We start from the raw sequence: 72,089 nt of genomic DNA, 5'->3' as shown, positions 1-72,089 counted from the left end.
GAGCTCCTATACTGTGTATTAAATCATCTGTATTAAATCATTCTTATCTCAGCCCACGGGTTTCCTGTTTATCCTTTAATTCTCTCCCTCATTCCTGGGGGTGGGGGAGGAGGAGTGACCGGCTCTGTGTGGGGGGCGGTTCAACCTAACCCATGACAGGATACTACTTTAAACCGTGTGACATGTACATAGGCTTGTACAATTCATTACCTTCCCTTCTCCCTCTCTTCCTTCCTCTCTACCTGAAAGCCACTGCTGACCAAAGTATTTATACACCTTCTCCAACCCTACAAAACCTGTACACATGCTAACCTTTCTTACTGGACAGCAATTCCTGTGGCCAGTGTAGTTGGTTTTAGTCAGTGATGACAGCCTCTTTTCCTTTGTCGTGAAGAGTATGACAGTGCCCAAGCATGGGGAAATGAATGTCTGCTGACTGTCTTTGCCTAGTACTTTGCAAAACTTCAAAACTTTTTTCGGCTCTAGAGGCATGGTCCAGAATTCAGTAAAAACAGTCCTAGATTGGTTTTAAATTCTAGTTATTCTGGTGTCTGTGGAGTTGAGAAGCTTTGATTTTTTCTCTGCTGATGGAAAGGAAAGAAATCTTATCTTGGGTGTGGTTTTGATGAGTTTACTTGTACTCTTAGATAAAAAATGTTGCTTTGCTCTACAATTAAATAATGAAAATTGTATTAGACATAATACAGTAAACAAAGCACCTCCATATTCCTTGAAATTTTCCATTTATTTTTTGTGCTTTGATTCACGATGTTGCCAGCCACATATTTCTAAGCCAAAACTTGTATCAATATATTTAAGATCGACTGTACTACACTATACGCAGTTCATATGTAACATATAGTATGCATGTTTGTACACAGCAATGATGAAAATAATGTTTTGCTAAAATAAGATGTATTAGACAAAAGATCCAGTTTTTGACCTCTTGCACATTAATGCAAATTCTAAATATTTTCATTAATTTGAATAGATTTAAATCTACAGAGAGGAATATTATAATCTGTTGCCAAATTCATGTACTGAAACTGTGTGTATTTGTGATTTCTGCTTATGACTATACATCTAAAACCTAAGGAGTAATCATGTAGCCTCTGCAGCCTTTATTTGTTGAAAGAAAGAGTGTGAACTTTTCCATGAGGAAGCCTGGTGATATATTTCAAAATCGCAGATGATTTATGACATAAATGTATGAGCCTTCTCACTTCAGAATCAGTTTCTTTCTGCAGGATTCCCGAGAGACTTTTCAGTCTCAGAAGTAAGAATGGAACAGGACTGTATGTCACGGACAGAACCAGATAGAAAGTAGTAGTAAGACAAAGAACATTTTAATTTTTACTAGCCTTAAATTGAAACTGTCCATTTGTTGCATTTCAAAATTTAAAACTGGGACAAGCACACTTGAGAACAGGAATTTATATTATACTCTACAGAATTCAACTTAAAAAAAAAAATGCTATCACATTATTACTTCTAGTGAAATTGAATTACAAGAATCATACTGTTGTGTTTTGATCTTTAGTATCACAAGCCTTGCATAGCTTAAATACAATTTTATTGAAGGTTTTGTTTATTTCTAGTATTAATTTATTGCAGAGATAATTGCATGTTTTGCCACTAAAAAAAATCTTGCTTTTGACGGTTTAGATAAACACAAGTATTAAACTGTATCACAGAATACTTTGAAAAGATATGTCATTATTTCTCCTCTCATTTCCGATGGCAACCAGGACACAATGAGAATTTTGGAGTGTAAATCCAGAGGTCATCTAACCCATCCTCTTTTCCGAAGTTAAGTTGAACCATTACCATTGGTACTCTATCTAACTCGATCCTACAAATCCACAGTGAGATCCCCTAGCCTACTTAGAAAACTTTTCTCTTTCATAACTCACTTTCTCGTTCAAAAGATTTTCTTAATGCCTAACCTTAATCTTCTTTTTACAGTGTAAATCCATTACTTTTGCCCACCTCACCCATGGGAACATTGCAAGCTTTAATTTGGAGCCATTTCTTGCCTCCTCTCCATTGGTCAATGTCTCTACCATTTTCTTCTGTTTAAAATATTGAGAGAAACTTAGGACTCATTTCATTAGTTTACACATGTATATCTCATGCTAAGTGCCATAAATATCGTAACTGACCTCTAGCTATAGCTTCAGAAAAGCGAATGGCCTGTGTAACATCTGCTAGATCATGTGTATGGTGTTTGGCTGCCACAAAGCATTCAAATGGCATTAGCTGTCAAGGCATGGACAACTGAACTGGACCCCTTGTGTAGCCTAGCAATGTGCCTTTCCTTGATTTTGACTATTTTTCTTAATAAAACTCTTGAAGGACTACCTTGTGCCTTCACCTCACACTGATTGTATGCTGTAGGACATGGAATTACTGGAAGAGAGAAGTTTAGCTCATTTTATTTGCTAGATGGGTTTAAGATGCTTTTTAATCAATAAGAACACTGCATCCTCTATGAAGATTCCAGCAACAGGCAACAACATAACTGAAGAAATCCTGTTTTGTTATGTGATGCCTAGTTGCATTAAACAAACTTTCCCAGAAAGCTGAAAAGAACAATGTTGGTTTCAGTTTGGCTAGGAGAGATGGAGAAAGGAAAAGGGTCTGTGTTAGTTGTAATTTCTCTGTTTAGTTCCAATAATCAGAGGATTTTTGTCCTATCACTCTTTCAGAAACTACTCCATCCTTACATGTACATGATGTCATACCTGTTCCTTTGTCACAAACAGCAAATAATGTTGTGAATTTCCAGTCTGAGCATTTCTTTAAAGTGAAAAAAGATCAGAATGCTAATAAAGCTGACACTTTTGCAGATGGCTTTTAGATCACATCATTTTAATTCAGGATGCAGCTTTTGATTCACTAGTAAACAGCGAAAAGATTAAAAGCAATTTTAAAGAGATGATAAAGCTCTGAAAAAATGTGCTTTCTCTAATCTTAAATTCAAGTTATTATTGGAATTAAATTATTTTCCCTCAAATACACAGAAATATTATCTACATTTATTTCTCTTCTTGAAAGCATTTATTAAAGTTCTTAGTAATGCTTCTTTAGCTCCATAGTATTAAAGAAATTATACAGGATTTTCCTTGGTTTTAAGTTGAAAGGAAAAGATTGAATGAAAAAGAAGCTGCAGAATATGGCCAAATAGCAAACATCTTCAGTTCAAATGAATATACATACAGATGCACACATATATATTTAGCTTTATCTTAATACAGTTCATTTGTGTTTCTGTATCATATTAACTACTGAACATGTTTTGATCATTTATGACTGCTGAGGTTACTGCATTTAGTTAAAGCATATCAGAATGTGACTATTCAGTCACATCTTTTGTTCATTTTACATTTGTTTTAGTGTATCTGAAGTTTTTAGCGTAGCTTCTGAAAGTTAATATGTCAGCTTTTCATTACAAAATGGAGAGTGATTGATTATTAAAAGACAAGGGAAAATCAAGAAGAAAGTAATTCTTTAAATGGCTATCTGAGTTTTGTTAAACTCCATTCCATCACTCCGGATGGAATCATATAAACTGGAACTTAATAGCCAAGGCTGGGCGTGAAATGGATTTCATATACTGCGTGAATAGCTACTGAGGGTTTTTTCCCACAAAACTCAGTAGCTCAAATTTTATTTCAGAAGGGCTAACATGGAGGCTGAAAGCCCATGTTTCTGAAACCATGGTAAAGTTTCTGCCCTGAAATATGCTGAAGGACATGGTTGGAAATGTTTGGTTTTCTGCTAATTATCTGTCATAATTGATGTTTTGAAGAGGAAAAACACAACACAAAGTATTAAAATTGTTATTTCCAGAAATATTATTTGGTGAAATGTGTATTATAACACCTTACTTTATTACTGAGATCGTAATTCAGCTGACTAGCATATTTGCCAGATCACTGGATTCTGATCTCTGCTAGATTTGAGATGCAGGCACTCTTTTAAGAGGAACTAATGTGAGACTTCCCTATAGCATGATAACAAGCAACACTCATCCCTGTGTATCCTGCAATGGTCTAAATCTTTTTGTTGTTATGCATGTGTCACATGCGTAACTTGAAAGGTAGGATTAGTGGGATGAATTAGATTCACTGGCTAATCAAAAAGTGTTGTCTATTCAATAATACCTCAAAATAAACAGTAAATAAGCATATTCTAATCTCATTTGATAACTCCTGCTAGCTGTCTCTCTAAGAACCAGGGTTTTTGTTGACAAAATACGAGAAAATCGCACATGGATAATTTTTGATTGAGAAATTAAAGAGAAACTTCTAATTCTTTAGGGTCTGGTTCTAGCACACTTATTCATGTCAAACAGTTCCTTAAACTTGTTACTTGTTTGTAACTTCAATTTATAACATAAATAGTGGTGTATGATACAGTCACTGTGTTCCTGAACTCTTTCCATGTTACCCTTTCTTCTAACCTATGTAAGATTATCAGTATTTCTTGTGCTTAACTGAAGTATTTACGCAACATCACACAACTACTACACCACTTTTCTCACTTAGCAAACAGGTAAACCCCAACTTATATGGGAGCTTGCTTTCCTTAATTTTTCTCAACCTGTAAAACTGGACTGGCGGCTGTCTAAAATTCATCTCACATCAGTTTTGTGAGCAGATAAGACAAGATCTGAAGGGTCTAAAAATGAAATAAATTAGCTTACCTTTTTTCATGCCTTTACAGTTTAAGGAGTTCAGATTTTACTACTAATTTATCAGTTCAATATCTCCACCTCTGAAAAAACACTAACCCTACAATTACTTTTCTATACCTTGACTCCTTGTCACACACTCTTGTCGTCTCACTTGCCGTTATTTGTCTTCAAAATCATGAAACTTTGGCTGCCAAGACTCCAAGTACAGCAACAGTCCTTGCCACCTCTTTCCTCCCTTCCCAAGAGATTGTTCTGTGCTCAAGGTCAGCTTGATACGACACAGCTATGTAACCTGGGATCAGACTGTGGTGGAGACAGCTGTGTAAGATAGCTGTGGTAAGCCTTGTCTAGGGCCTCCTCACTTCCCTTGAGAGATGTGGTTAAGTTCAGACTGTTACCCTTACTCTTTCTCTAAGCTACAATCTGTGTGTTCCTATGCCTTGCCATGTACCTTGTTGACTTTTTAATTTTGACTTGCTGATTTGACTTCCCGGCTTGATCTCAGACCTAGCTTACTACTGTGGACTTGTCTGGCTATTACCAGGCTGTGTCTGATTCAGGTTATCCTCTCTAGACACGCTATCCTTGCTTAGGTGCTGTGAGTCTGCATCCTTTGGTGGTGACAGTAGTGCTCCTGCCTGCCTCGTTGTGACTTTTTGCTCCCGATTGACCTTGCTTTGAGGAGCAGTCTATCCTTGCTGCTCCCTGACATGACCATGCCTACATTTCTGCAGTGTGATACCTTAATTCTCTGCTGTTGTAAATTCAAATAAAACCTCATTCCTTCACTTTGGCTATCATTTTGTCATTTTGTTGTCATCTTCTCTTTATCTTGCACTTTCCCCCCACACTAATGCTGCCCTGTATTTCATTGTCCAGTTTGAGATTTACTTGTGACAAGTATGACTTATGTTTCACTTCTTCTAGCTTATAGCAGGACTCATAAATCTGATTCCAAATCTGAGGATGTGTTTAAAGACAGAAAAAAAAATGTGTTGGTGCACAATTCTATTAATTTGTAACTTCTTAATGTGAAGCTTTTGTAATCTATGTAAACCCAAGTGTAACAAGGTTCTTGATATTAACAGAGCAATGTTATGATACCTTCTAACAGGCAAGCTATAGTAATCAAGATTTACACTACTAGGAATAACTCTACAAAGTACTAACTAGCAGAAAACGTGTACTGAAAGCTTAGGTTCACAGCATTGTGAAAGATTACTTTGCAACGTATTTGACTTCCAAAAATATTTCTAGTGTGAAGAAAAACTAGATAAGTATAAACCAACTGCAATAGATACTTGCAAGGGTGTTTTTTTCTCTTTTTTTTTTTTTCTTTTTAAGGATATTTGTTCCAAAATTTTGCAGATTCAAGTATTTTTACAGGAATTAGGAGAATGCAAAAAAACCCCACCCCAAACAACCTTGTAAAAGAAAGCACAGCTTTTTCTATAGTGAGTAAGAATTTTGAGTTAGTGTGTAACTAGATACTGCCGAATATTCTAGGCAGATACTTGAGCAAAGTATTTGCTCAAATCCTTAGTGTTTTCTGCATGCAACCAAAAATCAAACAATGCAGTGATGAATGCTACAAAGACTAATTTTTAGATAGCAGATCCCCCATAGTGGAAATCAAGACCTTAATTAAATATCTAAACTGCATGTGAGAAATTGGCTGCCTCAGAACTGTGTTGACAGGGCTGGGAGCCTGCACAGGCAAAGATGTTTATCTTGCCCCTTGAATACTGATTTAACGTAACATGATTTAGGAGACACAAGATTCAAATTAGAGAAAACTCTTTAAGTGGGTACTAAAGGTCTGTTTTGTATAGCTAATATGTTAATTGTCTTTTTTTTTTATTATTTTCATTATTTAATGGAGATAGTGTTGACATTTTAAACAACGAATTAGTAGATAGAGCACTTATCTTCGATGCAGAAGATCTGCTGATAATTCTGCCTTCTGGTGGGATTGAAAAACTACAGTCTCATTTTCTTAAGTTTTTTCATCTTTAGCTTACATGTTATAGAAAGGATATAGGTTTTGACTGAATGTGTTCTACTTTATATAAAAGAACTGAAAACTAGTTTGGCCAGAGAAAGAGAACAAGGCTGAACATGATATTATCTAGTAGCTACAGCAATTCCCTGAAAGGTTTGGACAAGATGGCCCAATTTTTTTTCCACAGTCTTATTACAGATTTTGTGTGTACAGGTCTTTGTGCAAAATATATGTCCAGTTTTTGGCATAAGGGTCAGAAACCATTTTGCAATTCAGTCTCTTCTCTGGCCACTAAATTGGGGAAAAACAGAGTCCATCCATCCAGCTTTAGTCATGAACTGCTGAGTGGTGCAGCCTGTAAAATCTGTGACTGCACCTTGATGTTTTGGAGAATTCAGCAGCAAAACTGTGTGATCATGGGCAGGCATTCACACCTATAACATAACATACCAGTTTCTCTGTTGTGTCAACATGGTACTGAAGCTGTACTAGAAATCACCTAAAGGAGTTGATCTTAGTTTCATATATAAAGGGGCAATAGACTGTGCAGAAACAAGTGACTAGTCTTCATAGGACGCAGATGAATGGGACTCTCAAGGCTGTTTTGTTGCTGAAGTCCCATGTATCATTATATCATGGCTTGAGATTCTTCAGGTACAAACACAAGTTTCTGGCAAACCTTAACAATGAAAGATAAGAGGACCACAGAATTCGAGTCCTTTAAGGTTGCAAAAAGTGGGATTTTGAAGACCTGAGTCTCAGTTTTAGGATCCATGTTTTAATTTGTTTCACCAGAAATTCAATTTAACTCAAAAAATTAGAACTGGAATATTGTGTCCAGTTTTGGGCCCCTCGCTTTAAGAGAGATATTGAGCTCCTGGAGCGAGTCCAAAGAAGGGCAACTAAACTGGTCAAGGGGCTGGAAAATAAAACTTATGAGGAGTGGCTGAGGGAGTTGGGGCTGTTTAGCCTGGAGAAGAGGAGGCTGAGGGGAGACCTGATTACGGCCTATAAATACTTGAGAAAAGATGGTGGGGAGTTAGGGGAAGGGCTCTTTACATTAGTGATGGGTGATAGAACAAGAGGAAATGGGCATAAGCTTAGTCAGGGGAGATTCAGGTTGGATGTTAGGAAGTATTTCTTCTCTGAAAGGGTTGTCAGCCACTGGAATAAGCTGCCCAGGGAGGTGGTTGAGTCCCCATCCCTGGATGTGTTTAAGAATAGGGTGGATGAGCTACTTGAGGATATGGTTTAATGGGGATTAGGGATGGTTGGACTCGATGATCTCTAAGGTCTTTTCCAACCTAGAAATCTATGAAATCTATGAAATCTATGAAACTGCTCAGAAGCTTGATATACCAAGCCCAGCTTGATTCAGGGTTTCCTTTAGCATAAAGTACTTATTCTAAAGTTAGAGAACTGGCAAGATTTTGCCAAGGATTATATTTGGAATCTTTTGTTAGTTGCAGTAACTCTAAATCTCATTAACAGGTTTTAGAATCTGGTATTCCTATAGGTTTCAAAAATAGAAAACTGTTTTTCTTCTTTTTTGTAAACTCCCTATTCTGCTTTTCTTCAGTTCTCCTGTAGACCTTTATTCGGAAAGCATTTCTACATGGTATGAAAAGATATTCAGATATGCTCATATTTCAATTTTTTAATGGAATCCTTGACCTCCTGCCATTACAATTATAAATTGAATGAAACAGTTATGATTAATTGTAAATAGTCATAGTTTTTGAAATATAGTTAACTATCTAATGAATGATGCAGGTAACGTTGCTGTTCATTCTAAATGGAAGAAAAAGTATGCAGAGATTAATGCTGAAGCAAGCTCAGTACATTAGTGATCTGATTATACTGCTTGTACTATGGACTGATAGGTTCTTATTATACTATGAATCTCTTCTAAATGGTGTATATATTACTTTGCTGACTTTAGTGTTGTAAATAAAAACATTTTCTTTCAAGAGTGAAATGACTTGAATTCTGATTCAATGATTCCTCATAAAAGATAAAAATGGGAAATGTGATCTGTTAAGCCATTTATGACATTACATGTTCACTATCAGCTTTTTTATCCTGCTCGAGGAATCACAGTTCACTTCTTTGCATGTATTATGCCAATCTGGAAGATCAATGTGACTGACAAAAGTGTGATTTTCTATTTCATAACTTGCTGATATTAGCAAATATGAAAAATATAAAAATATGTTAGGGCAACTTCCATTACTAATCCATTTAATAGTGTGGCAACATGATTCAAAACATTTTAATTTCTATTCACTTAGCTGGTGGTTAATGTGTTGACACAGATTACTTTTGATGCTTTGCCTAGTTGACTTTTGTTGAAATTGCTCAAGGGAACAAAAGTACTAAGCAGAAGAAAGGTAATTAAATATATAGAATACAGGCACTTCTTTTTATGTATTTATCTATATCCTTTTAATATGGTTATTATTTTTAAATCATGATTTGTACTCTCTTTCTTTGATCATTCTGCAAGTCCAGCTGATCTAACTGAAGTATGATTTTTTTATTTGCAACTTCTATATAGAATTATAAGAAATAACCCATAGAAGTCAGTTGTGTTCCACAGATGAAGGTCAAGAAATGCAACAGAAGAATAAGTGTCAAATATAGATTGTTACTTAAAAGATGTATAATTTTATGACCACATAGAGAAATTTAGGATTCAAGACGACATTTCAATTGGTTTTTATAGATCTTAATGAATGAAAAAGGACATTCTTTGGCCTTGATTTTTTTTGCCTTTTTTCCTAATTTGACATTTATTTAAAATAGTCTCCAAACATCTTAGAGGTTGTGTCCACTGCAAAAGGAAATAAATGAAAGTTTTTAGATCATTAGGACTTCAACATCATTTTGTCTGGTAGAACAAAGAATGCTATTGAAATTTGAATTAACCTTTCTCATTGGTTCTGCTTATAACATGTACACAAGAGAAAAAAAAAAAGGTGGAAATTTTTTCTAAAGTCAGAAAATGTTGAAGTCACAGGCAAAAAAATGTCAAGGTCCTGAGAAGCTACATTTCCTGAAACATCTGCCTCATGCTGGTTACAGGAATGTTGTGGAATTATCTTTATCTTACTTATGCTCAGGGACATTGTTATTGGTTTTCCTACCTAAAGTCTGCTTTATAGGCTTGTGTGAATAAGCATCTAGGGACTGAAGTCCTACTCCCGGTGCAGGCAGTTAGACCCCCATACACACATGTGAACACAGAATAGGGAGTCTCTTATCCAGAAAAAGAGTTCAAAATGGTGTTTAATCAGGACACAAGCCACACTGTACTAGTCATCAGCCGGCCCCTTTTATCCTTTTATCTCTCTATTTTCCCCGTGCTTTTTCCTACTCAAACCACTTTAATCCCTTCTGTTTCCTAATTTTCATTCCTTCTGTGAACACTCCATAATCAGTCTTGCACAGTCCTCAAATGCTCTTCCTTTGAACTCCATGACAAAACCCTTACCCTTGGGCAGCAACCCCCTTCAGTCTGTGAGGCGTCTGGGAGAGCTGCCACAGTTTACTCCTGGTGTGGGATGTCCCCTGGCCCCTTGGGCTGAGGATCACCTGAAACAGCCCTGGGGGGACCTGGATGGAGACTGCATCTCTGAGTGAGGTATTCAGGCATCCCTGTTTGCCGTGGGGCCTCTGAACTTTTTGTTTATGGAAACGAGCCTTTAATCACCTAATGTTTCACTGTGTACCTGTCAATTAGTCAGCATAATCACAAACTGATGGCCTGGTGAAAATAATGATTGAAGTTGGGGTTACAGGAAATCCTATTTAGCATGAGCTTAGTTACACAAAACCATAAAAATATCCTTACTGACCTTCAAGATAAAGGTCCAATCAGCTTACTAACTCTAATATCTCATCATCAACTTCATTAAACAATAAAAATGTAGGAAAGAATATAAAAATAAAGTATAAACAGAGTATTATCTTCCTCAGAGTTTTTGTGGGAATTGGGGGTTGCACTTAGAATCATAGAATCATAGAATCGTTAGGGTTGGAAGGGACCTTCAAAGGTCATCTAGTCCAACCCCCCTGCAAGGAACAAGGATATCTCCAACTAGATCAGGTTGCTCAGGGCCTCATCCAACCTGGCCTTGAACGTCTCCAGGGATGGAGCATCCACCACCTCTCTGGGCAACCTGTTCCAGTGTTCTACAACTCTCATGGTAAAAAATTTTTTCCTAATATCCAACCTGAATCTACCTCCAATGGATATTGTTTACCTGGTCATTAGTAAAGCCTTTGACACCGTTTCTCACAGCATCCTCATGGAGAAACTGGCTGGTCATGGCTTGGACAGCGATACTCTTCGCTGGATAAAAAACTGTCTGGATGGCAAGACCCAAAGAGTTGTGGCAGAGTTAAATACAGTTGGCAACCAGTCAAGTGGTATTCCCTGGGGCTCAGTGCTGGGGCTAGTTCTGTTTAATATCTCTATCAGTGGTCTGGACAAGGCGATAGAGTACGCTCTCAGTAAGTTTGCAGACAACACCAAGTTGGGCAGGAGTGTTGATTTGCTTAAAGGTAGGAAGGCTCTACAGAGAGATCTGGACAGGCTGGATTGCTGGGCCAAGGCCAACTGTACGAGGTTCAATAAGGCTGAGCGTCCTGCCCTTAAGTCACAACAACCCCATGCAACACTACAGGCTTGGGGAAGAGTGGCTGGAAAGCTGCCTGGTGAAAAAGGACCTGGGGGTGTTGGTCAACTGCCTGCTGAATATGAGCCAGCAGTGTGCCCCGGTGGCGAAGAAGGCAAACGACACCCTGACTCGTGTCAGAAATAGAGTGGCCAGCAGGACTAGGGAAGTGATTGTCGTCCTGTACTCAGCACTGGTGAGGCTGCATCTCAAATAGTGTGTTCAGTTTCGGGCCCCTCACCACAAGAAAGACATTGAAGTGCTGGAGCGTGTCCAATGAAGAGCAACAAAGCTGGTGATGAGTCTAGAGTATAAGTCTTATGAGGACTGGCTGAGGGAACTGGAGTTGTTTAGCCTGGAGAAAGGGAGACTGTGGGGACCTTCTTGCTCTTACAACTACCTGAAAGGAGGTTGTAGCAATGTGTGTGTCAGTTTCTTTGCCCAAGTAACAAGTAAGTGATAGACTGAATATGAGGAAAAATTTCTCACTGAAAGTATTGTCAAGCACTGGAAAAGGCTGCCCAGGGAAGTAATGCAGTCACCATCTTTGGAGGTATTTGAAAGATGTGTAGACGTGGTGCTTAGGGGCGTCGTTTAGTGGTGTACTTGACAGTGTTCCTTTTACAGTTGGACTTGATGGTCTTAAAGGTCTATTCCAACCTAAGTCATTCTATAATTAAATAGTGGCAGATGGAGCTGTCTTCCATGAATTTATGTAATCCTCCTTAAATTCATATATATATTCATTTCTGTGGGTTCCTGAGACGCTGAATTTCACAATTTTAATGGAGAAGAAGGGGAGAAGTTTTTACTTGGTTTTAAACTTGCTACACACTTATTTCACTGGATACCCCATAGATTTTATAGACAACTGTCATATTTCCCCTCGCTTACATCTTTACTAGCCTAGGCTGAGTGATTGTAGTTCTGCACCATTGTTCTTGACATTTCTGAACATTCTTAGTACCCATATTTAATTTCTCTTTCCCTTTTGCAGAGTGAGAGCTGAACTACATAAAATGTTGTGTGAGTGAGTGCCTTAAGTGTTGATGCACTGGTTTAATGATGTTTTCTGGTTTATGTCTCACCTTTGACCAAGCCAAGAGAGTAATTTGATCTCTATGCCAGTTTTACAATAGCTATGTTTTAAGGCCATCATCAGGGGAATCTGATACAACATGTTTCCTGGTGGTAGCACAAATAATTGAACTGACATTCACCAGTTTACTTCATATACGTCATAAATCAGTTGAGTAAAATTCAGTTGCCTTCTTACAGTTACATGTGGGTATATTAGATAGCTGAAACTCTTTTGTCTGTAATTTAAAATAGCAGCAGATTCACTGACTACTGACAGCACTTCTTTCAAATTCCTAAATTTCTAAAAGAAAATGATTCAACTTCTCTTGAAGTTGTATCATCGGAATAGTGGATAGTTCTTCATACTGAATATTTTTGTATACTTTGTACTTTTATTCTTTATTCTTATTTGTGATATATAGCACATATCACACACAATATTCTGCACATAGTTAATATTTTTAAATATAGATATTTTATTATATTAACACACAGCTATAATTATATGTATTAATTTATGTAGAAGTATACATGTTTTAAAAATTTTGGAGTTGACAAGTTTGACCATAACCATAACCATAACCATTATAAAAAGAAACATTTTTAATAATATAACAAAATCTGAATGTTTCAGTTTTTCAGAACTACAATGGCTTTGTTTAATCAGTTTACAAGGGTCTGTACTAAGCAGCAGTTACTATGGAAACCTGAAAAAAGGAAACTCAAATAAATGTGTTGCTTAATAGTATGATTTTGAAGACTGATATTCAGAGTAACAAACCTGATGTCTTGTGATCAACAGAATGATCTAAATTAAAGAAAAAGCAATCAGAAAAAAAAAAATCTTCTCTTCTCCTCTCCCTCCTCCCAAAAAACAGAAGGACAAAATGAATAAATGAAAAGCAAAGACTTATAAACAAAAATAATATTGTGCTCTCAGTAAAGAAAAGCAAATTGCTAACAATATCCCATAGGGTATTTGGACTTTAGATCTCTCTGAGACAGGAAATGTTCAGTGTGCAAAATGTGTACAGAGCTCTTGGAGAAGAGTTGCAATAACAGTATGGTATGAAGGGAGAAATACTTTAATGTGTCTTTATGTTCACTGACAGAGATACTGAAATAGCTTGTATTTTAGTGCCAGATGTTCACTAATGACACTTGACTCGATGGCTCTCTTTCAATTGACATTGAGTATGCAGCTGTTTGATTTCTTCCATGATTAGCTAAGGCTGAGGTTTAAAGGGAGTATCTGTCTGTAACAGCATCCAGATAGAAGAAATAGTGATGGCAGGTTGCAATGAAAGCACAAGGCAATTTGAAGAAGTGACACAGGCTCACTTGACTGAAGGAGCAGAATGATATTATTACCTGCATGTGTCATCTAGGACTCTTTTGTGTCTTTCATTACCTTCTGTGCCTGAGCAGTTCTGTTGCAATACATAAAAAGATGTAGTTTTAAGATAAAACAAAAGAAAACTTAAGCAACCTGTTATTTTATTCTTTTATCTCGTACAATTCTGGAGTTTTAAGCTTCCTATATATTTTTATTTTTTATTGATTTTGGTTTTATTCTTCTTTAGAAATAAATAAACAATATTTCCCACTTTCTACTATGTAGGACAAACTCTTGTTGGAAAAAAAAAATTGAAACTGCTTTAATTCCTCTGCCTCTAAAGGAAAGTGTTGGGGATTCTGCTTTCCTAAGCCATAAATGTCAGAAATCTCCTGGGAAAATTTGAGAGGATTATCTAGCATGTATAAAAAGTTTCCAAAGCTACATGAGTTCAATAATCGTTTCATAACTAGGAGATTTAACCCTTAAGATCCCAGGTGCAAGGTTCTGTTTCATAATTATTCGATTTATAACTCGACAGACATGGATCTTCAGCATCCTTTTGGAACTTGAATTCTTTTTTCTGTTGGTACTCTTGCAGCTATACAATGAGATATCCTTTTTGCCTTGGACTAATGGATTGCTGCCTGGGCCATTGTTTTAATTATTTTGGGTCTAAACATTAAGATGTAATTGCTTTATTCTGATCCTTCACCAGAAATGGTGTCTCTCTCTTTTTCTTCTCTATTTTATTATGCTAAATCATTCAAATTGGGAACGCAAAAGGTTTTCCAAAGTAAAAGCAAAACCATATCCAGATAAGAAAACAGGAAAAGAAATGTTTATACCTTATGATTTTGATATTAACTCATTATTTTGTTGCAAATAACCCTGAAAAGGCACTTTTTTTTTGTGGATAATTGAGTGAGGAACGTTAGAAAGAGGAATCCTATCCACTGAACTTAATATGGCATTTCAAATCTATAAAGGTGACTCCTTAAAGACTGTCTTGTTTGACAGATGAGAGATATAGTTTAGGAAAATTTCACCTTTCAATTGAGCATGAAATTAAATTTACATTCAAATTAATCTGCACAGGTACTGTATCCATTATCTGCCATCATTATCCATTTAGCCTTCTTGTAACTTTGACATGAGAAACAATCCTACTTTGTAATTCATCATTGCTGGGACAAGATCTGCAGCTTTGTTCTCCATCTATATTGGAGTTAAAAGCTGAAGACTAATCCCTTGAGGTTCCATTTTACACTATTTTGTACTTTCTTTATCTTTTAAATGACTATTTCCATAGCATTTCACCTAAACAAGCCATGTGTGAAGGCAATAATCTGCCAAAAATTCACAGCCGGAACTCATTTATACACAGACTTCATCTAATATATTTAACTTGTTTATTATTCTGTCCTATTGTGATAACAAGAAAACATATGCTTTGTTGTACCTTGTAATCCACCTTCAATAGTTCATCATCTATGCACTATTAAAACTTCCTATCTTGTCTGTTATAAGTAGCAAGTAGAAGGGAAAGTGTGTGACTGTGAAAAGAAAATGAGAGTATTCCTTAAAAAACTGATCCCTTATCACCTTATAGGACATTTTTACTTATATGCTTTGTTTTTGACAACGTAAGTCAAATCACTGCAAAAATAACAGAGATAATTCCCATTGCTTGCAATTTATGCAAGCACTGGTAAAATATTTTTAGTAATAAATCTTAGCAGAAGAAGGATTATATTTTATTCTGTTGCATATATTCCTTTCTAAAATGTGCAAACTGAAGACATTGTATATGTTATCCAAATGAGAAAAACATGTCATGTTATTAGACAATGTGATAATATGTCTTATTGGAGTGAGATGATATTTCTTAAATAATATTTTTGTGATTAATTTTGTTCTTGAATAACTATGATAGGATTTTTCACTTTTTAAAATGCTGAAACAGTAATGATTTTTGCCAAATGTCTGGCATATATGTTATGAAAGTAATATTCCTAGGCATTAACTAATACAGAAATTGAAACTTTTATTTCTCAAGATGCTGAGCTAAAGAATGATGCTGTCAATACTTCCAGCATATTACTTTGAATAAACTCGTAAAATCCTTTTACCTGAATCAGTAGAAACAATGTAAAACTGCATGAATTAATAAGAAATTAAAATTTCTTTTTTTTTTTTTTAAATTATATTAAAAAAATTTCTTTTAATAATATTTACTTTTTGGTCAGTAAAGGTGACACAGCAGAACTATAAGGACATTTAAACATTTGACCACAGAGCATGGTCATTATAAATATTTTACATAAAATGACAACGTGATTTAATGGAATGGTTAATATGATTATAGAAAGCAAACACAGAATAAGTAGGACTAAATAAACAAAAATCAAAAATATGAAGGAATAAATTAGTATTCATATTTCATATATTTTGAAACCACAAAAGAACCTAAGTGAAATGAGGGGAGGAACAACGGCCTCCATTTTAAGAAGAAAAATGAGTGAAAATTTAGAATCATGATATAAGCCTGCCATGAGTGTCTTGATATTAAATTTAATGGAAAATACAATTTTGAAATCAAAACTAAAATATATTTACAGATAATTTTTCAAAAGCACTGAAAAGGGGCAAGAATGTTTGCAAGTAGCCAGTGCAGAAGCCAGAAGTAACTTCTCGAGAATAGAAGTTGATTTTCAAATATCTTAACCAACATGCAGGAGAGTTGATTATAAAAAAAAAAACCAAAAAAACCCCATACTATTCCAAGATCCTGAACCTATTAATTAAACTAAAATAGCTTTTCAAAACAAAAGGAAAAAAAATATCTTGAGAAGAAAAGGAATATATGTGTGTAGCATAGCAAGAAAAAACACCTCACCAACCCACACAATTTTGATGAAGTTGGGAAGTTTTAAGGAAGAAAATATAGTAGAAAAGCTGGAGTTCAATTGAGAATTGTTCCTCTAAGATAGTTTTATTTTTTCATGCTATTAAAATGATTAATGGAAATTTTATATCCTAAACTTTCTTGAGTATCCATTCATGCAGAAATTTTCTAGCCATGTTATCATGAAGGCAGAATGTGAAATGTTTTGCTGGAAATGTTACATATTTTACAGAAAGCCATGGGTATCTTGGAAAAAAATCTGTTTCTGTGGTATAGGTTCACAGATGAAATATTACAACTGCAGGTCTCCAGGTGTAATCTTTTATTGGGCTCTTTGATCTTGTCATGCCATTATGGATGAGAAATCATTTCTTACAAAAAAGAGGTTGTTCTGTTCAATGTGTGAAGGAGCGAAACAGAATTGAAGTTCACTGATCTGTATAAAAAAAAGATTTACAAAATAAATATTAGAAAATTTGTTATACCAAGCAATTATCTAACATTGCATTGCTCATGCAGCATTCAAAATTGGGTCACTTATGGTAATCTATACTCAGTGAGACATCAAAGTCAATTTTAAGTTGTTATGCATTTTCAAATTTCCACATTCAGGCATTTGCCAAGAATTGAAAGATTATACATCTTGTAAAACAGATATGCTAGTAAATACATTTTAAATAATATTGTATACTACACACTTTATGAAATATATTCTCAAACCATCTTCCTGAGAATGAATGACAGGAACTTTTCAATACTGAGAATTTGTATTCTTGTTCATGCTGTCACTAGTTTCAGGAATGCTTACCTAGAGCTTAACATTTCATTTTTATTGGAAATTAGACAGTTTTGTACTTGTCAATTAAGCTTTTAAAATAATAATTAAGATGTAAAGATGCTGCAGATAAACCACATTTGAACATCCTGTCTATATGCAGATTCTTCAATACAATTATGTTTAATGTCAACTTTTCTTTCTAAAAGATCACAAGTTATTTTGCAAGTGTGAAATAAGATCTCCCAGTCACACCAACAGTAAGAACTGGTAAAGGCTTTTTTTAGTATTCACACATGCACTTCTTGAGCGCATTTAGGGACATAACCTGCAGATTTGCAACCAAGACTTCAAAATACAATTATAAGCAAACAAGTAAAATTTATTTCCTACATGGAATGCAAGTGAATATGGTTGAGTCCACACAGAAGCTCTTTTATATACATCCAGTTACAGTGGTATAGCCAAGACGTTTACTCCCCAGCACACTTCTCTTGCATGTTTTCTCCAGAAATAGGCTCAGCAAGGACTCGCTCTGCCAAGGACATTTGCACAGAAATTTCAAAAAGCAATGACCTAATGACACTCTGTATTGTACAGATAAGAAATGAAAGTACCATGTCCAATTTCATTTGAGACATTTTAATCATCAGATTTATTCACACACATAGTTCCTAGAGTAATTTTTTTTGTTGTAAGTTTTGATACTACAGGGGTAAGCAATTTTCTTTATTTTGTTAGCCACTTATCCTTCCTTAAAACAGTTCTTTCTGTATGGTCTCATTTATTTTAACACTCAGTTAATGCTTAAGCCTTAATGAGTGATGGCTTAATTCAGTGACTGTCTGACATGCATGTAACACATGTAAGCATGGGTATTCTGTTCCTCCCATTGTCTTTTCTCACTAAAGCTAAGTTTTCTTAGAAATAACCAAACAGATTACATTACTTTGTCTGAAGAAGTATTCGGTTCAGAAAAACAATGATAAAAATATCAATCATAAAATCAAGGAATAAAATTATCAAGAAAGTAGGAATGTCACTGTAAAAAATACAGATATGTGTAAACTCACATCTAATCTAATTCTCAAAATATATTGAAAATCTTTGTGTAACTTATCAAATTCTGAAAATGATGCTTCTTCTGGCTTTTTAATATCTTCATCAGATTTTGATGAAGTTCAGATACATTTTATACTTAAATATAGAAAAATCACTGAAAATCAAAAAAATATAACTTATAATTTTATTTTAATACTTTTAAATAGATATTGGTCACCACTTCATTGGACAACAGTAGCTGTAGCAGTAGTCTAAGTAGCATTGTAAGTTACAGATAATTGCATTTCTAGTATTCGAAAAAGTCTTAATCACACTTTAGTCTGGAAAAGGTAACTTAGTTGTCTTTAAGAGTGACCAGTGAAAGCACTGTCTTCAAAAGAGTAAAGTGTCAGGAGATAAATATTTTATTTTGATCTTAATAAACGAAAATTCATGGATTGTAGGGCTGGGTACGTTAATTTTGTACAAGATAGCAAAATGATCAATAATATGTCATAGAAGTGGGACTGAACACTACGGATACTGCAAGCGCTTTCAGGGTAACAGCAGTAAGAGAATGAGTGCCTCTGAGCCATGTATGATCTGTTCGCGGTGTGGAAGGAGCCAAACTTCTGTGATACAATGTGACTTAGCACAGCTCAGCCCTCAGTACAAATTCTGGTTGGGGGCTGTTCAGAAGAAGAGCTCTTTGAGGAGTGTGTTCTAGGAGAGGTCAGCTTGCTCAGCTTCCTTCAGCAAAGTCTAGAAATAGTATTATTGTTATACAAACACGTGATGGAAATAAACTGAAAGGGAAAAGACTGTTAGTGTTGCTGGAAGACTAAAGGACACCAAAGAAGAATTAAGATAAAGTGAAATGGAAGGTGGAAATGAAAAGTTTTGAATCATATATTTGAAAGCAATGAACCCTGTCAGGATTCATAAGATTTAAAAATAAAACAAAACCAATGAAACCATAGAAAAATCCTAAGTAGCATTTATATAGAGCTTCATCATCCTATGAAAGGGACCAATCTAGTTTTCTGTGACAGTAAAGTTCTACAGTTGATGACCTTGGATGATTTTTATAATCTTGTGGGTTTTTGAAATATAATGTAAAACTCAATGCAAAGTGGGAGAGACTAAACACTAGGTACCTCACAAACATGGGACTTCATTTCCCCAGAAGGTATCTTCTATAGCTATGTACCTCTGTGAAATTAGAGTGTCTAAATTACATACTTTGAGTCCATTACGTTACTTGAAAGAGGAAGTTAGTGAGAATGAGACATGAAGAGTGCTGCGAGAAGATCCAGAAGGGCTCACTTGCTGATTCATCTTTCCTCTACAGTGCACATGAAAAAGTGTCTGTGTACTGTAAAGTGAGAAGTGAGCCACAGATAATGATCTTGGAGTCTAAATGATCATTTTCCAATATCTCTTTAGAGATAACAAAGAAAACATAGAAAAATGAAGACAAGGTTATACTTTCAATCACCCTGAAATCTAGTACTTTTATGCCTCTACTGAGAGAGGATTCACAGATCTCAATCCTCTGAAGAAGGTATCTATGCTGTTCCTTTTATGAACTAAGCTGTCTCGCTATTTTTGCTATCAGATTAGAATCTCTGACCTCAAAGTGAGAGAGATGTACCCTGCGATTCAATTATTTAAATATAGAATTGTATAATCATAGGATCATAGAATGGTTTGAGTTGGAAGGGATATTAAAGTTTATTTACTTTCAACCCCCCTGCCATGGGCAGGGACACCCTCCACTACACTAGGTTGCTCAAAGCCTCATCCAACCTGGCCTTGAACACTTCCAGGGATGGGGCAGCCACAGCTTCTCTGGGCAACTTGTTCCAGTGCTTCACCATCCTCAGAGGGAAGAATGTCATCCTTATATCTAATCTAAATTTACTCTCTTTTAGTTTTAATCCATTATCCTTGTTCTGTCACTACATGACCTTATAAAAAGTCCCTCTCCAGCTTTCTTGTAGGCCCCATTTAGATACTGGAAAGCTACTAGAAAGTCTCTCTGAAGTCTTCTCTTCTCCATACTGCACAATTCCAACATTGTCTCAGCCTGTCTTCTTAGGAGAGGTGCTCCAGATCTCTTATCATCTTCATGGCTTTCCTTTGAACTCTCTCCAACAGCTCTATGTTCTTCTTGTGTTGAATGCAGTATTGCTGGTGGGGTTTCATGAGAGCAAAGTAGAGGGGCAAAATCATAGAATCATAGAATCATAGAATCATAGAATCATAGAATCATAGAATCATAGAATGGTTAGGGTTGGAAGGGACCTCAAAGATCATCTAGTTCCAACCCTCCTGCCATGGGCAGGGAAATCCTCCACTACACCAGGTTGCCCAAAGCCTCATCCAACCTGGCCTTGAACACCTCCAGGGATGGGGCATCCACAACTTCTCTGGTCAACCTGTTCCAGTACCTCACCACCCTCAATGTAAAGAATTTCTTTCTTATATCCAACCTAAATTTGCCCTCTTTCAGTTTAAATCCATTGCCCCTTGTCCTATCACTACACGCCCTTGTAAAAAGTCCCTCTCCAGCTTTCCTGTAGGCCCCCTTTAAGTACTGGAAAGCTGCTATAAGATCACCCCGGAGCCTTCTCTTCTCCAGGCTGAACAGCTCCAACTCTCTCAGCCTGATCACCTCCGTCGACCTGCTGGCCATGCTTCTTTGGATGCAGCCCAGGATACGATTGGCTTTCTGGGCTGCAAGTGCAGACTGCCGGCTCATGTTGAGCTTCTCATCAACCAGTACCCTGCGGTGGTTAAGTGCATGGACTCCGTAGATGTGATAGCAGAGTGACCTTTATTATTGTTATACAGACAGCTTTTATAGATTATTACTCTAGCCACGATGTGTCCACGCGCCCCTCACCCAGCTGTGATTGTTTACAAACAATAGTGCACGCACCTATTTTAACTTTACTATTGGCTATGCCTAAAAAGCAGCTATTTTTCACCTGCTAAACTAAACATCATTTTCTCACACACTCTATATCATCTTCCCATACTCCCCATGTCAGCTTCTCACACTCCTGTGCTAGCTTCTCACACTCCCTGCACCAGCTGTTCACACTCCCTTTTCTTTCTCATCCTCTTTATCGGTGTTTTCCAGCTTCTTCAATAACACAGGCTTAAATCATCAAGGCCGGACCCCAACGGTAACTGTGTGTATGATTCCACAGTACCCCCAAGTCCTTCTCCTCCAGGCTGTTCTCAATCCATTCTGTGACAAGCCCGTACTTGTGTTTGGGATTGCCCCGACCCACCTGCAGTTCCTTGCATCTGGCCTTGTTGAACTTCATGAGGTTTGCACAAGCCCACCTGTCAAGCCTGTTAAGATCCATCTGGATGGCATCCCTTCTCTCCAGCGTGTCACCACACCACACCACACCATACCACACCACACCACACCACACCACACCACACCACACCACACCACACCACACCACACCACACCACTTGGTGTCATTCAGCAAACTTGCTGAGGGTACATTCAATCCCACTGTCCATGTCATTGACAAAGATATTAAACAACACCAGCCCAAATACCGACCCCTGAGGAGCGCCACTCTCAATATCACACTGGTCTCCACTTGGACATCGAGGCACTGAATGCAACTCTTTGAGTGTGACCGTCCAACCAATTCCTTGTCCACTGAGTGGTCCATCTGTTAAATCCATGTCTCTCCAATTTAGAGACAAGGATGTCACGAGGGACCGTGTTAAATGCTTTACACCAGTCCAGGTAGATGACATCAGTTTCTCTTCCCTTATCCACCAATGCTGTAGCCCCATCATAGAAGGCCACCAAATTTGTCAGGCATTATTTGCCCTTAGTGAAGCTGTGTTGGCGGTCACTAATCACCTCCTTTTTTTCCATGTGACTTCTCATAGTTTTCAGTAGGATCTGCTTGGTGATATTGCCATTTGAGTTATCTCACCAGCTCCTCAGCTACTTCACCAGAAAGTATGCATCTCCTATAAATCTTGTGACATATTTAACAGAGGTATGTGAATAGCTCAGACAGTCTGGAGCATCTCCAAGGGATCTAGACACCTACTTTAAGTACCTGAAATCCCATACATAGACTTTCTTGCCCTCTCCATGGAAGTTTAAGGCAGCACCTCTCAACTTCAGTAGCATGCCCTTGAGATCAATGTACAAGTTTCATGAACAGCAAGAGCAGGTCCGCTTCTACAGGGAAAATGACACAGAATCAAGAATAATCACAGATTGGTAAGGGACATCACAGTTACGGTCCTAGGTGTACACGGGCACAGATAGAGACTCTCCACTATCCTTGCGGTAGCCATGCCTGTGTATGCAAAGAAATCAGGTTTGTCTAGATTACCAATAGACACAATGCTTTGGAGTATTAAGTCATTCAGTGGAAGAAGAGAGAATTAAATTCTACTTCTAGAACAGTTCAGAAAGAAAAAACTATTCATGTAATGACAAGATTAATTGTTTTAGAAAAGACAGAAACTTCTCCAAGCCAGGCAATATTTTCACTGCAAGTTGATGGATCTGATTCCAATGCACTCAAGCTGAAAAGGGCATTTCACTTTTCACATGGTTAAGGAGAATGACAAAGGAGCAACAACTAATTATGAAGAGATTTGTATGTTTCACCTAGTAGTGTATAGTGAATAGTAAGGTATTCTCCAAGTTATTTTGTGAAGTATCATCTTTATTTTGAAGATAAGGATGCAGTCGTGCACAAAGGTTTAGGTCAACTTTTCAAACTTAGTGGATTGCTCTCCACTTGGGCCATTGAAGGTCACATGATAAGTCACTGACAGAAACTGGGAGTGATGCCTGGGTTTCCTAAATTCCAGTTGAGTCCTCCAGCCATTGGTTCACATTTCATTTTTTGTAGTATTTAAATGATCTTGTAAACTGTAGTTTGCCACTTATGCTCATTGTCTTTCCTTTTTTTTTCCTCGCTTATGAAGACATGCAAACTTTTAAAAGCACTGCTGATAATGGAAATTTATGTGGTAAAAATGGGCTTTGTTCCTTTGTTCACATAGCTTATGTCTGCGTTAATAAAACATTCAAAGACCATTCTCTTGCCTTGAGACCAAGTGGTATGGCATGGTTTGTGTGCACAGAGCTGAATGCTCTCACTGTGCAGAACAGGGAGTCTGCATCCACACAGGCAATTGGAGACAGTCCCAGGCACATGCTTCCTCTTGAGCCAGGCTTGGATAATGCCTGGAAAAGTCAGCTGGCCCAATCCAAAAGAGAACAGGGAATGCGCTAACAATTTTTCAGTATAAATGACTGTAGGTCACTGCTGAGATACATGCCCTGCTCTGTATCATTAACTAGTAAAGCCATAAGAATGAAAACAGAATGTAGTTTGAGATTAGCTTTCAATGGAGATTTGAGCTGATAGAATCAAATGTATTTGGAGATTATAGTCTATTTAAAATGGATAGAAGCTCCAAACCTGGTTCATTGAAATGGGTAAGCAAATTTCTTTAAGAAGAATGTTGTATTCCTTTCTGGTAGTTGTCAAAGGCAATGCAGTTTTCAGTTCTCTCCAATGCCTGGTAGCAAAAATAGTATTAATTTACAGTGATATGTTACTGTCTATTTTGTGAATATAATGTACAACTCTCATGACTCTCAGGCAAATTCAGATTTTTCTCTCTGATCGGAGAGAACCATGGCTTGCTGCAATATTAAATATGCTTCCAGTACAATATATGGCACAGCTCAGTAAATCATAACAGTAAAATTTATATGGCACAGTATTATAAATGTCCTGGTAGCAGGGCAAGATATCACTTGTTTATTTTCTCTTTCATGCCCTTCGTGTGACTATTAATGCTCAGATAAATGGTTCATCCAGCAGCAGACATGCTCTTGAGTTAGAACCTGACAGAGTCCACAATCGCACACCACACTGCAAAACCCCTGATTGTTTTGCTTCCTTTCTAAAAGGGCCTCATCTGTAGAAAACCTGGTCAATTTCATGTATTCCCAGTGGGAGTAATTAAGACATTTCATCATCAAACTTCTTTGTAACGGGGTTTAGTGGGACGATACTAAGCTCTAAAATCTTCTCGAAAGACTTTTGTGGCATTTGGAATGTTAATTTGTTATATTTGGCTGTTCGCTACTCAGCAGCTGCAGCTGTTTGCTATGATGTTCATTACTGTCAGTTCTGATTTCTCTTTTCATGTTCATCACATTGTCTATAAGTGTCTACCAAATTATGTCTAGCAGAGTGCATATTAGTATTCCAGTGGTCTAAACTATCCAGGTGATGAATAGTAAAATACTAATCCTGTAGATCTGACAAACCTTTTCCAATGTGACCCTCAGGACTACAGGATTGAAAGCATAGCATGATTTTGAACAGTAAACTCTTGTATACAAGTATTGTACAAATGATGAAACGCATGGATTATGACCATGCCTTAGGTGATGCAGTATCTTCTTTCACATAGTTACTGCTTGTTGTAAATATCAGTAATAGATTATTTGTTGTTTCCATCTAAAATTACATTGTATCATTATTATAAATAAGGGAAAATCTAATAACTCCAGGTCACAAAATCTGCCTTGGATCTGAAACACTAAAACAGCTTTAATAACCATCACGTTATAATAACACACAGGCAGGATGTAGGCTTTTTGTATGATAGTAGTGTGCTAAAGGAAAAGCATTCACAATAGTCTGTCCCTGAAGTAGTCATTATCAGGTACCAAAAAAACCCCAGTTGTAACAGTGACGATTCCATAGCTACAGTTGCTGCTTTTTAAAGCTTGAAGTAAATGTTTAAAGTGAAAAATTCTGTTCAATTCCTGTGCAGGCATGAAAGGTAGAAGCATCACTCAACAGGTAATGTTTCTCTAAAGGTTATGAAGATATACAGTGTTCATCCATATCTAAGGAAAGTTAGTGAGATGACAGGATCAGCTGAGAGTCATGGTACAAGTTGGTCAGAACACTCAAAAATTATCCAAATGATTTATATTTTGCTGAGCTCTGCTGTCTAGTCCAAACAGCTCAAGAGGATGTATAAAATGATATTAAACCTCTTTAGCTTGTTGATCATGCTGAGAACAAATAAGATCTGTGACAGAAGGAATAGTTTCCAAAGGTAGATGTGAGATGATGGGCCGGTATATTATGGCAGTGGTTTTAAAACTTGGCATTTAATTGCAAATATGAGCAGAGATTTTTAAAAGAATAATCACAAATTACAGTTAAGGAGGACTTACTATGATGTGTAGGAAACAGAAATATTATGTGACACGATTTAAAGGAAACTCTGAATGTTAGTAGGTGGGAGTTTGATTGTGTCTGCAGTGCTTCTTGTAACAGAACTTCTTAATTAGAAGTTGTTAGAACATAGATAATGACCAACATAAATCAGAACAAAAGTATATTTTTTAAGGATTTTTCCAAGAAAAGTGACCAATAGCAGACATCTATTAATATTATTTCATATACTAGTGATATGCAGAAGATTTCTTTTCTGTGAACTCATCCAGTTTCACTGTACTTTGTGTGAACTTTTACTATACTTTCAGTCAAGGAGCTCCATAGTTTCTTAATATAGTAAGGAACATTTCACTTTGACTCTTTTGGATCTTGCTTCTTTCTAACTTTGTCAGTGCCTCCTAAATCTTATAAGAAAAGAGTGAGAAATCAATTCCAAACCATCCTCTTCATGTCATTCATGGTTTTATAGACTTCTCTCATATTTTCACTAGCGTATCATAAATAGTTTTCTATCATATCTTCACCTAAAGTACTCCTTTTCCTAAATTCCAAAAAGTAGTACTACCCTGTGTGGTCATACTCTTTGAAGGAGTAATTCCATGCCTTTTATCCTCTTTGTTATCTGGCCATGAACCTAGTTTGATTTTTTCCCTATTCAGCCACATATTTTACTATTCAGTAATAGGATTGTTAGAATAGGTAGACCTCATGTCTAAAATCCTGGTCTCAGTGCAAGTGAAATTCTTAGTACAGTTCCTTCAATAAAGCTTTCTGCCTGAATGAATAGAAGAGATTTAGATTTTGAAGTGTTTGAAGAAGAGAATTCACTTCTATTTAGTAAAGAAAAAAATATGGAAAATGGAACCATGATTTTTTTTTCTACACTAGTAACACCTGCTTGACTCTGTTGTATATATCATTGAGGAATAAAAAGACTAATAAAAAAAATAATTTGTCTTACCTAACATAAAGAAAATGTGTTTATGTCATTTATGCTTACTAAGCTAAAGCTTAAAAACTAATCATTTTGCTTTCATAGTAATAATTTTAATGCAGTGCATACTATTTGAGGTTAAATACAAATTATATATGATATTTTTAATATGAAATTCAGTATTTTCTATATAGAAATTAAAGTCAAAATAGTACGAGCGTTCATCTTGAGGTGAATGAATGTCATAAGGTTATACAGGGAGAAAATTAGAAGGGCCAAAGTCCAACTAGAACTTAATCTGGCTACTGCCATAAAAGATAATAAAAAATGTTTCTATAAATACGTTAGCAACAAAAGGAGGGCTAAGGAGAATCTGCATCCTTTATTGGATGCCAGGGTGGAGCACAGTGAAAAAGGAAGAGGAAAAGGCTGATGTACTTAATGGATTCTTTGCCTCTGTCTTTAATAGTAAACCCAGTTGTTCTCCAGATACACAGCTCCCTGAGCTGGAAGGCAGGGACAGAAAGCAGAATGAAACCCCCCCAGTCCAAGGAGAAATGGCTAGCAACCTGCTATGCCATTTAGACACACACGAGTCTATGGGGCCAGATGAGATCCACCCAAGTGTACTGAAGAAGCTGGTGGAAGAGCTCACCAAGCCACTTTCTACCATTTATCAGCGGTCCTGGCTAACCAGGGAGGTCCCAGTTGACTAGAAGTTAACAAATATGATGCCCGTCTACAAGAACGGTAGGAAGGAGGATCAGAGGAACTACAGGTCTGTCAGTCTGACCTTGGTGCCAGTAAAGGTTATGGAGCAGATTGTGTTGAGTGCCATCACATGGCATGTACAGGACAACCAAGTGATCAGGCCCAGTGGGCATGGGTTTATGAAAGGGAGGTCCTGCTTGACTAACCCAATCTCCTTCTATGACAACATGACCTGCTTAGTGGATGAGGGAAAGGTTGTGTATGTTGCCTCCTAGACTTTAGTAAAGCCTTTGACACCATTTCCCACAGTATTCTCCTGGAGAAACTGGCTACTCATGGCTTGGATGGCTATACTCTTCACTAGGTAGAAAAACTGGCTGGATGGCTGGACCCAAAGAGTTGTGGTAAATGGAGTTAAATCCAGCTGGTGGCCGGTCAAGTAATGTTCTCTGGATCTCAGTATTGGAGCCAGTTCTGTTTAATATATTTTTCAATGATCTGGATGAGGGGATCGAGTGCACCCTCAGTAAGTTTGGAGATGACACCAAGCTGAGCAGGAGAGTTGATCTGTTTGAAGGTAGAAGGTTCTACAGAGGGATCTGGACAGGATGGATGAATGGGCAGAGGCCAACTGTATGAGATTCAACAAGGTTAAGTGCTGGGTCCTGCATTTGGGTGACAACAACCCCATGCTATGCTACAGGCCTGGGATGAGTGGCTGGAAAGCTGCCTGGTGGAAAATGCCCTGGGGCTGTTGGTCAACAGTCTGCTGAATATGAGCTCGCAGCATGCCCAGGTGGCCAAGAAGGGCAATTGTATCCTGACTTGTGTCAGAAATAGCGTGGCCAGCAGGACTAGGGAAGTGATTGTCCCCCTGTGCTCAGCACTGGTGAGGTCACATCTCGAATTCCGTGTTTAGTTTTGGGCCCCTCTCATTACAAGAAAGACATTGAGGTGCTGGAGTGGGTCCAAAGAAGGACTACAAAGCTGGTGAAGGGTCTAGAGCACAAGTCTTATGAGGAGCAGCTGAGGGGACTGGAATTGTTTAGCATGGAGAAAAGAATGAGCAGGAGAGACTTTATGGGCCTGTACCTGAAAGGAGGTTGTAGCAAGGTGGGTGTTGGTCTGTTCCCAAGTATCAAGAGACAGCACAAGAGGAAATGGCCTCAAGTTGCAGCAGGCGAAATTTAGATTGAAGATGAGGAAAAATGTCTTCACTGAAAGTGTTGTCAAGCATTGGAACAGGCTGCCCAGGGAAGTCATTGAGTCACCATCCCTGGAGGAATTTAAAAGGCGTCTAGACATTGTGCTTAGGAACATGGTTTAGTGGTGGATTTGGCAGTGCTAGGTTAACAGTTGGACTCAATGGTCTTCAAGGTCTCTTCCAACTTAACTGATTCTATGAATAATAAGGATACTTGTCTTTTAAGGATAACCATTTTCCTTCTGCCTCCTTTTGTTTTAAGGAACATCCCATATTTCATCTGTGCGTCACGTGAGTAAGGGAAAGGTAGAAACGGATAGCATGCACACAAAGATTTTTTTTCAGGGGATGGAATCTTGCTGAAGAGACCTACACTTTGGCTCTTTTGACAGTTTTCTCGGAAGTAAATTTCATATTTCCCCTTTCTAGATCAAAAATGAGGGTTATGGTCAAATCAAATCAGTTCATCCCTTTAGTTCACTATGGGACAAATGATTTTGGCAACAGGGAGAAGGTAGTATAGAAGTATCAATGGGCAGTCAGAGTTCCCAGAATAAGGGGAAAGAAAACCAATGTAAGCCAGCATTCTAGATGAGAGAAATATATGCAAAAATCACAGCCCTAGAAACAAAACACAAGGCTCAGAAAAGAGAAAAATGTTTTCATTTCAGGTTCTCTAGAGACTGGAGTGAATTCCACAGTTGAAATAAACATTTTGAGTGTTTGAAACTTTCTATGTAAAACTGGGAAGCAAATCAAAGCTTCTGTTTTTTGCATTTGCAAGCTGGGTAAATGAGTGTTAAACACATAGAAGAAACTAAATACGCTTCACGGAGTACCATGCCATATATTGTAACTAATAAGTTTTTTTCCAGAGTACCTCTGAGTACTATTTATAGGATAGAGTTTTGAAACAAGGTGGTCATAAGTGTCTTGAATTTGTCCCAAGAAGCCTTATTAAAGCTTTATGAAAAATTTTATTCAGGCTTAACACTCAACAAATAGATGACTGCGGTCCTTAGGAACTTTGCTGTGTTTTCTTTTGTAGTGTTTTGAGAAGATTGCAGAAGGGCTGCTGGCTGGTGGAAATGGGCCTTTAAAGTCTAGAGAACTAAGTGTGAGTTTTGGAGAAGAACTGTGTCGTGAGTTAGGCCGATCCAGCAACTAAACCCCACGTAGCTCTCCCACTCCAGTAAAATGGAGAGGAGAAAAATATAATAAAAGAGCTGAGGGTCGAGACAGGAACAGAGGAGCACCCACCAACCATGGTTCTGGGCAAAAGAGGCTGTTTTCTTAAAGCAAACCAGTTTATTAACAGCTACCTACAAAGAGAAAAGCACACAAAAACGGTTACTTGAGAGGATAACAAGAAAACAAGGCCAGACCATAAAAACAACACCACTCCCCCCCTTTGCCTTCTCTTCTTCCCGGCTCTACCTCCTCCCCCCAGCAGTGCAGGGGGCAGGGAATGGGGGAGTGCAGCTCAGTTCATTCCGTGCTGTTGCTGCTGCTTCTCTTAAAGGAGAAGGAGTCCTTACACCATTGTCCCTTGCTCCAGTGGATCCCCTACTCACGGGGAAACGTGAGGCCTACCTGCTGGGAGGCAAATCCTTACCCCATCGATTGCCCCAAGTGTGGGTTTTACCAGTCCTGGACTTTCAAGGAGTTGTAGCCACTTGCTCTGGCGTGGGTCATCATACAGACTTTAAATGCGCTCCGGCATGGGTCGTCATATCGACCTTAAATGCGTCTCCGTACAGACTTAGATGCGTAAATGCGCCTTGACCTGTGCCCATGATTCACAATAGTCTCAGGCTCAGGCATCTCCTTTAACAAAGCACCTCCCCATCGGCGGGGGTCATCCCATGGACTCTAGATGCGAACTGCGCTCAGGCTCTGACGTCTCTTCTTGATATGGATCCTCCACGGGCTGCGAGTGGGTCTCTGCTTGCTCCACCGAGGACTGGTTGCAAAGGGGCCGCTTGCAAGGGGGACTCAGCCACGGCACACGTTGTTCTGTTCCATCTTCACTGACCTGGATGATCTGTGTGGCCGTCTCTCTCAGATCTCAGTCTTTTCTGGGTGAACTCAGCCCGGTGGGCACCCTAGGAGCGGGGCTCTCCCCGAGTTCCCCAAGCATCTCCATCGGGGCCATTCCCAGTGGATGGCCCCAGCCTGGCATGGGCCGCCGCCCGGACGGGTGCCAGGGAGCAGGGGCAGCGCCCCCCTCCCTTCTCCTCACCCCTGGGCAAAGGCACACCTTTCTGGTTCCTTTGTGCCAACATAAATAAGGCAATTCGCAGAGGTGCCGATTGGCTCAAGTCCCGAGGGGGATGGGAGTCCGGTCTGATGGGCAGCTTCTGAGGTGAGAATTGATACTATCGACAATTATCTTCGATCATGCAATGAGATTTCTGCTTGAATACTGAGAAGTCTGGACAGGGAGAAAGAAGTGTTGGAAATCAGTAAAAGAAGATGTAAGGACATTCATTCCTGATGGGTCTTCTGAATGATCAAGTCTCATCTGTCTTATCTAAAGGGTGTTTTATTTCTCCAGACTGACTTTTGTACCAGACCTGATGTCAGACAACAATAATATATATAGCAGCTTTAAACCAAGAGTTTGTTGCGTTTTTTTTTCCTTTGTTGATTTTTTTTTAACAAACTTTCCACAGAAATAAGTACAGCAACCCTGCAATGCCAAAAGGCAAGTTTGGAAAACAGTTAGCAGCTAGTCTATCTGCAAAAACTGGATAATTTTACTATCATATACTGTTGTACCTGTAATTTATTTTATCTTACAATGTGGACACTTTGAGGCCCAGACATTAACAGATAAGTATGCAGTACTGACACAGTGATAGCTATTTAACGTTGAATTTAACAAATGTTTATGTTAAAATGAGTGTATTGTCATTTTGTTAATGTGATTGTATTGGTTACATCTTTAGTCTGAAAATGGCTGTGCAGTGGCTGTGATGATTGTGGAAACATGCCTGGCAAATCAATGGAGACCCAGTAAAGACTGAGCAGACAGATGGTTTTATATGGATAAGTAAACATAGTAATGGCTGTCTGAACATGCTGCAGTTTATGAGGAAGAAGTTTCTCATTGCTTGTGGAGGAGTTCCTCTCCGAGACTGGCAATAATATTCTTTCGGGTATGGACAATCCCTGTTTGGGCCCCAGAGCACAAGGTTACCAGCTAGATTACTTTTGTCCTTCAAGTTAGCCTAACAGCCTTAAAAGGAAATGTAGATTGATTGCCTGCCAAGATGCACGCCTCCCTGATGCCTCTCCGATGACCGCAATGAGGAGACTGAAGGGATGAGCTTATTACCTGTGGTCTGCTAGCGCTGCCCTATCACTGTAGCCCACGAGAGTGTGTTTACGCTAAGCAAGCCAATTGTAGAATGTAGTCGTGTCACGCCACATTCCGCTATATAACCTGTGTGTTGTTTGTAATAAACGAGCTTGATTTTCTAACCATATTGGTGTATGGTCATGACTCTGGGCCGTCCACAGAAGGGCACTGCAACAATTGCTCATGATAGACTGTCAGCTGTAAGACAGCATGTAACTAGGGCAAAACAAAATAAAAATTATTTTAATGTGGGGTCTAGGAATATGGGACTTGAGAAGGTTTCGTAGATAAGAAATGTGGAAACTTGAAAAAGAAAAAAAAAAAACAAACTGCAGTGAAAGCAACAAATGAGTATCATGGCATTACCCATAGTCACTCACAAAGATCATTTAATTACAACAGCAGGCAGGAATGTTGCTTTCCAGAATTCACTGTTAGCTTGAGTTAGTTAGGTTAGTAGGTTAGTGAAACCTTTTGGTAACACCAAAGCGTCATGTGTTGCTAACTGTTTATTATATCTTCTTTCAATTGAAGAGACAACTAAGTCTCAGTTGAAAAAGGACATTTTTCTCTATGGCACAAATACCTCAAAACAGAGGTTATTATAATAACACTTGTTATTGCACAATCACAGGAGAGTAATCCATTGTTGGCCTGATGGTTTTCAAAATTGAAACAAAAATTGTTATAGAAATACCTGGGAAACTAAAAAGATCCCAAAACCAAATGATATGAAATTTAATGATGATATATTACTTGCAGAAGATAAGGCTTTGCTTATTAGAAAATGAAAAATTAGTGATATTCTTCTAGATAATTTCCTAACTTTTTATAGGTTGTATCATAGAGCAAAATACACTACTAATAATTCATCATCTTGTTTTGAAGATTGTGTAAAAAAGGTTGTAAATTTTTGTCCTCATCTGCTAAAAGCATTTAAAATTACTTATTATTTCATTTCCCCATCTTTTAATACAAAGAAATATTGAAGTATGTTCCTAAAAGATGAATTGTTGTACTCTGTTAAAACATCTAAAAATGTGGTTTTCAGCAGTTAGGCATTATTTCTGAATATCAGATGAGGAATATAAAACGAAATTTTTTAATTTCTTTGAGAATATCAAATATCAAATGGTGGCAAAAGCTTCAAAGGCTGACTATTTTGAATATTTTTTTACAGTCCTTGCAGTAGGCTCAAAATGTTTGGTTTAGTTTTATTTATTTGTTTTATTTTATTTTGTGGTATAGAATTAAAATTAGAATGAAGAAGAGTAAAAGACTTTTATATGCACTGGGCTTTATAAAATAATTTCCCTGAAGGGTATACTGCAACAAAGAATTGTTGACCAAATTTTCTGTTAATAAATGTAACTCTTCTTTTCAATATATCCTAAGAAAACAGAAGAACTGAAAGGGAATTTCATTCAGTTTTATGCTTTATTTTTTAAAAAATCTGATATCTCATTTTTATTTCAGTAAACAACAATTAAAATAATGTAATTCAAACACTCTGAAAAAAAAAAAGATGTTTTAAATACTCCAGCACTAAGAATTATAAAATAAATGCTTAAGTGTTAAGTTGTCATAGTTTAATCCCAGCCAGCAACTACACACCACACAACTGCTCACTCACTCCTCTCTGGTGGGACAGAGGAGAGAATGGGAAGGGTAAAACTGAGAAAATTCATGGCTTGAGATAAAGACAGTTTAATAAGTAAAGCAAAAGCCGCGCATGCAAGCAAAGCAAAACAAGGAATTCCTTCATTACTTCCCGTCGGCAGGCAGGTGTTCAGCCATCTCCAGGAAAGCAGGATTCCATCACATGTTACTATTACTTGGGAAGACAAAAACGCCATCGTTCTGAATTTGCCCCATGTCCTACTTCCTCCCCAAGCTTTATATGCTGAGTGTGACATTATATGGTATGGAATATCCTTTTGGTCAGTTGGAGTCAGCTGTCCCAGTTGTGTCATACAATCATAGAATCATAGAATGGTTAGGGTTGGAAGGGACCTCAAAGATCACCTAGTTCCAACACCCTTGCCATGGGCAGGGACACCCTCCATTACACCAGGTTGCCCAAAGCCTCATCCAACCTGGCCTTGAACACTTCCAGGGATGGGGAAGTGATCCAGTCTGTTTTGCCCGGGGCCATGGTTGATGGGTGATCCCTCCCTGTTCTTATCTTGATCCTCAGGCTTTTTGTTACACTTTCTCTCCTCTCCACTGAGGGAGGGGTGAGCGAGCGGCTGCGTGGTGGCTCGGCTGCAGGCCGAGCGTAACCATGATGCTGCATTCACTCGCATGCTTATGATACCACTGCTTATCTTTCTAACTTTTTTAGGTGGAAGGAACTTCCTCTCTATGTGTCTTTAATTCATGTTTCAGAGATATTGAGGTTTCTATAATTTGAAAAGGACTTTCAAGAAATAGAAAATATCCATATAGTGAAACCCAAAATACATGATACTCGTTCTGGAACATTAGTTTTTATTTGTAAGGAGACAAAAAATGTCAAGTAAGCGGGGAAAAAGTGCATAAAGCAGGAATCATATAAAAGGCTTTAGGTTTCTGATAATTTCCAGCTGAAAAGCACTTTTGAATCTTCTCTTTCAGGTACATAGTGAGACATTTTTATTTCAGGCAAAGGGGTTCTAGGTGAAGATAACTTATTTGCTGGTGACAAATATGCTGGGTACATAGGCTATTCAAAGCACAAAAGTTATATAAAGTGATCAAAGTAGATAGAGACTGCATAGCTTTTAAAAAGTAATTGTGTCACTACCATGCAAATCCTTGCGACTTTTTCATTTAGTTGAACCACTCAGCCAATTAGACTGGGAGGAAATATATCAATATTGAGAAATAGCTACACAGTGATTTTGTAAAAAACAGTAACACAGCACAAAGGCTATGTACTTAGGAAAGCCAATGATGCCAAGAATCTGTATCCAAACAGTAACAGAACGACTGATGCAGCTCATTTTCAGAATGTTTAAAAATAATAATTAGTATGACATCTGCATAGCTAATAATTATGTAGTGTGATAAAGCCCTTTCTCTTTTACTGGTTTTTTTCACCTCCTTTATTTTTCTTCAAAATGGAAAGATTATCTGGATGGAGAATGTTTTTTTTAAAGAATTATCCCTAACAAATAAATTAAATTCTGTGCATTTCTAAATTGACCTCGGCAAATTTTTTCATCAGCAGTGAATAATTTGAAGAGGTTTAACTAAAGATAAATAATATTCAAAACATTTCTGTATTCAATTAATTTATGTATATATCTCTCCAATAATGTTTACCAGGGCTGAGCCTCTATGCTTTCTGCAGAAAAAAGATGAGTAGCATTCTTGAAACTATTACATTGTTTTACATAAGGTAATGAAACTAAATTTAATAAAAGTAATTTCTAAAAAAGTATTTCCAATCTCTTTGTTGCTTTTGGCAATCCAAAATTGAGAGTCTATGATTTACATTGCTAAAGTTATAAAATAGAAATTACAGATCTGTTGCAGAATATATTTGATCATTCATATTTGTGAAATGCCCTCTGTATCTGATCCCACTGATGCGAATGATGCAAATTACATGAATACAGACAGCATGCAGCTGAGAATTTACAGAAAGAAGTACATAAAGTGCAGTATTAAAGTCCTCAATAATGATAATCTAAGACATATTTAGACAAAATTAGTCTAAAAAAATTCAAACATTTGATAGAAATATGTATCTCCCATTTATCTTGTATCATATGAACTCTATGAGAATGTATGTGCAAGAAAAATTCCCTTTATTTTTTTTCTTTAGATTCTCAGGTTGTTTGTATTCAAGTAAGCATGTTACTATGGTTTAGGCACCTATATAGCGCAGGATGAATGAACTGGATGTTTGAGTAGAGTGTTTAAGCATCATGTACATGGAGCTAAATACTGCAAAATATCTGTAATGAAATTAATCTCACGTAGCTGTAGACGTCTGTGGTATAGACAGCTATACCAGAACTGTTTGGATTCTCCTTATAGTCAATAAAGAGAAATAGACCCTCTTAAGGCACAATTTTGTCTGACGTAGTTTAGACATCCACATTACTATGAGATGAAATGACTTCCTGAGGAGGCCGTCTCATTTCACAGAGTATAAAGAGTTTGCTGGTGAATACACACCACGCTCCTATGCACTCCCAGTTTGGGGATGATACAGACCCTTACCCCTCCCCAATAGCCACATCAGACACAAAGGTTAGTTGACATAGCTAGCTGAGACATAGATGGCTATACTGTAAACATCTGAGGTGAGGTGGTTAATTAATCTCCTTATTTATAACTCTTAAGGATGCTAAGAGTGTGACTATCACCTCCAGCAGACCTGACACAGAACTCCTTCCTGCCCAGCCACTGGACTCCAGTCTGGGTGCCCGGAGGTCTACTTCCAAGCTGAGGGACATGGATGCTGCTTTCTTATTTGCAGTAGGAAATAAATATCCAGTAGGAAAGCTAGGCATGTATCCCAGAGACATACACACACAGACAGTGACATGGCCAGTCACACAGATGGTCACAGAGAAGGCACTGCGTCAACACCACCTACATATAGGACTCACATCAGACATAAGCACAGACAGCCAAGTCCCTTCTTCCTCTTTGGCTGGCAGACACGGAAGGCCACTAATGCAGGTGCACATACAACACTGGAGGTTCACAAGCACATGCAAAGTTATGGAAACCCCAAGTATTGGCACCACCCCTCTATCTACCCAGCACCCTTGCCCACACCCTAGACCCTCTTAACGGCCCTACAAGTCTCCTACTCACTGTCTGGTCCAGTTTGGTGCTCACTGCAAACAGGCACATGCACTCACACACTTGTCGTATGGATGCTGCACACCCACTGGTCCCCCTGAATACCAGCACAGACTCTCTGCCCACCTGATACCCTTGCCCAAACCCAGTAGCTCCTACTCGCTGGTGAGTCCAGCTCAGAGTTTGCTATTCTGCCTGTTCTCTTCTTTGTTCCTCCCTCTGCATATTGACTCTCCCGTGGCATAGTGCCACTGACCCCCTCACCAACATTCTGCACTCTCAGTTTTGCATCCTTCCCAATTGCAATATCCAGGTTTACCTGCATTTTTTTGATTGCCCATTGATTACTATGGCTGATCAGGTTTGTGTCTTGTCTTTGTTTCCAGTATATTTGTCTGTTAGGTTTGTGTCTCTATGCATATTTAGTTTATGGCTTTCATCTTTTCCCCAGTATCCCATTTGACAAGGTGCTTGTCGTGGGTTTAGGCCGATCCGGCAATTAAACTCCACGCAGCGCTCTCTCACTCCAGTAAAGTGGAGAGGAGAAAAATATAATAAAAGTCCTCTCTGGGTGAACTCGGCCCGGCGGGCACCCCGGGAGCGGGGCTCTCCCCGAGTTCCCTAAGCGGATCCGCCGCCACCATCCTCAGCGGGTGGCACTGACCCGGCCCGGGCGTCGGGGAGCGGGGGCAGCGCCCCCCTCCCTTCTCCTCGCTCCTGGGCAAAGGCACACACACTTTTCCGGTTCCTTTGTCCCAACTTAAATAGGGCAATTCGCAGAGGCGCCGATTGACTCAAGCCCCGAGGGGGATGGGAGTCCGATCTGGTGGCCAGCTCCTGCCGCCAGAACCTCCCCCCCACCATCAAACCATGACAGTGCTTCATCAGACAATCTTAATGAAATAAACATTGCCCTATTCCACATATACATATCAACTAGCGTGAGTGACACATTGGCTTGGTTCTCGTTCTTGTCTCCCTTGTTTTGTCCATCAGGTGTGCGTTTCTTTATATTCTTGTGTATGGCTTTCCCCTTTTCTCATTATCCCCTTTTGCTTTGAAAAGCTCCTTGACAAGACATCCTTAAAGGGGCAGACACTCTCTCCTTCCCCATACCCTTACAGTAACATTATGATCAGTTGAATCATTTGATTACAACGTCTTGCATGGTGTCATTCTATAAAACTGGGAAAAATCAGTTTACTAACATATTACTACACAGTGATAAAATTTGAAAAACATTATATTTCACAGCATGCCCATTGCTTCAAATTTGATACAGCTTCACATTTTTGTATGATTAGGCTGAAGTAGAGCCTGAAGTTTTGAGAGTCACTCAGCACTTACTAAGCAACTCCTTTTGCAGTATCTGTTCTTCCATGACAAGAAGGAATCAAAGATTTCAACATTTTAGGCTACATAGTTTAGATAGAATTATGCTTTGCTGGAGATTACAGGTCTTTCAACACTAGTCAAAAAGTTGACAGAAGCAGTAAGAAATATGTCCTGCAAAAACATGACCATATCCATTTGATGACCCATCGGAACTATTTCGTTATCAAGAACTGTGAAACATATGTAGTCCCATACACATATTCCTCAGTGAGAAGGGGATCTCTTCAACAGCAATGCCTCTCATTTTACCATAGAGGGAATGGGCCAGCTTCTAAAATATATATTGTAAAGAAGAAAGTCTCATATAGGAAATCTACAGGTGTAGGGAATAGTAATTTATAGATTTCTGTGTCTGAAAAATTTAATGATGGATGTAAAAAATAATACTCTTACTTCTTATGGAAAGATGAGTACAAAAGACTTCATGGAGATTTGTACAATAATATTTTAAAGAAAATATCAAGTCCAGCAAACATTTTTTTTTCACCTCGTTAACATTGTTATGCTTGTCTTTTTATGTTTAATCTCTTCTTTGCTTCAAAATAATACTCTATGCTTATTACATACTGAAGAATGTTTAAAACTGCACATGATAAACAAGGGGCAGAGCCAATGACCTGCAATACATTTCAATTCCCTCAGCTGTAATCCATCAGTTCCTATTAGCAGTATTTTGATATCTTCTGCAGGAGTGTGTGGATACATGTAATTACTGGTTTTGATAGTGAAGAAACATTTTCAAAGACAATATATGAAATACCAGCCAAAGACTCTAGAATACTAACATAATATTTCTTTATTTTCAGGAGCTTTTATGCTAGTTCTCATTGGACTAACAGATTTTTACCTCACAAAAATCTCTGATGAATGCAGCCCTTAAAACTTCCTTTGAGATAGTTCACAGCTTGAGAATACTTTCTAGATACAGAAAAGTATCTTAAAAGAAGGAACTAAAGTAAAAACTCAGTGATCCTTATGTATTTGGTAAGGGAAAAGTGTTATTGAAAAGCCATAGCAGTGTTAAATGAGGAAAACAGCTATGTTAAACACTATAAGATATTGCTTTATCAAAGAGAAAAAAAAAATCAAAGAAAACCAATAAAATGTTGCATGGTTGAAAACATAAATATTAAAAAAAATATTTTCAAGTTTGTTTTCAAAGAAATAGCTGTGCAACTGGGAAGTGAATATACTGTAAATGGTAATCAGCACTGCTCAACGTTAAAGGTTATCTGAGAAGCAGTTAGCACTGTCTTCTGGGAAGAGAGATAATAAATACAGTGACAGGATGGAAGAGTAGTTACAACTTGAGGCAAAAATTCTGACCCATTCTGTTGTCTCTGTTTTTCGTCATAGCACTGATCATGCAATGATTTGAGGATGACCACTCTCTTATTCTCAGATAAACATTTCCTGATCCACTTTTAATATCCATTTACCTGAACTGTGAGGAACAATCTATGTAGTCAGAGTACATAAGCTATCTCAGTTCATACCATTTTTTTCGGATCTGATAGTTTAAATAAAAACGAAGAATAAAAGTAAACCAATGTTTACTCTCTGTGACTTTGTAATTTCTTCAGCTTTGTGATTCTGCAGCTGATGAAAGAAAGAAAACTCTGTGGAAGAAAAACAAAATAAAGCAAACAAACCAAACGAAACAAAAAATAAATACAAAAATTTATTTAAAAATAAAACCAAATAACCGCAAATGATATTCTATTGTTAAAACAGTTATTTTGTTTAAGAGAAAACTAGTTGTTTCTGTAAAGCCTGGATTCCAAAATCAGTAGGCAACTTACTTGACATAAATCTACTTAAAACCAGCAAAGATCTGAAAGAGCATAAGAATTGCTGAGAAGCTGATCTAGTAGTTTATTCTCTTACTAATGCTGGAGCATGAGTCCAGAATGCTGTATTGGTGCAAAGGTCACTAATATGTATGGAGTGAGCTTTCTGGAGAGCTGACTTTTTATCACATTAATGAGTCACATTTATCATTGTCTTATTGTTATCAGTTCTATGAAAATACATTATTTAAATCACGAAATCCTCCATCAGACTTTGAGCCCAATTAGTTTCTGAGAGACTAGTTACTTTGCTTCACTGAAACTGGTATAACCAATATGAGAATCAGTGCACTAAAAGTATATTCACACTTTGTGTTGGTCTTAGATTTGATCTTATGCTTTAAGTTTTCATCTGACATTTTGTGAAATTTTAGATTTCCTACTCTGGGCACTCCACTGGGTTCCAAAATCCCTGCTCTCCTAGGGTCAGTGGTATGATAGTATAACGAAGCAAGTTATGTTGAGTTTATTAGATAGTTTCAAGACTAAACAAACCCCTATTTTTCGTGGTTTCCTTTTTGTGCAGTAAGAGGCCTCTTTCATGTTAATTTTCTTCCAATTGGCAAAAAAAATTACTAGTTTGTCTTCCCATTCTATTCATTCAGTCTTTGTGGCCAACACTGTCTACATAACTGTTAGCTCTTTGAAGTCAGTCTGTGAAAACAGTAACTAATTAAAGAAAAAAAGGAGCAAACCTGGAATGACATAAATGGTATTTATTAGGTACCTGTGGATGTTGCAGACCACCAAAAATTATTTAGCTACATGTTGTATTTCTCTATTTTATTTTCAGGAAAAAGAAACTACAAAAAACTTGCATACACGTGAGGTGAGATTTGGTTTGTCTAATTTAGGCGTCTTAAAGTACAAAGTCATAGGAAGTCTAAGTTGTTTGTAAAAGTAATGAATAAAAGAAAAATCTCTAGAGGATGATTCACCTTATCCTAAAAGAAGAAGTCTAAGGTAAATAAACTGCATCACCAAAACTGAGATGTCTGATATTAGCTGTAGGTTTCATGGGCAACATAAGTTGCATGAGGCAACATAAGTGGAGGTAAGACTATGTTGGCTCTGCGACCATTCTTCATCTGCCTGTCTATGTCGTTGTATTTTCTCCCTTGTAGCGGCACTGGCAGTCCCAAGGTTCTTTGCTGAATCCTATCAGTTTGTTAATCTTTCTGAAAATGAAACCAACAGATGTGCTTGTTCTTCAGCTAAGTCAGTAGTAGGCTAGTGTTATGCAGCTCCCCCCCACTGAGCTTGAGGAGGGCAGGATTACTTCTTGCAACAAGATGGTCGTACACAGTGAGCAGGGAGAAGCAGGACTTCCTTTTTCAGCAGCAGCAGCCAAAACCCAGTTTTGAAACTGATCCATTTCACAACACTCTTTGTACACTGTGGTGCTTGCAGACGTGATGGAGCTGTGGAGAGAGAGGCCAGAAACGCTTGGAAATGAGGTGGCAGTGCCTGGGAGGATCTGGTGTCCAACATCTGATACAGAGCATATAATCACAGTGTAGGCATATGTTGAGGCAACAAAATGAATTCTTTCCTAAATGCCTTGCTCGCTCTTAATAACATGTAATAAGAACTAAATTGGATTCCTGCTCATAATGAAACGTCAAGAGTTGAACAGAATGTGAAAAGAGATGACAACTCATTGTTAGAAAATTACCCAGTTAATGCAATTAACCACTAGTATTGAATGTACAGGTTAACACGGAGAAATTTTCACTGCTTTTGCTTTGACATTTGAGTTCTAGAGATGATCCTCTTGTCAATCTTGCCCAGAAAACCATGCTTGCTACAAAAACAAGTATGTAAAATAATCAAAATTGAATTTTATTTTATGCTGTAAAGTTAGAATATACTGTGGACAAAAAATGCATATTTTAATTTGTAGTAGTTAGCCTATACTTTAAAAACACTAGTGTAAAAGTTCTCATTAGTAGCTACTGTTAATAATATATTCTTTGAAAACAAGCAAATAATTTGTTTATACATTTGGGACAACAAAATACTGAAAACTATTAAAGTAAAATTATTTCCTCAAATTTACTTTCAGATATATATTTAGAGGCAGGAGTAGCGTTGAGAGATTGACAACACAGTTCACCTTATACAGGGAGAGGTAATTATCCCTTGTCGATTAGACATTAAATCACTGAGCTACAACCAGCTGGTGATGCATAACCATCATTATAATTTCAGACTGTTGTACCATTTCTCCTAGTTTTATTTAGCAGTTTTAAAGGCAGGATAAGATATTTTTATGGCAGGAAATTTAGTGAACATGTGGAAATAAAAAAAAAAAAACAGAAGAAAGGGTACTATAATTTTAAACTGGGATGATGGCTATGCACCACCAGCTGTTTATAGTTCAGTGATTGCGAATCTAATTGACAAGGAATAATTACTGCCTCTCTAAACAGGGTGAAGAGTGCTTTTGCTGTGATAAGGTTGGAGAATGGCCATATGAGGAAGGACCCAAATGTTTGACAGAAATAATTTTGCCTTTTCCTTCTGTTTAATGACTTTAACATTTGAGGCTAAATTCTGTTCTGGATTATATCCGTATATCTCCACTGATGTCAGTAGGTTTGTCTTTGCGTAATGGAATTTGGAAAGGCGAACTGACTTTGCATGCATAATTGGAGCAGATTACTACACTCGTGATGTATTTACATGTTGTTCTAGCATCCCAATGAAATACAGACCTTATTCTGTAACTATGTTTAAACCAGAGAAATTCTGCGTAAGTCAATACAAATACAGAAGGATTTATGACATTATATGACAAACTCTTTTCCCTTTCTCTCAAGAAGAGATTCTGGTTGATATTTGACTACAAATCTCTCAAGAAAGTTAGGCTGCCATGAAAGGAAAATACCACTGAATCATCTGATAGCGCAATTTGAATAGTCATTGAGCTAAGGTCCTAGCAACATTTAAACGTTGGCTAGATATGTCAGTTGGGAATGACATGAAAATCAAAGTGAAAAAATTCCTGTGACAGTAGGGAAAGGTACCTTAAAAGTAATTTGGGATGCTTGTAGAAAAATGGCATATTTCATAAAGGCCACTACCCAGTCCTGCAAAAGCTATATAACAGTATTTCAAACTGTCTTTGTGTCTATCTACCTTCCCTTTGAAAAATTTTACAATGAGAGAAAATTATAACAATATTAAATTCCTACAAGCTTCATAGAAGTATATGGCCAGGTGAGTACAAATACGTCTGCAGTGATGTTTTTATAGTTTGTCATATATTTCAGTTGAAAGGCATCACTGTATGATAGAGGGACTAATTTCAATTTGGCTTATTTTCAAATTATTATTTCCCATGATTTAATCCTATCATAGAGTGATAATCCTTCTGCGGCCTGGTATATACAGCAGTCAAGTAGATGTGCACATTATATATAACATGCTACTGTTCTTTCATTGATAATTTCATCAATGTTTATCAGTCAGCCCTTAGTCCTTGTTTTGTAAACCTTTTCCTCCATATCTGAATCACCAGAGTTGCCCTTCTATAGGCAAGTTTTCTTGACCTACAAGCTTTTTCTCCCATTTCTTCTCGCTGCATTCACAACTGTGCCATGCAGAGAAATATTCCTGATTTTTAATATTCAATGTGTAGTCTCTTAGTCTTCCACATAGTACTGGAACCTTAGACCAATTTACCATCAGTTAGATATCTCTTTTGACATCACTGCATTCCAGTTATTTGCTTCCCCATTAATTAAGTGCCCCAAATTTGTTTTCTTTTTTCTTGGTTTATTACATTTCTCAAGCAACCAGATTTTTATGAAGTTCAAAACACGTTCTTACCTTCAAAACCCAAGTACAGAATAGCTAAATGTGTCTGAAACTCTGAAAAATAGCTAGAATGAGCAATTCACTTAACAGAGTTTTCTACAGTAAAGGTAAAATCTACCTCTGTCTTTGAAAGGAAAGATGCTTCCTTGGATATCAAAGGAAATAGGAAAATCAATTTCTTCAGGAAACCACATGGTTTTCAGCTCCACGTGTAAAATACATACCCATGAGCTTGCTTTCATTAATATATATAGCACCGTGTATTTATATGCACTATATAGGACTATATGCACTTCGGAGAAGAGAAAATGGTTGCAAGGTGCGCCAAGGAAGATTTAGATTGCATATTAGGAAAAATTTCTTCACCAAAAGGGTTGTCAAGAATTGGAGGAGGCTGCCCAGGGAACTGGATGAGTCACCATCCCTTGAGGTACTTAAAAGACTTGTAGATGTGGTGCTTAAGACATGGTTTAGCAGTGGACTCGGCAGTGCTAGGCTAACGATTGGACTCAATGATCTTCAAGGTCTCTTCCAATCTAAATGATTCGACGATTCCATATGCAGCAACCTTAAACAGTATGTAACCATATCTTTAACAGAATATGTGAAAAAATAAATCCCTACTAAAATAAACCCTGACCTGAAGTCCTCTTTCTGAGGAAAAGATGAAAGAACAAATAACACATAGAAAATGATAGTCATGTCACTTTTCATTAATAGCAAGAATTTAGAGTGCAGTGTAAGAACTTATATGGACTCTTTATAATCGCAAGTACTCCTTATAATTATCATAATTATCTTACTGTTTTCAAGCTTCAGGCCACAAGATAAATTCTAAATGAGAGACATCAGTGACCTAACGGTCACTTATTTGAATGCTCTGATGACGTAGCAATTGCTTATCTCATCACAGTTTCATCACTAAAGGACTATTAAGAAAAAGGACTATGCAATAAAAAGTAACAAAGGGAAGCCATCGAGTCTCTTAGTTATCTGAACTGTTGTATCATCAGTTATAAAACTTTAAATTTTTCAGCCAAGAGCTAGATCCCTATCTAAACCCAGAAGGTCCTTGATACAGCTAAGGAGGGGTGATAAATTCAAATCTGGGGTGAAATTCAAAGTTCCACAGACTACTTGGCTTATGGACTTTGAAGAATAGTATAGACTGAGAATGTTATGGTCAACATGCTAGATTAATAAGCTGCAGAAGATCTGGTCTTCTATATAATCATAGAATCATAGAATGGTTAGGGCTGGAAGGGACCTTCAAAGGTCATCTAGTCCAACCCCCCTGCAAGGAACAGGGATATCTCCAACTAGATCAGGTTGCTCAGGGCCTCGTCCAACCTGGCCTTGAACGTCTCCAGGGATGGAGCATCCACCACCTCTCTGGGCAACCTGTTCCAGTGTTCTACAACTCTCATGGTAAAAAATTTTTTCCGAATATCCAATCTGAATCTACCTCCCTCTATTTTAAAACCATTACCCCTTGTCCTATCACAACAGGCCCTCCTGAACAGCCTCTCCCCATCTTTCTTGTAGGCCCCCTTGAGGTACTGGAAGACCGCTATAAGGTCACCCCGGAGCCTCCTCTTCTCCAGGCTGGTATTTAATCAAGAAGCAGAGGCAGATATGGTTCAGGTCCATTTTCAAGCTGTAGCAATTCAAATGTAATTCTCTTATTTCCCAGGAGAGTATTCTAATCACTCAGTTAGTAGCTAAAAGGAGAACATTGGTCCTTCCAACATCAGTCTTAAAATATTGAGCCCTTCCAACCTAACTCATTCTATGATTCTCTGATTCTCTGTAGGGAATTTCAGAATTTTCTGTGCTGTGTGTCTCAAATGACTGGAAGCATCAGGCATTTGATTCTCATCCAGGAAACCTGAGCTCAGAGACAGGCAAGAGTTCAAATATCTTTCTGTGAGCTTAATGTTTTCATTCACCTACTCTTGCTCACTAGAAGAGACCTTGGACAGATACCACAAATTAAGATAGCTTTTTGGTCATCTTTCAAAGACGTTTTTCAAATAATGGCTCGTCTATCATTGCTGAGTTGTACAACTGTTATTGTAATACTTAACAGTTAACTTCTTAATTCTTTAGATTTTTTTTCATAAAATGAAGCTGCAGTTACATATAAATAAGATTTCTAAAACTTTTTGTAAAAGAAACCAATTACACTGAAACTTGAAACAATTCTACTCTCATCCTCGCAAAACACTCCTGTTATTCTTAGACAAAGTGTGATTTGATCTTAATCTGCATTTTTTGGATTACTCACTATCATTTGCAATTTAAAAATGTCAATTTTCCTTCCAGAATACATTTATAGAGAACAGGTAACTTTTCTGCTTTCTTTTGCCTTCTAGCTGACAAGACTGCAAGGTCATATATTGATATAGGATTTTAGATGTCACATCCTTACTTTGTTACTCTAATGAAAAATCTGGTGGATGGTGATTATGACCCATTTGCAAGATGTTGATGTTTCTTTAAGACATTTTCTACATTAATCTTTTGGGAAATCATTCTTTTTATATTTGGACAGTCTATAGTTCACTGCAAAATGTCTGCATGACATCAAAGGACCTATCAAAATCAAGTCGACCTACTGAGATAAATGTATTAAATATATTTTTTTCACAAGACATCTCTTTGAGGTTTTGTCATCTTTTCTCATTTGCATTATAAAAACCACCAAGCACACAGCATTATAAGTAAAACCTTTAAAAGGTAATCAGATGGGTATTTCAGAAATCACCATTTTAGTTCCTATTCAGGAAGCATAATAAAAGTGCATTGGGGAGGAACACTGAAGCTGAGGAAAATAAAAGGGAAAAGAAAACCCAGAAAACATAATAATTTTGTTGTCTCCTAAGCCAGAATGATTTTCACAAAAAAGGATGTACTGTGATTTATACTTCTTTGAATGCAAAAGCAGAACCCCCTGAACACTGCTGGGGCAACACAGAAAGGTATCAAACTGACTAACCTACTTTGCCACTCAGGAGAAAAACATCAGACAGAAGAGGCGCAAGAATGGCTGCCATTGCTACCTCTCTACATTATCTCAAAATTATTCACTCCTCACACTGTGATCCTCTTACTCCATACCCCAGAGTGTTTCACTGAACAGCGGTGGTGGTCTCAGTCAAGCTCTGTTGTTTCCAACTTCATAGCTTATTAACTTCCCAAAGGACTCAATCAACTTTGCTCAGATTTACCCTCACATTCCACCCTTTCTGAATGGAATTATTTTACAGGTCAGTAAAAGATTTAGTCATCTAAAATGAATTCTGCATCAAATATGGGCAATAACTCTCAATCAGTTATCCCAATGATTTGTGCTTTATGGAACTATGGATTTCCTGAAATTCTATTGAAGCTGTTTAACAACACTAAATTTGCCTAAAATTGCAAGTCTGTGTGTACTAAGCTCTTCATCAATATTGACAAAGTTGGGTAAGTAGGCTAGTTTACATCTGAGCTGAACTGACTTCAGAAACATTCTCCTCTTCCTGCAGAGACTCGAAGGACCTTAGGTAGTAGCTGACTAATGCGTGCAGCACTGAGCTTCACACAGAGGTAGTAGATTTGCCACTGCCATTGTTCTTTGAAATTATAAAGAGAAGATGACAATGATGCTGTTCACACAATCGCAGAAGGACAGATTAGTTGAGGTTTTGTGGGAAGTCTGAAGATCATATAGTCCAAACTTCTCGATCAGGACAGGGTCACCTAGATTAGGTTGCCTAGGACAATGTCCAGTCAGGTTTTGAATTTCTCCATGGATGGAGGATCTACAACCTCTCCGAGAAATCTGTTCCAGTGTTTGACCATCCTCATGGTAAAAGAAGGGGTTTCTTATTTTTAAGCATAATTTCCTGTATTTCAGTTTATGCCTGTTGCCTCCTGTCCATTTACTGGATACCATTGAGAAAAGTCTAGCTCCATTTTCTTAATTCCTCTCACCCTCTCCATCATGTATTTATACACTTTGAAAAGGTCCTCCTGAGTCTTCTCTTCGTCTTTGCCTTTTAATATGAAGGGAGCAACAATTCCAGCTCTCTCAGGCTCTCCTTCTATGATATGATATTCCAGTCTCTTAATCATGTTTGTGGCCTTTCACTGGACTCACTCCATTAAGATTATATCTTTCCTGTATTGGAGAGCCCAGAACTGGACACAGCAGTCCAGATGTGTCTCACCAGTGCTGAGCAGAGCGGAAGGATCACCTCTCTGGATTTGCAGACAATGCTCTTCCTAATGGAGCTTAGCATTCCATTAGCCTTTGCTGCAAGGACACTTTGCTGGCTCATGTCTGACTCATCCATCAGGACTTTGAGGGTATTCTCTGCGAAGCTACTTTCCAGACTGTTGGTCCTCAGCCTGTATTGATGCCACAGTTTATTCCTCCTCAGGTTCAGGAATTGACATTTCTCTTTGCCGAATTTTATGAGATTTCTGTTTGCCCATTTCTCCAGCCTGTCGAAATCCCTCTGAATGACAGCACATCCATCTGGTATATGAGCTACTCATCCCAGTTTTGTCTTGTCTGTAAAATTGTGGACGGTGTACTCTGTTCCATTTTAAGGTCATTAATGAAGATGTAAAACCAGAATTAGTCCAGATATGGACTCCTGGGGTACACCACTAGTAACTAGTCTCCAGATGGATGTCACACTGCTGATCAGCATCCTCTGAATCAGACAGTTCTATCAGTTTTCAATCCACCTCACCTCCTCACTCTGACTTTGCACTCTGATGATATGACACCATGAGATTCACACTTTGACAGAGCCTGTTCTCTATTTTATCAATGCTAATTTGTCTCTCTTCATAGTGCTGAGCTAAAGCCTAGTATTGTGGCTGCTGACAGCCTGAAAGAGGGAAATGCTGTGTTGCAGACAACCAACAAAACCACTCAATATATTCAACAGCATGCATTAGTGGTTCTATACATGACTACAGAGACAAGGAAAGAGGCAGAGAGGCCTAGAGAACAGGTTGGTTTATGGTGAAATTTCATGGTGAAAATATTAAAATGCCATATTCATATTAAGCTGAAAGGGAGAATCAGGAAAAGCAAAAGAGATGACAGCTCAAGTTTTAAGGTAAGAACACAATCAGATGTCAGGCAAATTTCAGAATACCGTAAAGTCCATAACATGCAGCTGACAGAGTTGAGTAGAGTAGGAGAGGAATCTATGCATCAGAAGGAGTCTGGAACAGAAAACAGGCAAGATCTGGAGTCAGACTGAGATACAGAATAAAAAAACAACATCAAGAGCTAAGATAAAATTTTGAGCTCTAGACACCCCCCAAGCTGATGTACTTTTCAAGGATGGCATAGGTAGCTGTGTAAGAAACTTTGGTATGGGACTGGGAGGCCTTCTTTTGTCTCTGGAGGCCAATGAATGGAAGGTTGAGGATGGTCATTCCACTTTCCCAGGACAAGAGTCATAAATTTTCAGTTAATGTCATCTACTAATTAAGATACACCCTCATGTATACTGAATGAACTACCTAAAGTCGAGTTCGTTGTTGTCCTTATTGCAATGTGAAAAATCTAAGCCTGAGAAGATCGCAAATGATCTCAGGATTTTCTCTGTGCTTTGGTCTTTGTATCTATGTATCCTGATCACAGGATGCACAGCAGAAGCTGCTGTGTTGTGTCTAAACAAGATTATCAAATTTCACCATATACTTCCAGTACCTGTCTGAAGATACAGATGAGTGTCTCACTTGTGTCTTTTATATAGGACTCAATAATTACGTGAAGTATCTGAGTTCATCTGTCTATTGCCTTTTAGTATGAGTGGATTTCTTAATTTTATAATTATTCTAAACCTGTACTGAATATTTTTTTTATGAAAACATGGCAAAAGGTTTTATCCAATCATTTAAATTACTTACTATTGGGACTATCCTTTTGCTAAGAAGGATGGTTGATCACATCGCTAAGTGGATGAGTATATATGCAATAAAATAATAGTAACAAAGAGGTGCCCTCTACTGGAAGGAAGGGGCTAAACACTATATCAGCAGAGGACTCTTCTAAATAATATATGTGAAGATGAATATTAGAAAGTTTGTGTATCTGTATGGCCACTTTGAATAGTTCCTAACTCTCTCTGGGTTTTATAATGTCAGTACACTTTCAGGTTTCCATAAATAACCTCTCCAAGTTGCAAAGTAGGTCAGTTACCATCTAAGTATAGATAGCTTTGTTCAAAGTGCCAGATGACTCGCAATGTGTGCAGGTGGATTTGGAGAAGCTAATGATATTGCACTCAAATGCCAAACTAGAGAAGTGAAAACTTCTATCTGTCACCAGTCAAACTTCCGGCACATGCATCTCCCTTTGGATGCTGCACAAACTGCTACAGCAGACTCTATAACATGTCAAGGCATGCTGAAAACCACTGTGACAGAACATTTGGAATACTCCTCTCTCAATATCCTGAATCAATCAACTTTTGTCCTTGGCCTCTTAGACTTTTTATTGAATCATCTCATATATGAAGGCAATGCAGCCATTCAGATCACGAATGATCAGACTAACTTCCCAACACAGTCCAGGCTTTTTCGTATCTTAGGAGTATGTTTCAAGAAAAGGAACTGATCAAACAATAGCTCAATATTCAGTGCAATTATAAAAGACATCCACAATTTGTGTCCCATTTCAAAGTTTTTTTTTCTGTCTTTTAAAATCTGAGTTTCTAAATTCGTCTGTGCATCAGAGGAAGCCAGTGAAATGTTGAAAAAGAATATCTGAGGCTAGTCACTCAGAGTAGCATTCATGTTATTTCGTTTTAGCTATCTGAAATCTAGATGTGTAGGCCTTTACTCAGCACTTTGTTGAAGATAGCAGAGAGATAGGCAAAAAGAGAGAGATCTAGATAGCTAGTCATCCCATTATCTTCGACAGTTAATGATGGATGGTTTGAGAAGGGGATCCCTGTTGGATGTGATTATATTCTTCTGTTGGCTGTAGAAAAAACCTAGATAAGTAGCTTTATCTAGATTCACAACTTCTAGTGCCAGCCATCATCCATGTGAATCCCACTCCCAATGTCTTTGCAACACAGTCATTACTGTGGCCTTACTTTCAGCCTGTCCAAGCTAGCTGTTACTCATGTTCCTATGAGCTTTATTTATTTCTGTTTCTTTTTCCAATGTTATGTCCTGTTTAAAGAGAGCGCTTTTTGCACTTTTGAAGCCTTGTGATAAGAAAGAAAAAATGATTTCATAAGTTATTTAATGCCAAATATAGAAACAATCCTTAAAGCAGTCACATTCCTTGCAAGATTAACTAGTGACAGTTGCATCACTTTGCTACTACTCTCAGAGTTTAATTTGCTTAAAACTCTCAATATTTCCATGTACTATGAGAGTCTTTCATGTTTTGTTGATGGATATACAGTATCGAAAATACACTCTAAAATCCCAAAAGTCTGGCTGATTACTTCAGTCTAGGATGGTACAGATATGTGAACAGTGAATGAAAACTGACAAACTGTATCCTAAGATCAGTACTGTAAATGAAAGAAGTAACTGCATCTGACATTTAAGAAAAAAAAAAACAGAGACAACTTTTGAGATTAGAGTCTGACAGCCCGATAAAAAGATCAAGAAGTACACCATGGAGGTTAGACTTATAAATTATAGTACGTGGTAAAGAATACTGAATCATCTCTATTGCCCTGACTCAAAACTGACAGTCATGATGAATTTACAAAAGCCAAGCCATTTCACAGTTTTTCCAATCTGCCATTATTTCCATGAACTGCACATATTGAGAAATACTGTAAAATTTCATTTCCAAATAAATGGAAGGAGGAATGTCTACTAGATGTCAACAAAATAGCCATAGCAAGACTGAAAAGGACAACGTTATAAGTTTGCCTTCCAGAATGGCTTCCAAGAAACAGGAAAAAAGCAAACCTCAAACAAACAAACAAAAAAAGTAATGTTTTATTTTGCAAAGGAAAAATATCACATAGGAAGATGAAATAATTAACTAGAGTTTTCTGTTTGAGATCTGAAAGTAAATCAGCTTTGCTGTACACACACAGTGAAATAACTAAAGGTTTATGGTACCAACTGACTTGGTACTTTCTCATAAATAACAACCTCCATTCATTATCCCTCTATAAAACTGCCATAAAAACTGTATGCCATTCATGTTTTGCAGGTTCCTTACAAAACCATTAAGGTTACAATTGAAAAACAATGCTCATAATGTCTAAGATGCAATATGTTGGCAAATGTTTTACATTTAAATATGTTAATTAAAGCTAGGTATTTTATGATGAAAAACATTTTATTAAGTTTGAAAGATAGCTAGAATAATGAGTTGCATCTAGAAAATAATTTTGTAAACAATGAAATCATAAGTGTTCAAGATTTAGGGTTAATTCTTTATTTTCACCCAGTTTTCACATTGAAGTCAATGGAGCAGCAATGAAAGCTATGAAATTGCTATGACTTGATTTAAGGTATTTTGCATTTTTTTTTTTTTTTTTAATTTACAGATACTGCACAATACATAAACATCAAATAAAAAGGATTTCGCTTTAAATTGTTAGCATAACAAAGCAAATTAAAGGTTTTGCCTTAATTTTACTATCCTCTGGAACTGCGTGGAAAAAATTCCTAAGCTTTTTCTTTAGTTTCCTGTATACAGGAATGTTAATCAGTCATTTTTTTTTCATAATTTAATCAGTTTTATCTTAGCACAGTTGTACTCAGTATCACTATATATATTTTATGTTTTATTAACCAATAAGATAAAAACATTCCATGCAGATATTATGCTGTCTGATTTTAAACCTAGACATGTAAGTTCAAGTGGAAAGACATTAACTTTTAAACAATTATTTTCTGAACTTTTATAAAAGTATTTTGGGATCATTTAGGAATCAACTTTCTTTACTCCATTTTTTTCTTTAGTTATTCCACAGTGATTTTATAGTTGTAATAGAAGTCATCTTGGTTTTGTTATTTTTTTTTAAATAATATGTTGTCACCCGTGTAAGTAATGTGTCCCATGAATCATCTCTATGCATGAAAAATGACCTTTCTAAAAATGCAAATGTTTAGCCATAGATACAACAATAGATGTGCTACTTTTTTAACTATAAAAACATAAAAGACTTGGTCTGTGGCTTGCATTCTTAGAAAAGCAAAGCAAACACTAAGATCTAGTCTTAGATAAAATAAGCATTTAGCACAAAAAAGGGTACTTAGCATAATGCCAGAAGGTAGCTTTGACTTCTTTTCCTGAAAATGGGCGTGTTAGGGATTTGCTATAACATTTGGAAAATTCAGACTTTTTTTAAAGATTTTTTGCAATCTCAGTAATAGAGTCACGGAAATGGAATCACAAACAGCTACAATTTTTGCCCTTTCAATCTGCTTAAGAAATCGTTAGTCATGAACGCAAAGAACACCCAACAAACATACCACCAGTTTTGCATAACAATGTGAAATTAAAAGAATTAAGATTAGATTAAGGATTCAAACTAACATTCAGCACGCCTCACCTCTTTTTAATTTCTACTTGAAATAGAAAATCAGAAATCTAATTTCTGATTAGAAATATCTCAATTTCAAAAATAAATGTTTGGATGAGAAAAATAAGCATAGTGGCATTTGATACCACTTGGAAGTATAAAAGTATCTTGGAAGTGTACAAAGTGAAAATTACATTTACTAGTCTAGTTTTTAAATATTATTTGATTTGCAAGGATATTACAAATCAACACAGATAACATCTATTCCAGTCTGTATAAACAAATCTGTAAGGGTAATGAAATGAGGATAATTTGCTTCCTAATGCATGATCTTACATGTGGATTATTTATGTGATCATTAACTTCAGTAACCGAATACTATAATCAAAGTGAGAGAAAAGTACACCTTTGTTTCCTCCACAGTTCTGCAAAACTTGACTTCAGTTTCCATGGTTCAAGCAAATATGGTTTAAATACTTTAATTTAACAGTTGTTTGAGTTACTAAATATTCTTTTTAGTTTCATATTTGAACTAAAACCCAAGTGATACAGTCAACACCTCTTTGCTGGGTTTGGTGTGCTTTTTAAATAGCATCACAAACTGATGAAAAATGACTCAGATCAAATGACACATAATCTTATAATTTGCCAGAGGAAAATTTCAAGAATGTCTCTGACCTTCAATGGAATCTGAAATTGGGAAAAGCGGCTTTCAAAACACTAGAAAAACCACTACAGAACTCTTATTTCTACCCGCAGCATTCTAAAATACTGCTTAAACTCAGAGCAAATGAATGCATCCAACATTTTGCTTGGTTGCTGACTTCAAAACATTTATTCACATGCATTCACGTTTTTGGTGACTTCACTATTACTGTGATTGACATAACAGAAAGAAAAAAAAGAAAAAGATTCATGACTTATCCTTGCACAATGGGGTTTCTGGCCAGACATATCAATTTTTTTCTAAACCCACATTTTTCTGTGTCTCTGTATCTTTCTATTTCTTCTGTCAGTGTTAGAATAATCGAACTGCAGCAAAGATAGCAACCTAGAATTCTCAGAGTGCCTGTCACTAACCTGAAATCTTGCAGTATCCCTACAGTTCACCCAATTAGGATTTTTTTTCAGGGCATGTTCTGAGATTCTGACCCCTGATATACAAGCTCAATTTGCAATAAATGCCTGGAAAACTTAGAATGTACTTGCGAATTGAACAACTCCATAAAAGTTACTTGGCCGCAGCTCTTAGTTATCTGACCTTCTTTCTAGTATGTCATATTTATTTTATACGCCACAACCAAAACTAAGTCAAACCTTGGGCCTCATTGTCAGGTCCTGGCAAAGTATCTGCTGAGAATTTTTCTGTCAGTTATGTTTTGTGTATTTAAAAGTATATATATTTGCCACGGAATACTTTCTTCATTTTCAATGTTTATTCAAGCAACAGAAAAACAGACTTTGAACTGAATTGAAATCCCTCACAGCTTCTCCTGAGCTGCTAAGTAAGATATATTCTCTAGGAAAATGCTTGCCCAAGCCAGCAAGGGAATGCTACACAAATAAGTAGTAGACTGGATGTTTTTGTTACATAGGAAATGCCATGATACCAGTAAATAACTATAATTTCCAAATACAATTTAAAAAAAAGAAAAAGAAAGAATGGTCAAAAAAAAAAGGTATTAATTTGTATTGATAAAAAAATCATTCTGAATTGGACTTTTACCTGCTTCATATTCTACAATACTGCATACATATTTCTTAATGGAAAAAGAAAGCTTTCTTTCATCACCCTTTACAGTTTCTTGAGATTGGTATATTTCCAGAAAACACTTCCAATCATTCAACATTTTTAGACAAGAAAATCACCTCCTAAAAGTGTCTGGCAAACTCTGGAACACAATGATTTATTGTCTGTCTAGACCAGACAAGCTTCTTAAAGGAGAGATTAAAACTACACTCAGACTTGATGAACATTTAAGGAAGATCTAGCTTGTGTGGAAAGAGAGGAGGGTTTTCTGCTTAGTCATCTAAATTCTTTGTGGCAATATTACAGTAACAGGATTTTTATTTCTTATCTTGATACCTTAACATATATTTCTTTCCTGAAATATACAAGGATGTACTGCAAATCAGGCCAAGAAATTACAGAGAAATAATGTTGAGAACAGGAATAGAAATTGGCGAGTTCACTGAGACACCCATTCCCCAAAGACAGTTATTTTAAAATTAGTTTTAATTATTCATTCTAAAGCAGCCATCCAGTTCCTGAATGTAGCCATAAAATATTCAAAACTTGGTATGAGGAATGACAAATGAAAGTCTTATATTGTCCTTTCAAAAGTGCATGTCTAACTTCAGAGTTGTTACCAAAAATGTTTCTTACTAGTCATTCTGAGTTATAAGAAATGATATGTCAGCTATAATGAAATTATAAGTGGAACCTTATGTCCTAACAATTTAAATATGAAATTAGTAATTCAATTTATACCTGAAAGTCATTCTCTGTTATGCGCAGAAGGCAGTAAATATGTATGTGCCGTTCTGAGCATATATTTCATTTCTTTGTGACATTACTATATCAGCCTCCTACGCCCTGTAAGATTTCTGATGATTTTATTTTGCCCCATGTTTGTAATTTCCACAAGATCATTACACTCTGCTGGTGCCATAGCTCTTGTCAGATGGCACATGGATTGCAATTGTGCAGTCATTTTGTCCAATAGCAATTCGACATTTCTGTGCATGAAAGAACATTTGAAATTCAAATAAATATCTCATTTTGAACTAGGGTTTGGAATGGGGCTTCAGAGATATCTCGTTACTGCTTTCTGTCTAATCACAAAAGAGTTAAGATATTTACTTCTGATTTAAGCACAGAAACCAAACACATATTTTCATCTTAATTCTTCTGAAATTATAAAACAGGAAGAGCCAATACATCAAGACAGTCCTTGCCACTGGTATTAAGAACGATTTGACTAAAAGCTACAGGATATTTGATTTCCTCTGAAAACAAACTTTTTATCTATGTGTTAGTATGAAAATGGATATCTTTAATTCAAGCTGATGCTGATATGGGGGCATCAGAACAGAGAAGTAACACTGGGTTACAAGTTTAGCCACTCCTCTTTTTCTTTGCTTCCAGAGTTCTACAGACCACTAAACTACACTGATCACTAAGATTCATATTTTCCAATAAAATATCAAATAAACTAAAATACATATAGAATATATTTTTATACATATTTATTTTTGCATATTATAAAGTGCTGGAAGCAAGTACTTGCTGAGACACAATCAACTGCCTCTGTATGTGTTGATTAGTGCATGGAATAAGAACAGAAAATGTCTTTTAGATCCTGAGTTGACCTTTACCACATTTTAGTAAAAGATTAATGATAATACCTAGGAAAACTCATGTGTTATTATTGGTGTGGACAGCTGAGGAAAGAATATTTTAGGAAAGGATATTCTTACTAATACATGTCATTAAATCAAAGAGGTGCAGGAAAAGTATGTCTTTGCATCCCAGTAGTCACTTTCAAGCATATTTTAAAGTAAACTAATATAGGCAAAAAGGCATGTCCAAAACCATAAATAATGGATGTTTATTGTGTCTCATAAATCTATTAATCAGTTAAACTAATTGAAAAAGTAGTGAAGGAAAACTGAGTAACACTTTTCCATCTGATACTGATAATGTGAGAGGATTTGTGTAGAAGTATGTCATTATGTTGACTTTCAGATATCACTGTATATAGCTGAAGTTTTAATGCATTGTTGCTAAAATAAATTTTGCTGTTAAGATTTAATATTATTTCACTTGATGTGGAGAATAATTTTTAGGAAAATATTCAATGGAATACAAACTTATATTATACATATCTGTCACTAATATATCAACACTTAACTGAAATTAGAAAAACAACATGTAAAAATGTCCTTTCACTTCTGGAACCATTTTTTTTTGCCACAGCATTTTCTGAGAATTGATTCTTAGTTCACATGACTCCATATTGCTTTTGCAAAAGATATCTACATAGCTGTAACTTTTCACTACTTTGAAGCATCCTTTTTTCCCAGAGAAAGAAAGACTGCTCTTTGTGAGCATTTCATCAGCTTTATCCTGATATTGCCAAGGCTCTTTTTTTAATTTTCAGTTTTACCTTTTCCCCCAAGACATCTGTTTCCTGTTTCTCACTTCTCCTTTGATTTTAGGGCAAACGTACAATCCTGATGCAATATTCCTTCTTTCTTCTTTTTCTTCATCAATGTTCTGGTAGAGATAGAATTTTGAATACCAATATCTGATCATTCTAGTTTGTTCTACAAAAATATTAGTAATAAAAATTCTGTCAGGTTGGTAATGTACTAAACTTTCAAATTATTTTTGATTTTTTTCCCCTTTATTCCAGTGCTTGAGTTTTGGTTTTTCTTATTGTTTGTTTGTTTATATATATATATGGAGATACCAAATATTCAGTAGATTGAGCCATTATTTTTCTTTTTTCTTCATTTATGATTATATTCCTGTTTCTGTGGCCCAGGACTCATAGAGGTCATCCCTTTGATCACACTGCTTCAGTTTATTCACTGTGAACTGCTTCCCTTCATACCTAAGCTAAAGGTTGAGAGGTAATGTTCTAACATCTTTTCCTCATTGTGAATCAGATGGAACCATTGTGTTTCAGCATGAATACCTTTGATAGACTTTCATAGAATTTCATATAATTTCTAGGTTGGAAAAGACCTTAGAGATCATCCAGTCCAACCTTCCCTAATCCCCCATTAAACCATATCCCTAAGCAGTTCATCCACCCTTTTCTTAAACACATCCAGGGATGGGGACTCAACCACCTCCCTGGGCAGCCTATTCCAGTGGCTGACAACTCTTTCAGAGAAGAAATTCTTTGTTGATTCTTGTAAAAAATTACATCTTTTCTGGGTTGGGTTTTTTTGTTTTTTTTTTTTTTTTTAGGGAGACAGCCTAATAGACTACAGTTGTGCATCAGTACATTGTGTCATTTATGTCTTTAGATCAGTTATCTTGCCTGTGCCATTATCAGTTGATATTTCATGTCTCAGAAAGCTTTTCTAATTTTAGTCTTCTAAAACCAGTCCATCCTTTTTTCTTGGTTTTGTATCAGAGAAAAATGTGCTAATTATGTTTATGAGTTAGAGAGCCATCATAAGCAGTTTAGTCAATACAATAGTCAGAAAACAATCTTGGAAATACAAATTATTTTTAGTTCTAACATTAAGTTAGATTAGTTTGATTACAAATCTTCACAACTTCTCTTACACCCAGGATCTTATCTTTCAAATCTTCATTTTTTTCTGGTGCTGTCCAATAAGTACACTACAAACATTTAAGAAATATTTTACTCAAGTCCTTTTCTTCTGTCCGTTAGATACAATCATAATATTTTTTGGCTATGCAGGTAGACTACCTCATGCAACTTTATGCATATGTGTATGTCTCTTCTAGACTGCTTCTCAAATGCATGCAATGGTTAATTAATCCATGTGTCAGTCATTCATTTTATAATAGATTGTATCTCATTATGAGATGCCTCTCTCTATAGACAGTAGAGAGAATTTGCATGATTGTCATAGACTAAACATTTGATTTTAGACAGATAAATTTGGTAAGATGAATCCAATACTTACTGATTTGAGGAAAGCTAACTATTACATTCAAACTCCCATGGAAAAATTGTAATAAACAGAGCTTCAACTATTTATTGCCCTTCAGCCTCTGTCTAAATCCATTTATTGAATAACATCTATACTTTTGGTTATCAGACCAAACCCATATGAATTAAAATCACCTGAGTTTCAAGATATTGTAGACTGCCTTTAAATCTGGGCCTTTACAGAATTTTGATACATGAAAATCACTGTCTGAAACTCTTTTATTAACATTGATCTTCCTTGGATTTAAGCTATTCCCTCTGCAGACTTTTTGGCCCAAGATCCATGCAGTAAGATGTTTCTGTACTTTCCACAGAATCGTAGAAAAACCTAGGCTGGAAAGGACCTCTGGAGGTCAACTAGTCAATCTTCCACTCAAAACAGGCCTAGCTTTAAATCAATCATCTCATACCTAAGCATTCATATTCTCAATTTATTGCTGCTGCTCTGGCTCACAGTGTAGTATCTTAAAGAGAAAGCAAAGCTAAATCCAAGCTTTCAAAATTTATACATTTTACATTTACTACAAGGAAGTTAGGTCATTATGCATAATGATCAATGTCTACTGCATGTAAGAAAGGCTAAGTTTCAGTAAATTTTACTTCTTATAGCAAGACAAAATCCTTCTGACCTTGCTTCTCCAGCTGAGCTGTCTTTTTCTTGTGGCCTTCTTTATTGACAAGGGTTGTCATTGAAGGTAGTCTGTTGCACTGTCGTATATCCCAACTACCTCTTCCACTGAGGTTATTTAATCTCCTGCTATATCCAGTTCTGAAGGTAATCAGTAGCTGGTTGTCACAGTCTTTAAGAGTCAGTGCCTTTACTAATATTAACCATATTTTCTGAACAGAACAGGACTATTCTGTTTTGATGACTTCTGAATGACTTTATTCATCTTAATAGACATCATCCACTCATATTATAAAATGGAGATCCTGATCTGTACTGAAGGTTACTACCATAAAAGATTCATAAAACAAAAAGGAATCCAAGGACTGACATATATCCCCTGGACCTTTATTTTCCTTTTGGCAACTCAAATCTAATATTGAAATGTTTTACAAAGCTAAGTAAATCAGACCTTTTAATAATCCTGTATTTCAAAACAGGAAAAATGGCCTCTAGGAAATTTTTCTTTTTTTTTTTTTTTTTTTTAAGTTTTATTTTGTTCAATAATTTGTAACATAGCACCTTTCAGAACCTGGAAATACACTATTGTTTGACATTCACTTTCTGCAGAAGGTTTCTGGAGTAAGTTATATTTAAAAAGTGGAATTTTCTCATTTTACAGATGAGAAAAGTTACTGGCAAGGTAGAAAATTTTAGCAACAACACAGCATGAAGAAAAATCTTAAGAGAATGAAATATGCTAGGAATACTAATATATGACATACTAGGCATCACTAAAATGCATTTACTTAATCCAGAAACTGGATAAATGTTTCTATTGTAACTGAATTCAAAGAGATCATCTGAGCTAATAAATTAACTCTTTTATACCTCTAGCTACTGATTTTACCTGTGACATTATAGTTTTTAAAGTCTTAGCTATACAGCAGTATCTCCTGCTAGAGAAGCAGTTTTCAATAATACAGAATATTCAATACACTAACATTTGATGTCTCTGTCATATTTCTGGCATACTTTTTTTCTCACAGACTGTTTCTACAGTTTTTTTTCTAAAAATCAGAAGTCATTCCCACACTGGGCACTTTAGATAGTGGAAATCAACATAGTTACCAATTATTGCAGAAATCCAGTATCTTCTGACAAGCATATAAAAATGCGAATAGTTATGTTTTCTAATTAATTACCTTGTCAGCCTTTGGGTAGGTACCCCTGATGCTGTTTTAAGTATAGAATTTTGATATAGCAAAGGAGTTTCCTTCAAACTCTGGCCCTGAATCTGCTTAAGAACAAGACTACAAGTAAAACCCTCTAAAAGGAAATGTGAGTGATGAATAGATTATTTTTTTAAAATATTTCTGCTCAAGAGTGATTTATTTTTTTTAAAAAAAATACCTTCTCCTTTGTTGAAATAATATTTAGTCTTATTCTGTATTTTCTGTAATGAAAACTAGTTTTTAAATTTCCTGTATTTCTGATTCATTTTAATAGACATTTTTTATAAGCTATTATAATTTTACGTTGCCATTAAAATTTGAAAGATTTGTAAGGATAAATAATTTCCCTGAAATAAGGTTAATCATGGATAAAGACTTGCTGTTGACTGCAACAGAAGAGGGATAGAGATGAATGTTCTGATTCAAACCACTTTATAAAAGTTTATTGCTAAGACTCTAGCAAATCTGATCAGCCTTTACTGAAATAGTTTCCCTGAAGGGTGCTCATTCATCTGTTGATCACCATTTATGTGGATATAGGTAAGTCGCTCATGGACATAGAGAATAGGTTTGTGATCAAGTGTGTTGTTGATTTTGCCATCATATTATAACTATATAAAACTCAAATCTACAGATATTATTTCAACCTTTTTTATGTCAATATGTAGTCATAATATTCAATTATCTCATTAGAATTCAGATATTCAGATATTTTATACAAGAAAGGGATTATGAAATAGTCATAAGCTTGTATATTTCCTTTTTTTTTCTTTTTTTTTTTTTTTCTTCTTGATTCCACAGAAAGATGTTTGTTTGAGAAGGAAAGGATTATGGTCAGGAAATTAAAAAGTGAAAATAGTATCTTAATATGTTTAAACCTTTCTGATATGTGGAATTATAATTTGTACATTTAATAATTAAATAAATAAATAATGAGATTCACTTAAAATCATACTGACATGTTTTCTTATTTAAAAGACTCACTCTAAATCTTTCTTGAAATATATATTTTATGCTATACTTGTTATATTTGTTAGAATGTCAAAATTTATTTACTTTGTTCCCATGTGGTTTCTTACAATGTTCTTTTCCAACTTAGAGTTCAATTTTACATCAAGACATTTTTCACAAAAGCAAAGTTCTGTACCATCTTTTGAGACTTCACATTTAACTTCTTTGGCAATACACAGAATTGCCCAAACTGTCACACTGTGGCAATGACAAGAGGAAAAAATCTTTTCCTTTCTGTCTCTTTCTGTGATAAATCTTCCATTGCCTAAGCTCTTTGTGCAATGCAGTATTCAATACTTTCATGCTTTACTGCTGTTACCTGTTCTTTTCATAGAGAAAACATTGTCTTGTTAGATACTTGCTTCTTTTGGAATATCTTTCTCATGCAAGTATGATTAAAATAAACCAAAAACGTCTCTTTTGTGCCTGTCAATTTGGGGGAGTGTCTAATGATCTTTGTACCAATTCTGCCTGTGTAAAGAAAGAGCAGTGAAACAAGTTTTATCTGTACTATGAATGTGCTGTTTGCTAACTAGTTTACTTATCCTACCCATTGATCCGATTGCTAATGTCGAAGAATAACAGAAGTATTAAGTCTATTTGTTAAATAAGAATAAATCTAAACTCTAATTGTAAAATATGACCATATTTCTGCATCTGAATAGGTTCCCCCTTTATTTCATCATTAAAGTACAGATTTTATTTCATCATTAAAGTACAGATTTATTTAGATCTAAGCTGATGCCACTGTTTGTCTTTATAAATGGTAAGGGCTAGGATTTTTTAATGGGTTGTAAATTTTCATTCTGATTCCTGGATAAAAAACTTTTGGCAAAATCACCTAACACTTAATTATTTTGCTTTAGGCTCTAACAGTGACTGTCTTTAAGCTCAGTTAAAGCTTTGCAGAGTGGCAAGAGAACTTCCAGGAAATCATATTTCCTTTCCTAGCTATAGACAATAAGAAGTGTAAATGGGGCACTCAGCAAATCATCTAGAGAGCATTTAAACTAATTAAAATGTGATGAAGACTCTTTTGAAGATCTCAATTTATAATTTATATGGCAGTGGCAATGAAACATATTAAAGCTGCTTTTTGTAAGAGTAGCTCACAGGTCCGACACGGTAAATTTCCTCTTTATCCAACAATTACAATTTTTTTTAGAATTTTATCGGGGCAGAAATTAAAAAGAAATGCATTGTTAGACTCTATCATCACAGAATACAGATTAAAAGTTTGCTTGAAAAATTTAGGTATTTGGAAACCTTGGAATATTTTCTTAAGTGAGGAGAAAAAGGTCAGACATTGATTGGAACAATTGCTTACTTTCACCCCTGAAAATTCACAAACTGGATGAACTACTGTCATATGAGGTCTCCAGGAGACAGTATTGGGTAGAACACAGTCAACATAGAGAAGAATGAAAGCTTTTACATGTTTTCTTGTGCTTGATTTCTCCAGTCTTCCATTTCCAACATCTATAAACCTTTATTTCTTTTTTTTTTTTTAGGAGAAATCATCCGGTTTTCAGGGAAAAAAAAAAGAGATTAATGATAAATTCACTCAGGCCAGAGTCCTGAAAGCATCCTCTGTTCTGGAAACACTAAGCAATATGCCTATGAGCATCCACAGGAGTCATACTCTCTCCCACTTCAAGAAACATGAAACTGTGTAGTGGTGCAGGCATAAATGGCTTCCAGCTAAAATCCACAAGTTTGAGTGTTTTAAAGATAGTCCTGTTATTTATTTTGTAGAAGAAAGGAGATACTTTGGGAAAGGCAAAAAAAAAGACAAACAGAAAGACAAAAAGTAGAAAGATGGAAAGAAAGAAAAAAAGAAAGAGAAAGAAAGAAAGAAAGAGAGAAAGAAAAAGAGAAAGAATGAAAAATTAAGGAAGCAAGTAGGCAAGAAACCAAGAAAAGAATGAGAAAGATATCCCATTCACTTTTGGATTAAATATAAGACATTGAGAAGGCTTCCAATTTCTCCACTTAACAGAAAAAAGAAAAAAGTTTTATTTTCTTGGTATAAATGATATAACTTTTGGCAATTCAGGCTCCATTCTACAACATTCCACCAGTTTTCAAGACATTTTAGGCGAAACAGGGATTTTAGCTTCTCCTGAAAATTTGTCCACACCATGGTGAAAGGAGTAGAAGGCATGACTTATGAGGGGTTGTGGAGGATACTAGGTTTGTTCATCTTAGAAAAGAGAAGATTGAGGGATGATCTCATTCCTAGGATGCAAAGAAATGGCTAAAAGCTGTGTCAAGGGAAGTTCAGACTGGATATTAGGAAAAAGTTCTTCACTGAGAAGGTGGTCAAGAACTGGACTAGCTCACCAGGGAACTGGTCATGGCCCCAAGCCTGTCAGCGTTCATGCAGTCTTTAGACAACTTTTGTAGGCATACGGTTTAACTTTCAGTCTGCCCTGTGTGGAATCAGGAGTTGGACTGAATGATCCTTACAAGTCCCTTCCAACTCAGGGTGCTGTAAAATTCTATGATATTTAGTTGACCTGACTATTGTTGTGGTTTATTTATTTACATTTAGATTTTCTTACATGTGTCTGCTTCTAGTCAATTCTTATAGGCGGCAAGGGATATGTATGCTTGGCTTAGTCTTGTGAACTGTTTGTTTAAGTTCTAATTTTTTTTCTTTTCCATGGAGAGTATTACATCTTTCTTTTTATTGCATTGCAATTCCTATTATTTTTTTTACAGATACAGAAAGGGGAATAAAGTCTGTGAGGAGAACTTTCACTCATTGCTTACTTGTAAGGATCTGAACACACATAAATTCAGTCTAAAAATACGAACAGCTAAACTAATGTTGCTTTTTCTTTTTGTGTCTGTAAACATACCTGAACTTTTACATTTGCTTGAATCAGACACTGAACTTTCAAATGACAACAGTAAAGTACCTAGAAACTTATGGTATCATTCTTCCTAGACTGTTTGGTGTATGGACAATATATCTTCACTTATTCTGAGGAAAAAGATGTTTAGAAAATAGATTCTGGTAAACTCTTAAAATACCTGCACTGAAGAACTCTAGAGGTCACTCAGGAAATCTATATATCTTGGGTATGACATGTTTGACTTAACTGCAAAATAATCTCACTCTTGGTGCTTCAGTACAGCCAGTGTTGCTGAGAATCAGAGCTGAGATGCCCAGAAAAAGAAGAGGATTTAAAACTTTTCCTCCATCTTTGGATGAAGGTTTTGGTGATTTTTTTTCTGTTGTCGTATGTTCACCAGTTCATATTTGATCAAAGAAAGCTGGATCACATTGAAATCAAAATGCAGTTTTACCCCATTAAGTCAACAGTCTGACTGAAACCAATAAACCTGTTGATATCCTTTCATTTCCGTCACTTTCCTGGCTTCTCATTCTGTTGTTTACCTTTTAAACTCTCTTTAATTAAATTACCTCCCTCCAAAGCTATTTGCTCTCATTTGCAGTGTTAAGTCATATTAATCCTTTTGCATACAGCTTCATATCATGCTATTCCAGAAGTCACCTTTCTCAGATTATTCCAGGCCTCTAAATTCACCTATTTTTTAAATGTTGTGCCATCAACTCAAATGGCAGTGAAGGTACTCTTGAGTACGGTTGCTACTTAGCTGTCAAGGCATTCATTCCTGTACAGAATCAGACTAGACAAGCATACATTTTTAAATACTTTGCTATCATGAGATTATTATAAAATACATTATATATTTAAAGAATTGAAGAAATGTTGATTTTTCTGCTTGTTGCAGATATGTGTCTCTGGTGAATTTAAATAGCTTTATTGGTACTTTTTTCCATGAGTCAAAAAATGATTTAAAAAAAATCTGGTTTGTGTTTGTGACTTTTGGACTAACATTTCGATTTTCTGTGCTTCAGTAATTTTTACTGTTATCTAAAACATTCCTTTTATCTTTTGTTTTCTATAAATTTATTGCTTTTTCATTTTTCTCCTGCAAAGTAGTTCTTTGCAACTTATGAACTGAAACTTTGCAAACACTTAGGAAATCATAACAAAATTTCACAAAAAGTAAAATTAAAATAAAACAATGCTTTGCTCCGAAGTCTGTACTTAAGACCCCAGACTTTGGAAGTGCACTTGGCCTGTTGTCTCTGATGTATTCTACTCATTAAGAAAAACAGTGAAAAGCAACAGCATTGATTTTCAGTCATCATCCCTGCTGTGCTACTATTATCACGGACTCTAAACTGGGGTTTCTCAGAGAATTTTTTTTCTCTAGTGCAGGCATTACTTGACTTTCTGAACACAATAAACCTCTTTGTGCAGGTAGGGTGGGGAGGGCATGGAGACGTTCTGTTGCTACTTCTCCTTCTGTAGTTTCTTCTAACTTCTCCTTCTGTATATTTGAACTCTAGGACCATGTATTAGGCATTAGGAAGGTTGTTAACCTATTAAGCTTTCTTTTTTATGAGCTCCAGTTTGTCTATCACTGCCAATTTAAATATTGTTTTTCTCTACAATGATATCTTGCGATTTCTTTCTGCCAGCAATCTAAATGCCCTAAAGTTAGAAGAAAAAACTATCATGTAGGATTAGAGCCTAATAGTTGAAAGAAACAAGCAGTGGGCTAACAGATTAGTTTACTACCTGATCTGGGAAAGAGATAATTGAACTTTGGCCATCTAATTTATGGGAGAGGAACCTAGGCCTGGCTAGTGAGAACTGAGGGCGCTGATATCAAATTACTGCTTACAGAAATACCTGTCAGCTATCTAAACTGTTAGAGAGTATAAATAGTACTGTTTGTATGTTTACAAGATGCTATATTTTTTCTGTACTGAACTAAGTGCTTTGTCTCAATTACTGTCTCATAAATTATAGAAGGTTAGGTTGAAAAGAAGCTCTGGAGATCCAGTGATTCAATCCCACCCTCTGCTCAGAGCAAGGGACAACTTTGAAGTTACACTCAATTTTAAGGTCAGATAGTGTTGTTCAGGATCGTAAAAAGACAACTGTTAATGATTCCATGGATAGAGATTCCACAAACTCACTGAGCAAACTTGTTCAAGTGTATGATCACCCTCCTGGTGAAAATTATTTCTAACTTCTAATTGGAATTTGCCTTGTTCCAGTTGGTAGCCATTGCCTCATGACCTTTCACTGAGAACTTCCAAGAAGAATCTGGATCCATCTGCTCTATATCATCCCATTAGGCAGTCGAATTGTACTTTATCATAATTCTGTAGTCATTCCTCATATGCTCAGGTTCTTCCTTGGCAAAACCGTCAGTGCCGCATAGATGGTAAAAAGTAATAGTTTGAAAGCCAGATAAATCTTGGCAATGCCTCTGCAAACGTTCTGGATCTGAACTCCTGACAAGTAATAAACCTCGTAAGACAGATAATATAGTAGACGGATGTCTCCATCCACTGTATTCCATTGTTTCCTATTGGTGCTGGCAGGTGGATCAGCCTCAAGCGGCTCTGATGCTACTCTGAGAAGATTTTTTCCTTTTCAACTCTTGGCAGTACCCTATACCTATTCTGCTAATGCACACCTGCAAATGGAGAAGGACCTTTCCTTCTTTTGCTGATTTTGAGACTATCCATCCCAAAGAAGTGTGTGCACCCTCTAATTGTTTCTTCCTGTATGCAATATGATTTTCAGGTCTTTTTCCTCTACAAGGTCCACTCCAAAGAATCTTTCCACTTTCTCTTTGCTTTCTCTTATATTACAGTGTCTGCTTGCATACCCTCATTGCTTCTTCACCCTATGGCTCAGTGCCTGGGCAGGCACATCTCCCTTCTGGAGCTCCATCTGGGTTAAGTCTCCAGTGAACCAGGGGCGGTTACTCCACCCAGTCCCTGGGAATGTGCTCTGTGACACATCACTTTCCCATGATGACAAGGCAGACCAGAGGTCCCATAAATTCTTAGACAGAGTTTTTGAGCTGCTTCACATTCTCCCTCACACTTACTGCCAAATCCTGTACCATTCTCATTGCTACTGCTGCTCAGTGAGAGGTTTTCAGGCACTTCCCATCACTGGTCCTGTGGATCTCATCTCCATCCAGTCAGAAAACAGCTGAAATCAAAGATATATGCACTTTTTAATGAGGAAACGGAGGACTCCTCTTCCTTTTCTCTCTTTAATAAATACAAATGAGTATTTCTCAGTTGCTGTTACAGAAACACACTAGTCATCTCAATCTTTTCAATTTTCAATCCTTTTAAAGTAATAATCTCATCTTTGCTCTGATGCCAGCTCCTGAAATCTTCAGGACTCTGTAAAATAAAAGCATATAGGTCAACCAGACAATGTGGCATGAAGTCCCATCTTGACGCCCCATATCCCTCCAGAATTAAAAAATGTTAGGATTCCCAAGCAATTCTGGTATTAAACCATAAAAGGTTAAAAAAAATAAAAATAATTCTTGACCTATTTCTTGTAGCTGAAGTGTGGCGTGTTCCTTTCTGCGCTTATATTTTGTATTTCACTTACACATCAGGCAATTATTTTATTCTTTGCACCCCTCAAAGTATTATGAGTTTGATAGTAGTTTCCATCAGAGTTGCATTTCCCACACAGATTTCTAGACCTTTACCATTTTATCTATATGAATATTGTATTTTAAATGAACTTATTTAAACTGTCCTACTTGGGATGAGGGTCTCTCCTGTGCTGAGATCCACAAAGTAGCAAGAGAGAAATAGCATGTCAAAGATCGTTCTTATCTCTTAGATCATATTCTCTGGTTAGTCACACTCTTGCTTGGCAGCTCTCAGTGATGGGACAACCACACAGCAAGCAACTGCTACATGGTTCCCTTGTGAGGCTGCACTTGCCTTGCTCAGAACACACAGTGATAAAGATGCTTTACCAGGTAAGAACTCCTCCAGAATATGTGAGCAGCAGATTCAATAAATACATATAATTTTTTTTTACCTAAAATCACTAATTTTAAGAATCACTAGCTTAGTATATGGAGACATAGGCAAGAATCCTCATACTTCTCTGCAGTGGTATATTAATTTAAGAATTCTAAAGGATATTCTCAATTTCAAATCAAAATTATAAATAAATAAAATTAAGTTCATTATCAAATACACACACATACACATATATACGTATATATGTATACATAAGCCCAGATGCAAAGTGTGCACTCAGTAAGGTATTCACCATGTTGATAAATTTAAGCATGCTTAAAAAGTGGTTTTGAAAACTTTTATGTCAATTCAGTCTGCTATAAAGTAATTTTTACATAGGAAAGTCAGACAACTGCATGTTCTTATACCGTTTTGAAATTCCTGTTAAAAGACGTGTCAATTATATTTTGCATATTTTTTTTAACAAACATGCAGTATTCATCATTGGCAGAGGGTATGTCAGAAATGCTGCAGCTATTAAATGTCAACATTTTTGTTACATATCTCAACTGAACTGTGGTTTTTTGTTTGGATTTTAGCAGTGATTATGTTGCTGTCTGAGGTATTTTTGTTTATTATTATATCGGAAGACAAGACTGTGTATGTGAAACGAGTTAAGACAGATACTATTTGCATCTCAGAAGTCAGTATTAAATGTATTTCAATAGTTTGTTTTGCTGGACATGGAAGCAATCCAATGTAAAATAGTATATCATCATGATTAAGTGCCAAAAGCAATCCTAACCTCATCATAAAGTTATATTTTCAAAATCAGCTGAGTTAATGGAGTAGCCTCTTGGTACTACTGGAAAATGTATGACTTCGCATGTAATACTCCTAACTTTTACCTGGATCACTGATTTTCAATAAGTCTGATGAAGAATCACTTGCAATCCTTGCAATGTAAAATAATAATAATGATAATAATGATAATGACAATAATAATAATAACAGAACGTAAAAAGGTACAATTATACAATGCTAATTCAAGTTTCAGAGTTCTCTGTCTTACAACCAAGCACACAAATCAGTACAAATCAGTTCTCACCAAGACTTCAGAGAGTTTCCTATTTGTATTCTCTTTGTCTGATTCTGGTAGACATGAGGGATGTTTGGCATTCTTGCCAAATACAGCAGCAATCGGTTTCTAACAGATACTCTTAGAGTCTACTGTATTAGTATAATACAGACTTTTGTTATATTCAGTAGCTGGAAAAGTGTTACATGTCTGAAATTTTTTTACCACTCAAGGTTGACCAGAGGATAAAGAAAGATCTCTTTCATCTAAGGTTAGGCCAAGAATTTAAACTCACAGATTAAACTATCTACTTTATATTCAGGAAGTATGGATAAAATCTCTCCAAATATTTCACTGCATAGTGTTGTTTTAATTGGGTTGTGAATGTGTTATGTAGCATTCACTTATTTTTATTTTTACAAGAAGTTACATCAACATCTTTCCTTGGATATTTGCTGTACTGGGAGCAGTGCCTACAAGGTGATGGTCTCACCTGCTGGCATTAAGTAGGATGTATTCAGCACCCTGGCATTACCTAGAATACCAATTATCCTGAACTTCTAAACAATTCACCTGATATCAATCTGTTATCCAAAGAAGTTAATTTCATATTTTTTTATAAAACTAGAAGTTAAATTTGAAACTTTTTCCCTACTAGACCTTTTCTAGTTTTAATTGTTCATTTGTTCATTTAATTTCCTAAGTAACATACTATATATTATGTCAAGCCAGTCACATTTTAGTCTGTTACATCACATTACAATAGTTAATGTTTTTTGGCAGGTGTAACCCTTTGGGCTCATCAGTCATTGAATTACGTTCTTTATAAACATCTTTATCATTCTGTGCATGGTATGCTTCTTCTTGTAATGAATGCAAAACGATGTGTGACCAAAAAGTAAGCACCCTGAAAAGAGGACAAACAGTTAGTGACTGAAAAACTTGTGGAATAATTGAAGAGGTTTGTCACTGAAGGAGAATGCATTTCCACAATAAATTTATTAAAATTTCAGTGATTCCTGTGATTCCTCTTTGCTATTATATTTCAAATACACATTTGAGTAACTAAATTATATTCTGGATAAATTTAGATTTAACATGTTGGTAATGAATATTTCAAATGAAATTTTAAAATGAGAGTATAGCTTCACATGTAAAGAGTACTGAAGACAGAGCCATTGTATGATTTCATTTAGTTTGAAAAGTGGTACAGGAAAATGGATTATCTACTTTCACACATCTCCTGACAACATACAGTTGTTTGTAAATGATAGACATTAAGATTAGAGATTTTAATCATCACTTGTGTGATCTGTTGACCCTGACTGGATGCCAGGTGCCCACCAAAGCTACGCTATCATTCTCCCTCCTCAGCTGGGTCGAGATAAGGACAGGGAGAGATCACTCACCAATTACTGTCACAAGCAAAACAGACTCAACTTGAGGAAATTAGTTTAATTTATTATCAATCACATCAGAGTAGGATAATTAGAAAGAAAAATAAGTCTTAAAAAACACCTGTCCCCACCCATCCCTTCTTCTCAGGCTTAACTTTACTCCCAAATTCTCTAACTCCTCCCTTCCCGCAGCACAGGGGGATGGGGAATGAAGGTTGTGGTCAATTCATCACATGTTGTTTCTGCTGCTCCTTCCTCCTCAGGGGGAGAAATCCTCACACTCTTCCCCTGCTCCAATGTGGGGTCCCTCTCACAGGACACAGTCTTCCACTAACTTCTCCTTCTCACAGGCTGCCGTTCTTCACAAAATGCTCCAGCGTGGGTCCCTTCCATGAGGTGCAGTCCTTCAGAAACAGAGTGTTCCAGTGTGGATCCCCATGGGGTCACAGGTCCTGCCAGCAAACCTGCTCCAGTGTGGGCTTCTCTCCTCATGGATCCACAGGTCCTGCCAGAAGCCTGCTCCAGCACAGGCTTCCCACAGAGCCACAGTCTCCTTCAGTGTGGAGTCCTCTGTGAGCTGCAAGTGGATCTCTGCTCCATCGTTAATCTCAATGGGTTGCAGGGGCAGCAGAGGAATCTCTGCTCTGATGCCTGGATCACCTCCTCTCCATCCTTACTCACTGACCTTGGGATCTGCAGAGCTGTTTCTCTCACATATTCTTACTCTTCAGCTGCAGTTGTACAGTTTTTCTCCCCTCATAATTAAGAAAATATGTTATCACAGAGGTGCTACCACCATTGCTGATTGACT

Source organism: Tauraco erythrolophus, chromosome 2 (assembly GCF_009769465.1).
Source record: "Tauraco erythrolophus isolate bTauEry1 chromosome 2, bTauEry1.pri, whole genome shotgun sequence".
In the NCBI taxonomy this organism is placed as follows: Eukaryota; Metazoa; Chordata; class Aves; order Musophagiformes; family Musophagidae; genus Tauraco; species Tauraco erythrolophus.
This window is presented reverse-complemented; position numbering follows the sequence as displayed.